We start from the raw sequence: 72,089 nt of genomic DNA, 5'->3' as shown, positions 1-72,089 counted from the left end.
AATTAGTGCATTTTTCGGTATCGGCGCGACCGGGTGCATTCGAAACATATTAACATTCAACATTTATTCAAATCAAATCAAATATACTTTATTGCACAGAACTAAAATTTCAACAATCAGACATAACACATGAAAACAGTACAATTTGGGCGGCCTTATTGCTCTAGAGCAATTTCTTCCAGGCAACCACCAAAAGGAAACAAACATTTGCAAACAACTTGGATGCGGGATGGTGCAATAAAAAAATAAATACCTAAAAGTAAAGTTAATATAATAAATACTCTATACTATACGTACATATATTAATAAATACTCAATATAATATAAACCATAATATACTAAAAATATACCTAACCATAATCAGAGAAAACTATAATAATAAATAAAAGACTATACACACACATACAAAACAAGTATTGAAATAAATAAAATACATCATATATAATAGTAATATCCTAAGAATATCCGCATAAGGATTTAAAATGAACTCGCAACTGGTTTTTGAAGCTCTGAAGAGAGTTAGCGACTTTATTCTACTTTAGTAAACATTAATTATCTCCAGAACTGTCTTTTAATAATCAACACTCACTGACAATCCTCACTACTGAGCTAACCGAACATTGGTCCTTCGAGCCGTTACAAGGACCCCGCGAATCGTACACGTGTCTGTGAGTGTGCCGCGTGTAACTTGTGGGGTGAACTGAACTAGTGAACACTAACATTTAACATTACTGGAGTGAAAGAGTGCTGCGTGTGACTTGCGCACATGAACGTTAACATTTCTGGAGTGAAACATAGAGGATTGCGGTAACTTAAGGAGAGGTTTGGTGAAACATTGGCTGAGAGAAGATATTCAAGTAAGATCTTTCCTTATTAAACTAACATTTCAAGATGGAGCAAGGCGGAAACCTGTACGAGAGGCAACTGGAGATTAAACAGAAGATTGAATCGCTTTCTAACATGATGGACTAATGTTATGGGCGATAGGCTGATCCCTTATCACCATAAGGTTCATCATATCCATCTTAGGACTTCGTATCAACAGTGGCTGCAAGTTGTCTTTGATTACTTGTGGCTCTGCCCACCCCATTTGGGATTACGGGCGTGAGTTTATGTATGTATGTATGTTGAATCGCTTTATACTAACTTTAAAAAAGATGGGGCAGAGCGGAAGTCTAAAGTAGATTATTTTAAAAAGCGTTCTGAAACATTAGTCCAACTATGGACGGAATTTGAGTCGAATCATGAACAATTATGTAAGTCAGAAAGCAGGACACATCCTTATTTCGTGACTATATGTCATGAAAAAGCGCGTGATACATTTTTGGAACTAACAACATTACTGAACGAGGGTTATAAGAAGTTAGCGAAGCAGTGCGACGCGTCTGTTGACTCTGCCGGCACGTCTGGGGGTCGGAACATCCCCCACACGGAGGACGAGCTGCCGCCGCCGTCCATAGAGCAACCGCCGCCGTCCGACGAACACAGCGAGGAAAACACAACCTTTTTCTCGCCCAAGAAACAAGATGCAGGTTCGCGGAGTAAACTTGATGAGATGTACCGCAAACAACAAGCAAATATGAGAGCTTTTACACGCACTGTATCTAACATTAATGTGGATTTACTAACAGAAAAGTGGAAATTAAATGATGCTCTGAAAACACTTGAATCTCGTTGGTCAGTTATAGATTCTTTACATTGGGAGATTGAAAGTGAGGCATATCAATCGGATATTATGTATGAAACAATATTTAACAGAGATGAGAAGATATTTAACAGTTTGAAGAAATAAATTAACAAGAAGATATGGTCTGTCGCTCACAGAGACAAATCAACTCCAACATTAGAAATACCAGTATTTCATGGAAATTACAATTCATGGGTATCTTTCAAGGATTTATTTAATGAAGCTATTCACTACAACACTGCTTTATCTAACGCCCAGAAGATGCAGTTTTTAAAAGGCAAGGTGAAGGGAGAAGCTGAACGCCTCATTCAACATCTGCAGATAAGCTCTGATAACTATTTAGTATGTTGGGAGATATTGAACAATCGTTACAACAACAAAAAGATGATATTTACCTCTCACATGAATATTATATTCGGTTTACCTAACATGCAACAACAATCAGCGGGACTAATCAAAAAGATGTATGACACAACTACGGAGTGCCTACATGCAATTAAGAATCTGGGCGTAGACATAAATACTTGGGACCCTATGCTGATTCATGTTTTGTCCCAAAAACTCGACTCTGAAACTCACAAAGATTATATTGAGTCGCTTAAAAACTCAAAAGAATTACCGATTTTACAAGAATTTTTAGATTTCATGGAAACTAAATTCACCACTCTAGAGTCATCTAGACGCAAACAAGATTCAGCATCCCAGAAACCCCATCCTCAACAACAACAACAGCAACAACATATGCCCGCGTTCAAAAAATCATTTCCTCAATTCAATAACCGAAACAATTTTCATCAACAAAACAATGGAACAAACCGAGGTTATGCACATCCAACAGTAGCGAAGTTACAACATATTTCCGGTATCAAATGTCTTCTTTGCAAGAATCCACATGGAATATATAATTGCAAATTTTTTTTACAAATGCCGATTGAAAAAAGATATCATACAATTAATATCATTATGTATCAATTGCCTTTTTACGCATAACGGAAATGCATGCAATTCCACAAAAACATGCCATAAGTGTGGTGGTCAGCACAACACACTTATCCACGAGGCTTCTGTAAAATCCACATCAGCAAACGTGCCTTCGACTCCTATGTCAATGGCTAACATGGCAACAACTTCTAAGAGCGACGTAAATGGAGTAAACAAGTCAGAGTTATCACGGAATAATGATACGGAAATTTTATTAGCCACGGCCTTGATTAACGTGAAGAAAGCAGATGGAACATTACACACACTGAGAGCTCTAATTGACCAGGGTTCCCAAATTTCTATCATAACAGAGCAAGCGGCCCAAATACTTAACATTAAAAGAGAAAACTGCAAGGGAGTAATATATGGAGTCGGACAGAGAGAGAACAATTGTAAAGGAAAACTTAATATTACTTGCAGCTCCATTTACCACAACTTTACCTTCAAGGCTGAGGTAATCATTATGAACAATTTGATAAAAAGCCTACCAAACAAATCTTTCGCTAAACCAGACTGGTCTATCATACAAAATCTTAATTTAGCTGACCCTCAATTCTACATTAGTCGCCCGGTAGATATACTACTCGGGGCAGACATATACTCTAACATCATTTTGACTGGTATAATTAAGACTGAAGACGCGTCACAGCCGATGGCGCAATAGACTCAACTTGGCTGGCTTTTATGCGGAAATTCGAGAACTTACCATTGTAACGTAGTGATCAACAATTTGGACGATATAAAACATTTTTGGGAAGTGGAAGATATTGAAGAACAAGGAGAATTATCACAGGAAGAACTAAGTTGCATTAAACATTACCAAGAAAACGTGAAACGAAACATAGACGGAAGATACGAGGTGCGACTTCCCATGAAGCCTAATTTTGAGGAAAAATTAGGAGAATCGAAAACAAAGGCTATAGCTCAATTTAGAAACATAGAAAGGAAATTTCAACGGCAAGAAAACTTAGTTAAAGCCTATAAAACATTTATGAGAGAGTACAGTGACCTGCAACATATGACACCAGTAAACAGTAATTCGAAGAACGAGTGTTATTTGCCACACCACGGAGTGGAGCGGGTCGAATCAACCACAATAAAATACAGGGTTGTATTTAATGCGTCCGCCAAAACGTCCACAGGATGCTCATTAAATGACCTGATGTACACTGGACCGAACTTACAACAGGATTTGCAGTCGCTTTTGATAAAGTGGAGACAATACAAGTATGCCTTTACTGCCGACATCGAAAAAATGTACCGACAGATACTGGTAAACGAAGAGGACCAGCCACTGCAACGAATAATATGGAGAGAGAGTCCAGAACAACCCTTACAAACATTTCAACTTAAAACAGTAACATATGGCACAAAAGGCGCACCGTTTTTGGCCATGATGACTTTACGTAAACTAGCGACAGATGAAAGGCACAATTTCCCTAACGCAGCGAAAGTAGTAGAGGAGTCATTTTACATGGATGACTTAGTACATGGGTGTTATACTATTGAACAAGCGACTGAACTAATTGACGAATTAATCAAACTTATGAAGTCGGGAGGATTTAACTTGCGGAAGTGGTCGTCAAATAATGAACAGGTATTAGAAAATATAAACATTGAAGAAAACAGAGAAGAAACAGTTTTTAAATTCAAAACAGAGAGCGTGTCAAAAACACTTGGTTTGTGCTGGAACCCAACCAACGATATATTCTTATTCAAATGTAACATATCCAAATTATCGCCTAAACCAACAAAAAGAAACCTTTTATCTGAAATATCTAAACTTTTCGACCCCTTAGGTTGGTTGTCACCCATCAGCACAAAACTAAAAATTATATTCCAGAAAGTCTGGAAAGAAAACACTCATTGGGACAAGCGGGTGTCAGATGACATCTATGACGCGTGGTCTAAAGTACAAGCAGACATTTACAGAATAAACGACTGCAAAGTGCCTAGATGGATATCATCGAATGAGAATGACGTCATTGAACTACATGGGTTCTGTGACGCTTCTATCGAGGCATATGCTTGTGTGGTATACGCGAGAGTGAAAAACACTAACAACGTAATATTGATCGCCGGAAAATCAAAACTTGTACCACACAAGAAAACACTAACATTACCGAGATTGGAGCTGAGCGGTGCTTATTTATTATCGAAGCTCATGAATAAAGTAAAACAATCACTAAACAAACATTTAATCGAAACATTTGGATGGACGGATTCTAAGATCGTTCTCGGTTGGTTGCAAGGTGAACCTAATCGCTGGAAGCCTTTCGTTGCCAACCGAGTAAAACAAATACAAGAAGTGATGCCTGAGAACGAGTGGAGGTATGTAAAATCATCAGAGAATCCGGCGGATACTGCAAGCCGAGGCCTGACAGCATCTCAATTAGTCGAACATTCACTATGGTGGCAAGGTCCGGAGTGGTTGCCCACATTTACACCTGAAAATGAAAATCAAACATTTAACACTACAGAAGAGGAGAAAAAGTCATACTCGATAAATGCAGTTCAAGAAAAAGCAGATAATAACATAATCGACCGTTTACTAGAAAAACATAACACGTTCAGGAAAGTGCAACGTATCATTTGCTGGATTTTGCGTGCACTGACCCGTAAACAAAACAAATTACCTACGACATATTACAAGAATTGCAGAAAGCTAAGTCAGTGATTATAAAACATGTGCAGTTGAATGAATTTAGAACGGAAATAAACTACTTACGTAAACATGAAAAGGTTGAATCGAAGAGCAGTCTTTTACATTTAAATCCATTTATTGACGGAGAAGACATCTTGCGAGTTGGAGGTCGCTTGAGAGAAGCAAACATTTCGGCGGAAATGAGGCACCCAAAAATCATACCGAAGGAGTCTCGTTTGACCACACTACTAATTGACTGGGCACATAAAGATACTTTTCATGGAGGAGCTACGGTGACGATGGCCAAGCTGAGGCAAGAGTATTGGATTCCAGGAGGGAACAACGTGGTGAAGAAACAATTGAGGCAGTGTGTGACGTGCCGTAGAAATGAAGGAAAGAGGCAGCAACAACTGATGGGAGATTTGCCTGCAGCTAGAGTCAACGAAGCGACGCCATTCTACCACACTGGAGTGGACTATACCAGGTTTGTTGACATCAAGGCCAACAAGGGACGGGGAATGAAAACACTAAAGGGCTACATTGCTATTTTCATATGTATGGTGACCAAAGCCGTGCATTTGGAATTAGTGACGGAGCTTACAAGTTCAGCGTTTCTTGCTGCGCTACGACGTATGTCTGCAAGAAGAGGAGCCCCGCGTCACTTATACAGTGACAACGGAACAAACTTCGTTGGCGCTAACAGGATACTGCAAGAAGAGTGGCAGCAACTTCGTAACATCTTCAAAGACAGTTTTCTTAACGAAGTAACAGAGATGCAAATAGAGTGGCATTTTAACGCCCCATCCTGGCCTAGTGCTGGAGGTCTGTGGGAGCGTGCCGTACGGAGCCTGAAACACCACTTGAAGAGAGTTATAGGAGAACAGAAGCTTACATTCGAGGAGTACGCCACCATGTTATGCCAGCTCGAAGCTTGTCTCAACTCACGACCATTGTGTTCGCTAACCGAGAATATAGACGACATAGAGTTCCTCACACCAGCTAGTTTTCTGACAGGAAGGTCAGGTGTCACCGTCATTGAAACAGAAGAAGACGGAAGATCGCGGTGGGCCCTAACTCAGAAAATATTCAGCGATACCTGGAAGAAATGGAAAATAGAATACTTGAGCCAGTTAACAGCAAGGCGAAAATGGCAAACGCCACAACATAACATTACAATCGGAGATGTAGTCGTGATTCATGAAGAAAACTTACCACCAGGGAAATGGGCGTTGGGCAGAGTTGTGGAAACTCATCCGGGGTGCGACGGATACACTAGAGTGGTGACATTAAAAACAAAAAACGGAGTGATGAAGAGGCCAGTAGTGAAACTGGCTGTATTACCATTAGAAAAATCTAAACAAGAAAAAGAAACGACATGTGAGGAAGATAACAGTGATGATAAGGAAAGTAAGAAAGCTGGAACAAAAGGAGGAAGTTACCTAACAACATTCTGGATGACTTTATTGTTTTTGATGATGATTGTGGCTACTGGAAACTGCATTGACATGATTTCATTAAACAAAACACAAGGATTTTATTTTGATAAATTGGGAAAAATGCAGATAATTAGAGATGAGTGGAGATTAGTTGCATACTATAATATGAATCCGTACTGGGAAGGCACATCCGCATACGTAAAATATAACGAACAACTCGAAAGTATATGCCTACAAATTAAAAACTTAGGGCATTGTAATATTATAATGTTACAATTACGTCATTCGTACAATGAACTTCAACATTATAATAAAATCCTATTAAAACATCAACTGAAACAGGAGACACGTAAACGACGCGGCCTAATAAACGGAATCGGAAACATGGCGAACACATTATTTGGCGTATTGGATGACAGATTCGCAGAGCAATACCAAAGGGACATTGAACTAGTTAAACATAATGAAAAACATCTGGTAAACTTGTGGAAAAACCAAACATCAATTGTTGAGGCCGAGTATAACTTACTGAAAAGAACCGAGGAGGTTATCCAGAAACAGCATAAACTTATTAATCAACAATTAATATCCCTAGAAAAAACTACAAACACTATGGCAAAAGTAATATCAACTGCTGAGAGCATGTCCCAATTCACGGTGGTCGCCATGGCAGCTAATAATCTATTAACACATTTGAGAAACATTCAAGAAGCCTTACTAGATACTATCACCAACGTTTATGACGGCAAAATGAACATTCACATTATCGATCCCCAACAACTGCAACTAGAACTGAAACTATATCCAGACAGCTAGTAGGAGACCTGACACTCCCAATAGAAAACATTCAGAGAGGATTAGAAAGTATATACCACCTACTGAAAATTAAGGCACGAATAACTGACGACTACATGATATTCGAGATTCGGATCCCACTTATAACAAGAGATAATTATGACATATTCAACATCATACCTGTACCGCGCCGCGCAGGTGAAAATATGATATCTATAAAGCCGATAGAAAACCACTTAGCTATCAACTTACAAAAAGATGCGTTTATACCAATACCAGAGAAAGACTTACAACAATGCATTTCGCGTGACGTAACTACCTACATGTGTTACCTAAAGGTACCTATATTTAAAATGACAACCGATAACGATTTGTGTATCAAAGATGAGATAAATCAATGCAAAACAAACATAGAGACTTGTCAGAGCAAATGGATAAGTTTATCAAAAACAAATCAATATTTTTATTTCTGTTGTAATCGGTGTCAGTTACGTACTATGTGCAAGGATCAGATTACAGCACATACTTTGAATGAATCTAACATAATTAGTGCGGAAGAAAACTGTATACTAAAATCAGATAACTTTACGGTACATTCTCATCAAGTCATGGAGAGTAAAACGGATGTAACATTCGATATACAAGTTCCAAAGATTGACCCCATAAACCACGTGATGAATATATCATTCAGAATTCAAGAAGAAAACTTTACATTATACAATGAAGACGAGTTGAAGAACATTGGCGAGAGAGTAAAGATGATGAAAGAAAGTCAGCCTATATCTGAAGAAGTTTCTGTGCACGACGTTCATCAATATGCTTCCATATACTCTCTGTGGGGATTTGGAATACTTGGAGTAATAATATTAGCATATCGGAGAGCGAAATGTTACTACAACGTGAGGAGAATATCAAGAAATTCATCTTCGTTGAGGGAGATTGAGAGAGGTGCCGACGACGCAGCCGCGGGCGGCAGGCGCAGCGCACGCGCCGCGGCGCCGCCGCCGCAACCCGCCGTGCGTGTAGTGAATGAAGTAGTAGAAGTGCGCGAGTGTAAACAAAAACAAGAAGAAAGTGTCGAGTGTAGTGTATCTGATAAGGGGAACTCTCCAATTTTTAGAAAATTGTCTTTTAAATAATGTCTCATATTTTATTGTTCTTTGTATATTTTGTCAAACTTAACTGTTAACTTTTACTTGTAATTCAAGTTATCGTTTGCCCCCGGCAATATGTTCGGTGTAATACACCAAACACGCGTCTAACGCAAACACGTTATGCGTCGTCAGCACATTGCCGACGCATCGCGGTAATTTATATTTTATAATTAGTGCATTTTTCGGTATCGGCGCGACCGGGTGCATTCGAAACATATTAACATTCAACATTTATTCTACTTTAGTAAACATTAATTATCTCCAGAACTGTCTTTTAATAATCAACACTCACTGACAATCCTCACTACTGAGCTAACCGAACAAGTAACTAGTTCTGATATTCAATACATTTTTCAAAGCATCATAAAAACTATTCCATCTAGTTATGCCAGGTCGTGTTAACGTATGTCCGAGAATGTCCTGTATCACTTCCGCTGATTTTGGGCGAGCAGCAGCATTCCATAAATCGTTACATTTTTCCATTGTTGTGGTATGCATTTTTCCAAGACACGTTGATTTGTCAGTCAACAAGCCTTGGACGTCCTTACTAGCAATCAGATTTAGAGTGTGTGCATTACACCTAAAGTGAAATGGTAAACTGTTTTGTGAATGGTCGTATACTATGTTTTCTTCTAACATAAGATCATTATACTCGTGTTCCTGTCTTGTGCTGAACTCTTCTTCACTCACTTCAAGTTCTTCTCCACTTAACTCGTTCTCGCTGCTACTTGGACTTGAACATTCATCATATTCGATTAAAGATGTCGTATTTACTCCGATATCTTGAATGCTTTTACAAAATTTGACCCATTGTCAGTAACAGAACATACTATTTTGGTAGAGTCAATATCAAAATCTGAATATATTTCCAGAAGCAAATCTTTTATGCGGTCAAAGGTGTGCGCCCCTTTAAACCGGCGACAAGCTAAAGCTGCAGAACGCCTCTTATAGTTATTATCAATCCAGTGCACTGTAACACCTAAAAAACTTATTTTTTTCCCTGACCATATATCAGCGGTGGTGCACAAATATTTCACTGCAGCTAGGTTTTCTTTTATTTCGCTAATCTGATTGAATGATTGTTTAGCTATTTTGTTTCTGAGAGAGCGTCGCCCGGGTATCTTGATTCCACTATTTGTCACATTTAAATCTTCCATCATCTTAATGAAGTACGGGTCTTCCACAGCTCGAAAAGCAATCATTGAGTTAACGAAATAATTTGATAAGTTACGATCAAAAGTTTCTTGAGTTGGCCTTGAAGTCCGATTAGTCCGAACTGTATTATTTTTATTTTTCTTATTAGCTTTCATATATGTTCTACATTCCTTTTCTGTGTCAGCGCCATGTTTCCGTTTTAAGTGTCCCAAAAAGTTAGATGTCGTTTTACCATAGCCCTTAACTTCGCTATTTTGCTGGTCCGAACACTTCATACAAACGGCTACTGTGTTCTTGTCTGTGCATTTGTCTAGTAGAAGCTTATAATAGGTACCGTCAAATAAAGCAGACGAAGAAAGATCCGATTCAGATTGCACTGTTGAATTCCCGGAATTGTTTAACGACACCGACGGATTATTTGGAACACCACTACTATTAGAGTCAATAAAGTCATCATCAGAATTCATGTTTGTTTTTAAGTTAATCACTGAGTGAAACAATATCACAAAACGTTGCAAAATCTAAAAAAAATATCTCCAAACGAGCGACGAACGAGCGTGTGTCAGCAGATATTGTTCAAACGTGACTGACTGAATCCACAGACTAGTAAGAGATACCGCCGCCCGATTGCGTGCGAGTAGTTTAGTGTTATAAAAGAGCGAGAGTGGGAGAGATATAGAGGTATATAGAAGCTATGCTAACGCAAAGTGTTTACGCAGAAATGAATGAATGAAATATGTTTAGTAGAAATTGGAATAGGGAATATTTACATTTTGAATTAGTTGATTTATTTATATTATACATTTTATTTGGCCTTATTATGTTTTCTTTACGTCGAATCAATAACAACTTTGATGCATACATATTTTGCGTATCAAGCTGTTAGTGTCATCCAGTAAATTAAATAAATAAATAAGTAGTTAATGGCCCCGATTCCTGCAGACATCTCTTAATTTTACTTTAAGTTATACCTGTCATTTTCTTATCCGCCGAAAAGGAAAGGGACGGATGATTGACAGCTCTTAATTTTAGGAAGAATGAGTAAATAAATGAATAACCCGGGCGAATTTTTAGACGGTTGTTTTAGATTTGTGCTTAAAATTGACGTGTGTTTAACCATAAATTTTATGCTTGTCGATTACCCGTCCCTTTCCTTTTCGGCGGATAAGAAAATGACAGATATAACCTAAAATAAAATTAGATGGTATTTACAGGAATTAGCACCAATAAATAGTTAATCAAAGAATCAAATTAACGATTAATGATTATGATTGATAATCTTAATCGTTTTATATTTGATTATGATAACTTAATCTTAATCAATTTTTTTGATTATGATTTTTAATCATGAATTTTTAATCGTTAATCAGATTAACTTTGGGCCAACATTGCCGTGCTGGCATATAACTTAACAAGTGCACTGATAAAGGCCCATGCACACTAGCGTCTGCAACGCAGCGTTTTTGTGAACGCCCACTTTAGCGTTCCATATTTTTTGTATATGCGATTATAGCCAACTATTTAAAATAATTTTACGTTGCTCGTGTCAATTTTTTTTTTAGGCATTATAGTAGTAGCCATTTATATTAAATCTATTTTAAATAGGAAACCTCATTAGGTTGACCATTTTTTTTCTCTTTCGACGGAGCAGGTAGTGACTCCTTAAATAAGCCTCTAACAACTGTTGTTTTGTTTTTTGTCTTTGTCATTAGAATTGGGATATCGAGTGACACTAAGAGAGTTGTCAGCTCATCAGGGTTATGAATGTGGGTAACATCTAGTGAAATTTATACTGGGTGCTACTATATGAAAGAAGTGAAAGGTGATTAATGAATGGCGAAGAATAACAGGTCGGGGTAATTGTTGTGCTTAGGGTAATTGTTGGTGCTGTTTAGATGTTTGAGTTGTGCTCCGTTACGTTTTTTTTATGAATTGTTTTGTCGTCTCGTCTTTAGAGACAGTTTTTTAAATTTAGACTGATTGTGCGCTCCAGGCTCTATGGCTGAAGGCAGCCGTGTTTCTCACCCAGTTCGAAACCTCTCGTGGGTAGGGGGGTATTGTAACGAAGCATTTCGGACCAACGAGCCTTGTAGCGACATCTTGTGGTCTCTGACGATATAACGTTTTTTTATATAACACCCGAAGGACAACACAGATGGCGCTGCAGGGTTATCGATGGGCCCGATCTTTTCGATAATTTTCTTTTGTTTCTAAACTAACTATTTAAATTATCTGCAACATTTATTTAAGGAATATTTAGATTTTATTTGAATTTAGTTTTGGATCAAACAAGTCGATCGTTTGTTGTCGTTGATTCGGCGAATTTATGGTTGGTAGATTTTTTTTAATTGGCAATATTGTGGGTTCGTGTGTCAGACTGACAGCTGGCTGAGCTGAGAGACAGGTTTTTGGAAAGTGGGGACGTCGCGAGAGCGCCGAAGACTCCACTGCCGTAACTATAATGTGGGCAAATTAAAAGCCACGATTTATCGGCGACATCAAGAGCCGATGTCTCAATTTAAATAAACAACTTAACCGAGATGGTGAGTCCTCGCAATTATTCGTGCATATTTTTGCACCAACTTTGTGATAACCTCGAGGTCCTTATTTTCAGCAACATCACTGAAATCCCATCGCCTAAGGTCCAGTGGGTGGGTTTAGGTTTCATCCGAGCGATGCCCAACTATCCCGTATGAACCTGTAAGTTATTTTCTTTGTTTTACACTCGTGAGTTGCCTTGCCACGCTGTCAGCTGAACCACATGCTAATCATTGCCATTCCTTGTTGCAGATGGGGTCTTTAAGTTTTAACGTTTTAATGATGTTTTAACGTTTCAATTTTTAAACATTTTAATGTTCTTAACGTTTTTGCAAGTGTTTAACGTCTAACGTTTTTGCTAGTTTAATATAAGAAGAAGTTTATGATTGGATCAGATGATTTCAACAATGTTTTGTGAATAAAGATTCCTACTGTTTTCTTCTGCGTTTGCAAGTTATTTCAAGCTTCATTTCGGCGGAGCTTGCCTTGGTTGTTTGCACGTCGAAGCTTTTCTTTGTGCGGCGCGCATGTGGATGTGCCGCGCCTCTCCTTTTGTCAACACTCCGGATAAGGCCCGGTGAAGGACTGCGAGGTTGACCGGTGGACGTGCAGCCCGCCAGCTGCGTAACAGTTGGCCCGCTGCGCCGCCATCGTCCAGCACGCCCTGGCCTGAGCCGGCCTCAACGCATCACCTGTACGGTATTCCGGAACGCCTCAGGTAGGCCTGATAGTCGGAGGTCCTCGAGTAAGTGAGGTGCCTACAGGTATACGGACAGTGTTTTTAAACATAGTGATATCCCATGGTTGTTACGGAGTGACAATTAACCTGACGGACCAAAGCGCGACCTGTCTCCCTCCATAGGGTTTTTTACCTACCTATGGTTAAATTAAATGACAATGGGCACTTTTGTATGAAACTTGGTCCAAGAACCTCCACTGATGAGACTTATATGTAATGAAAGCTTATGCTTTCCCTATGATTCTGGCAAAGTTCTATCAGATTCTGTCCCGGGGTTCTTTTTTTACGGCCATGTTTGTCCTGGCTAAAAATGTGATAAAATACAGTGGGAGCTAAAATCGACTCAAGATTTGTTGCTGGATAACTAAGTCTACATAAATAATTTTGTATCATATTGTATATCATTTTAAAGAGGATCTTTTCCAGAATCCGAAACATAAAAAAAAACAAAAAAAGTCTTTATGTAAGCGAATTATAGTCAATTTGCATCTGCAGCGCCATTGTTTCTCGGTAGCTAAGTTCAAGTTTCATGCCTTTTACCCCTTCCAAAAGTATCTTACCGATTTTTTTTATATTGCTTCCGGAATTTGATCTAAGTGATAATAACAAGAAAAATAAATAGACACCTCTCCGATAGAGACCGCCTAAGCTATTGCCTATTGCAAGAAATCGTCATCATTAGCAAGTCATTACGGTATTGCATATTATAAGCTTATCAGCAACTTGGAACTTGGTCCAAGAACCTCCACTGGTGAGACTTGCATGTAATGATAGCTTATACTTGTCCTATGATTCTGGCAAAGTTCTATCAAACTCTGTCCTAGGGTTTTTTACGGCCATGTTTGTCCTGAGTGTACAGTAGTGGACTGCAAAATCACCTCAGGATTTGTTGTCGAAAAACTATTTTAACTAAGTATATATACATAATTATTATCATAATGTATATCAATTTTAAAGGGGAAGGTTATCAGAATCAGAAACAAGTTCAGGCAATAACTGGTGCAAAAGGCGGCTTTATTGCCAAGGTAGCAACCTTACGTTTACGATACGTTTGTTGTACCATTCGGCATTGTTTATAAGACAAGATATAAGCCTGGATTAATAAAACAAGATTGTGGTGAAAGAAAACATACTACATTTGCGTCCTCCCGCATTCTAATCATGTTACGTCTGTTGGATTATAATGACTAGCCTTTGAGTACGTTATCTTGCAATAGGTCCATAGCTTACGCGGCCTCTATCGGAATGGTATCTATTTTATTTCTTGTTGTTGTCACTTGTCAGGTTAAGAATGCAATATCAGAAGAAGGAAAAAATGATTGGGCTTCTTTGGAAAGGTTGGAAGGCGCGAAACTCGTACGTAGCTGCTGAGAAAAATGGTGCTACGGACGTGAGTTGGCTAAAAGTCGTTTACATACTTAATGCATTTTTTTTTATTTGTGTTTCTGATTCTGATAACCTTCCCCTTTAAAATTGATATACATTATGATATATAATTATGTATATAGACTTAGTTAAATAGTTTTTCGACAACAAATCCTGAGGTGATTTTGCAGTCCACTACTGTACACTCAGGACAAACATGGCCGTAAAAAAACCCTAGGACAGAGTTTGATAGAACTTTGCCATTAGCTTATTATAAAGTAGGAGACTATCTTAAAGATAATAATATTAAATGGATTACTTCAGCTCAACACAAGAAAGACAAGAATGTTTGCAATAAAAACTTGGCCCTAAAATACTGAATTTGAAATAACTTTGTAAGTGGATTAAAAAGGATTGTGAAACACTTGATGATATTTGAACAGTAGAGTACTTTTTTTTTTTATATCCAGGCGGAGGATTTTTGAGCTTCTTTATATAAGTGGTGCATGCTCGCCTCGAAATGTTCGTGTACGCGGTGGCGTCCGGAAGTCGGGTCGCACCTTTCCCTCAAAAATGTGCGAAGGGAGCGATGGCTGGCTTTCGCGTCAACTCGTGATCGGGTGCTGCGTATGTGGCAGGCCTGCTTCTGTCAGGGAGCTCATAAAACACTGTTTCTGTGATAAAGTCACATAAACTCTTTATGTTTCACTTTCCTTCCACCGACTGTAATTGGAATACCATTGTATTTAAGTCTATAAATTATGTACTTAATACAAACTGGATTAAAAGAAAAGAAAGGAAAACATGAAACAGTAGGACTAGGGCCCTGTGCTGGGAGGTTTTCTGGCCACGTCTTTCCCTCAGCGTTACAGATTCCGATGTGGTAGTAGTTTTACAGCTAGTTACATAATATGTAATTTAATTATGTTTGACGTTCAAAAAGCGCTAACTTTGTAAGCCAATTTTGAAAAATAAATATTTTTGAATTTTGAATTTTTTGCCAGAATCATAGGACAAGTATAAGCTATCATTACATGCAAGTCTCACTAGTGGAGGTTCTTGGACCAAGTTCCAAGTTGCTGATAAGCTTATAATATGCAATACCGTAATGACTTGCTAATGATGACGATTTCTTGCAATAGGCAATAGCTTAGGCGGTCTCTATCGGAGAGGTGTCTATTTATTTTTCTTGTTATTATCACTTAGATCAAATTCCGGAAGCAATATAAAAAAAATCGGTAAGATACTTTTGGAAGGGGTAAAAGGCATGAAACTTGAACTTAGCTACCGAGAAACAATGGCGCTGCAGATGCAAATTGACTATAATTCGCTTACATAAAGACTTTTTTTGTTTTTTTTTTATGTTTCGGATTCTGGAAAAGATCCTCTTTAAAATGATATACAATATGATACAAAATTATTTATGTAGACTTAGTTATCCAGCAACAAATCTTGAGCCGATTTTAGCTCCCACTGTATTTTATCACATTTTTAGCCAGGACAAACATGGCCGTAAAAATAGAACCCCGGGACAGAATCTGATAGAACTTTGCCAGAATCATAGAGAAAGTATAAGCTTTCATTACATATAAGTCTTATCAGTGGAGGTTGTTGGACCAGATTCGCCCATTCTCCTTTGTATATTTAAAATTATACATTGTACAAATTCAAAGGGAGTTTTCTTTGTCTCATGCTCACCGGTCTATAACATCTGGCTGTGCCCTTCAGGTAAACACCACTTTATAAATTTCTGAAACATATCTGTATTTTCATAACACCTTTTCTATTTCACCTACCTTTTTCCTATAGGTAGCAAAAATCTTTTGTTTCACCTAGCTCACAGGAGAAGACGAGTTTCACAGTGCCTGGTAAGGGGTTGTTTAAAGGAGAATGGGCGAATCTGGTCCAAGAACCTCCACTGATGAGACTTATATGTAATGAAAGCTTATGCTTTCTCTATGAATCTGGCAAAGTTCTATCAGATTCTGTCCCGGGGTTCTTTTTTTACGGCCATGTTTGTCCTGGCTAAAAATGTGATAAAATACAGTGGGAGCTAAAATCGGCTCAAGATTTGTTGCTGGATAACTAAGTCTACATAAATAATTATGTATCATATTGTATATCATTTTAAAGAGGATCTTTTCCAAAATCCGAAACATAAAAAAAAAAACAAAAAAAGTCTTTATGTAAGCGAATTATAGTCAATTTATATCTGCAGCGCCATTGTTTCTCGGTAGCTAAGTTCAAGTTTCATGCCTTTTACCCCTTCCAAAAGTATCTTACCGATTTTATTTTTATATTGCTTCCGGAATTTGATCTGAGTGATAATAACAAGAAAAATAAATAGACACCTCTCCGATAGAGACCGCCTAAGCTATTGCCTATTGCAAGAAATCGTCATCATTAGCAAGTCATTACGGTATTGCATATTATAAGCTTATCAGCAACTTGGAACTTGGTCCAAGAACCTCCACTGGTGAGACTTGCATGTAATGATAGCTTATACTTGTCCTATGATTCTGGCAAAGTTCTATCAAACTCTGTCCTAGGGTTTTTTTACGGCCATGTTTGTCCTGAGTGTACAGTAGCGGACTGCAAAATCACCTCAGGATTTGTTGTCGAAAAACTTTTTTTACTAAGTCTACATACATAATTATATATCATAATGTTTATCAATTTTAAAGGGGAAGGTTATCAGAATCAGAAACACAAATAAAAAAAATGCATTAAGTATGTAAACGACTTTTAGCCAACTCACGTCCGTAGCACCATTTTTCTCAGCAGCTACGTACGAGTTTCGCGCCTTCCAACCTTTCCAAAGAAGCCCAATAATTTTTTCCTTCTTCTGATATTGCATTCTTAACCTGACAAGTGACAACAACAAGAAATAAAATAGATACCATTCCGATAGAGGCCGCGTAAGCTATGGACCTATTGCAAGATAACGTACTCAAAGGCTAGTCATTATAATCCAACAGACGTAACATGAGTAGAATGCGGGAGGACGCAAATGTAGTATGTTTTCTTTCACCACAATCTTGTTTTATTAATCCAGGTTTATATCTTGTCTTATAAACAATGCCGAATGGTACAACAAACGTATCGTAAACGTAAGGTTGCCTGGTAGTAATTGCTACCTTGGCAATAAAGCCGCCTTTTGCACCAGTTATTGCCTGAACTTGTTTAATAAATGTGTTTCTTTTGTATACAATAGAGTCAATGTATTGCATCTTGATTAGAATGACTTATTTCTTGTTTCTCTCGTACTAAGCTGTATACTGTTAGTGTTAAAGAGACACATATTTCGTCTCTTTCGCATAAGGCGATGTACTACGTATACATTTCCGTGCCGCCGCATTCTAATCATGTTACGTCTGTTGGATTATAATGACTAGCCTTTGAGTACGTTATCTTGCAATAGGTCCATAGCTTACGCGGCCTCTATCGGAATGGTATCTATTTTATTTCTTCTCATTTTTTTTATTTTTTTTTCTCTGTTGTCACTTGTCAGGTTAAGAATGCAATATCAGAAGAAGGAAAAAATGATTGGGCTCCTTTGGAAAGGTTGGAAGGCGCGAAACTCGTACGTAGCTGCTGAGAAAAATGGTGCTACGGACGTGAGTTGGCTAAAAGTCGTTTACATAATGCATTTTTTTTATTTGTGTTTCTGATTCTGATAACCTTCCCCTTTAAAATTGATATACATTAAGATATATAATTATGTATATAGACTTAGTTAAATAGTTTTTCGATAACAAATCCTGAGGTGATTTTGCAGTCCACTACTGTACACTCAGGACAAACATGGCCGTAAAAAAACCCTAGGACAGAGTTTGATAGAACTTTGCCAGAATCATAGGACAAGTATAAGCTATCATTACATGCAAGTCTCACCAGTGGAGGTTCTTGGACCAAGTTCCAAGTTGCTGATAAGCTTATATGCAATACCGTAATGACTTGCTAATGATGACGATTTCTTGCAATAGGCAATAGCTTAGCCGGTCTCTATCGGAGAGGTGTTTATTTATTTTTCTTGTTATTATCACTCAGATCAAATTCCGGAAGCAATATAAAAAAAATCGGTAAGATACTTTTGGAAGGGGTAAAAGGCATGAAACTTGAACTTAGCTACCGAGAAACAATGGCGCTGCAGATATAAATTGACTATAATTCGCTTACAAAAAAATTTTTTTTGTTTTTTTTTATGTTTCGGATTCTGGAAAAGATCCTCTTTAAAATGATATACAATGTGATACATAATTATTTATGTAGACTTAGTTATCCAGCAACAAATCTTGAGTCGATTTTAGCTCCCACTGTATTTTATCACATTTTTAGCCAGGACAAACATGGCCGTAAAAAAAGAACCCCGGGACAGAATCTGATAGAACTTTGCCAGAATCATAGGGAAAGCATAAGCTTTCATTACATATAAGTCTCATCAGTGGAGGTTCTTGGACCAAGTTTCATACAAAAGTGCCCATTGTCATTTAAAGTTATGCTGTCACGTTCTCATCACGCGAACAAAATAGGTTGCACTTACTAGGGTAAATAAAACCGTATATAGAAATAAAACCAAGTTTATTAACATTAGATCCCTAGCAAGTACATAGATCGGATCTCTGGGTCGCAGGTAATTCGATACTGCCTGAGCACCCTTGGTGCAGTAGGAAAACTACCACTTCCCTGTAATTCTTCTCACGACGACACGGGGTACACCGGCGCGCGCAGCAGGGGCAGCAGAAACGGTAGGGGTAATTGCAGGACCGATAGTAGATCCAGCGGGTTGTAGAACCCGAAAGGTGAAACGGTAGAGGTAAGTACAGGACCGGTAGTGGGTCCAGCGGTTGTAGAACTCGAAGGGTGAACCCTGGAACCCGGAATTAGTCATTTTAAGAATTGTCCGAATTTCCAGTCTGACTGCCACATGCGATTCCTTAGCTTGATTAAAGATGGGAAGTGGATAGCAAGCAAGCTTAGCAATCTAAGATGTGGCTGTCAGCAAAAATTACATACAATAAAAGTGAATTTAGCAAAATAAATTTAGAAAAAGAACAAGAAAAATTTATGGTAGGTAGTTGTTTTAAAAAAAAACTATCTAAAAAATATAAAATAATCATATCCATCTTAGGACTTCGTATCAACAGTGGCTGCAAGTTGTCTTTGATTACTTGTGGCTCTGCCCACCCCATTTGGGATTACGGGCGTGAGTTTATGTATGTATGTATGTATGTATCTAAAAAATAGCAAAATTGAATATTTTAAGCTGAATAATTTTAATAGTAACGATACTAAACGTATTTTGTACATTATTATTGTTCAATTTAAGAATTATTTAGACAAGGAAAGTACTTAGGTACAAAGATAACTTTAAGTTGGTTGAGTAGAATTAATTTAGAAAAAAAATGACAATTTAAATGTTTTTTTGAACATGAAAGATCGCTAATTATGATATAAAATAACCACTAAAGCGTGAAAGTACATTTACGCGATGATTATGAAAAATTACAGTCATGCAATGAACAAAGAAAGCATGTACTAGTCTACGTTGATATTTAAACTAATAGAATTTTATTTGATCCGTTGTATCTGATCTCCGACAGCAGAAGCGTACCGCGACCCGAAGACAACAGACTGGGAAGGCTTCAGAGCCTCCCTACGGCAGGAGCTGAGCAGGCCTTATGGACAGATCAGATCCCCGGAGCAGATCGAGTCAGCGGTGGGGACAGTAAGGGAAGGACTCCTAAGGGCCTACCAGGACAACTGCCCTCTAAAAACAACGTCCACGAACAGGAAAGTACCATGGTGGAACAATAAACTAAGTGGCCTAAGATCAGAAGCCAGGGTTCTTTTTAATAGGGCCAAGAGTAACAAGGACTGGGACTCTTACGCAAAGGCCCTAACTGGCTTCAACAAAGAACTGAGGAGGGTAAAGAGGAGATCTTGGAGAAAATTCTGCGAGGAAATAAAAGGTACCCCTCACATAGCAAGACTCCACAAAATAGTATCCAAAGCCCCTCCATCCCATCTAGGTTTCTTGAGAAAACCCGATGGGATCTTTACCGGGTCCGCGGAAGAAACACTCAAACTACTAGCGCAGGTACACTTCCCCGGGTCCTCCCCGACAAACCATCTAGGATGCACTCCAGGGACTAGGCCCCCCAAAACCAGGAGACCACGCACTGAGGACTGGAGGAGAGCATCGTTGGTAATTAGACCTCAGCAGGTAGAGTGGGCGATCGACAGCTTCAAGCCCTACAAATCCAGCGGGGTCGATGATATTTTCCCTGCTCTACTGCAGCAAGGTAAGAACATCATCTTGGGAGCTGTGGTCAAAATCTTCAGAGCGAGTCTTGCCTGGGGATATCTGCCCAGCCTATGGCGACAGGTAAAGGTGATCTACATTCCCAAAGGAGGGGATAAGGACCCATCACAACCAAAGTCATATAGACCAATAAGTCTTACCTCCTTCTTACTGAAGACAATGGAAAAGGTAATTAATATACATATTAGGGACACATTCATAAAACTAAATCCCCTACATGTAAGGCAACATGCATACCAAAAAGGTAAATCAACCGAGTCGGCACTTATGGAGCTGACTGATCGTCTGGAAAAGGCAATCGAGGTCAAGGAAATTGCCCTATGTGCCTTTCTGGATATTGAGGGCGCTTTTGATAACACCTCTACAGAGGTCATGATCCGGAGCATGGAAGCCCGCAACATTGACAGTACAACGGTAAACTGGGTAGAGTCAATGTTGACAACAAGGATAGTAAGAACGAAGCTCATGGACACAACCCTCGACCTGAAGGTTGCTCAGGGCTGCCCCCAGGGCGGAGTCCTGTCACCCTTACTTTGGTCCTTGGTAGTTGATAGTCTACTTAGCGAGCTAAGTTCCGCGAAATATCATACTCAAGGGTACGCGGATGACTTGGTGGTTACTGTAGTAGGTAAGTGCCCCTATACAATCTCAAGTCTCATGCAATCAGCATTCAAAAGAATTGAACGGTGGTGCTTAGAGTTCAAACTATCAGTTAACGCGAGCAAAACCGTAGTCGTTCCTTTCACAAACATGAGAAAGCTCGACAAACTCAGACCTCCTTACCTTTTCGGAAAACAAGTAGGCTTCTCTAGCGAGGTTAAATATTTGGGATTGACCTTCGATCAAAGGCTTACATGGTCACAACACATAGTAACACACACATAGTATCACAAGAAAAGCCAAATCTGCAATAGGCACCTGCAGGCGCCTAGCTGGTTCAAGATGGGGCCTTAAACCTAAGGCCATGCTTTGGCTCTACACTGCTGTGGTGAGGCCTATGCTCGCGTACGGCTGTGCAGCATGGTTCAAAAAGGCATCTATTGGAACCTACATTTCGGATCTAACCAGCGTCCAAAGAATGGCTTGTATGATAATAACGGGAGCTATGTCGTCCACACCAACCTTAGCAATGGAGGCGGCACTAAACCTGCCTCCACTCCATCTCTACATAATCGGGGAAGCTAGAATAGCTATGCTCCGAGCTAAGGAAAGGGGTAAGACGACATGGGGATCAACTGTCATGACAAAGCTCAAAGAGGACCTTATGACTGACCCGGTCATGGCGATGCCCTCAGACGTCATGGTCGGGACTCATAACTTTGTGAGGTACTTCAAGGTGGTAATACCAGAGAGAGAGGAGTGGTCTGGAACTGTACCCTCGCCCTTTCCCAGTGCTGATCGGGTGTGGTTTACCGACGGCTCTAAGCGAGACGGGCTTTCAGGGGCGGGTGTATACGGAGGGTACCCCAAGCGAAGGAGGGTGACCAGCATGGGGGCGCACGCCACAGTTTTTCAGGCCGAGATGTATGCCATCATTGATTGTGTGCACCAAAATTTGGAGAACACAAACAGTAACATTCTCATACTGTCGGACAGCCAGGCTGCCCTTAAGGCGGTGGCGGCGTCTGAAGTAGACTCATTACTCACTCTAGAGTGTATTGATAGTCTGAATAAGTTGGGGGCCTCAAACTCGGTAGTACTTCACTTCATTACGATTACCAATTTAACTAAAGTTTACAAAAGAGAACTTTCTGCACTATATTCGTTTGTATCCTATTACAACTTCCCATTTTTCAAATCAGGTAAAACAGATACGACTCACCAGGACTTATAAGAATTTCCGATAAAAGATCAACCACTGCTCTTGTGACATGGTTTAGGTCTTCAACAGCGCCAGTGCAGCAAGTCCGGCTGGTATACAACGCGCTGCCACGATGTCGTCACTTTACGCAGCTCAGCCCGCGCCACTTGTATAGCCGCTTGCAATACACCAGTTGCCGAACCACGTGTCAAGTTATGACATGAAACAAAAGAATTCACTGTGTTATTGTATTCACATGACTTTCTTTCAATCGGTTTAAAAAGATTCGATGAACGACAGTGATTACAAAACACGTTATTTAACGAGACTTAATTATCATGTCATGACTAACCTCCTCCTGTTTGGAGTGAGAAAATACAACTTGAACCACGCAGGTTAAGCGTATCTACACCAATTCGAAATATTTTTAGACCAAAAAACAAAGATTTAACAATGATGAAAACAGATTGGAAAACGCGGTATGATTGACACCGATTGACACAATATGTCTCGTCAATTTTCTTTTTAAAGAAAGGGAAATAGTAATTTCAAAGTTAATTTTAAATCAATTTCCTCATTATTAGAAACGAAAATTCACATAGCAATGAAGACAATAACAATAAGGTTCCAATATGAAAACGACTCACCGTAATAACAGTTTTCAAGTTGAGGTACTGTTAGGTTTAATTAAATTTGTCGGCGTTAGTTATGAATTAAGAAGAGAAATAGATCAAATCGGAAAATGAAATGAAGTTACATCACTTTCGTCATGAAGTTGCAACGTTCCGACGGCAGGTGGCGTACGGCCAGAGCTGAGTGAAGTCGAGCGAGTCACTACAGAGTCGTCGTGTCGAGCGGACGTGCACTAGTAGTATATTATTGGATATTGTACCCCACCTATCGTTCGCTCTGCTCACGACCGTTCGCTGCGCTCACTTAGGTGGGTGGAATGCCCAATAATATAAGATTAACATCGTAATGTGTATATAAGGTAAACTAGATGTCGCGTGGTTCGCTCGCAGCAAGCTGCTCGCGTGTCCTGTATTAGTTCGAAGCTTTGTATGGCGGCTTCATCTTGTTTAAATAGGTCTGGTAAAATCAAAAAAGTTCTAGGTGCTATAGTTTTGCCAGGCCGTAGGGTGTCTCCCTGATGCGGAGCAGTTTTCCAAGATGACGTTTCGATCACACCCCTATACATCATTTTTATAACCGAGACATTTTCTGGAAAAACAAAATTTCGTATGGCGGCCATCTTGTTTTTCGGCCATTTTGTTTTTTTTTTACCGGCAATAAAATTTGACTAAGATTTTAATAGGTTTGGTGGAAAAAAAAATGTTCCAGGTGCGATAGTTTTGCCAGGCCGTAGGGTGTCTCCCTGATGCGGAGCAGCTATCGAAAACCCAGACGTATTTTCATACTTGACATGACGTTCCGATCACATTCCTATACATCATTTTTACCCCCGAGACATTTTCTGGAAAACCGAAATTTTGTATGGCGGCCATCTTGTTTTTCCGCCATTGTCTGAAATTTTAACAGATCTCTTCTTGAAAGACTCTTTGTCGGAGGTTTTATACGAAACGGGATCCGGTATCCTTTTATAATATTTAATATACTTGAGGGCACCTGAATCCAGCTGTTTGCGTATTTTGCAAGGCGACCCGCTTCGAAACCGTCACTTTCGGTCCTCTCCCCCCTTTTTCTTGAATTGTTGGTTTTGTGTTCTTCCAGTGGACTGTCCGCTTTTTCCCTTACTCGCGGTGTTCCACTTCTGGCCGTAGTTGTTGTTCGGCCTCTTTCCCTTCGCGTTGGAGTTGGAGCTCGGCTATGGGTTCTCCCTTTTACCCGACCAATCATGACCGGATTTGTTAGTAGGTGACGAAAATTTCTTTCTGCCGGGAAAAAAATTGTATATACCGCCTTGTTCCTTTATCACTTCCGTAAGTGTCTTGTCCATAAACAAGTGCATCTCAGAAGGTGGGATGTCGTGCAGGATTTGCTTCAGCACCTTATTGGTAGGCCGGTATGACTCTCGCCGTTGTTCGATTACCTCTGCACGACGTCCGCAGACGTATTGCAAGAGGTTATCGGATACTTTACGGAAGTTTGAGTCAGCAGCTAAAAAGTCTTTTCCGACCTGATGTCTCGTCTCCCTTGGCAACTTGTCCAGTAACTCTTGGAAACATTTCCTCTGCTGTAGAAGCCCATTCGTCACAGCGCCCAATGTGAGGTCAAACTTTTCCAGGATGTTGACTGATTTGAAAATGTTGTTCGTCTTCAAACAGGAAAACGCTGGGCTGGCCTGGAACATTTTTTGGGTGTCCGCGTACCTGATGTTACGCCATCTTTCTTGACAAAAACGCTGACACTCTATACCTTGTTTCAGGAGGTTTGGATCAGCCCTCGCGATCTTCGGCTCCTTCTCGATGGTAAAGGGCACAAAGGTATAGACCTCCCTTGTATCATCATCTGTGTCCTCTCCACTTTGGAGGGCTGCAAGCTGTCTCTGAGCTTCCGCAATCTGATCAGGAGGAACGGATTCCCGACTGTTGGAAGTTATACTTCGTTTAGTTATCGATTCAGCGGAGTACGAGCCTGTTTCCATTTCTTCGTCCGAATTAGTACTGTCTGGAACCGATTTAAAAGACTCGTTTAAGTCAGGCTCTTTATCTGTCTTCGGGCAGTCCTGTGTCTGTGAAAGTAACTTTTTAATGTTTTCATTTTGCTCCGTAGACACGTTCAGTAACCTGTTCTTGAGGAATTACGCCTTCAGGTAGTATTAGAAATAAAATGTAAAATCGGAGTATGAAATCAACGTCTAATTCAGTGAAATGTGAAAGTACAAGTGAAAGGGGTTGCGGGGGGAGGAACAATGTCAACTTAGCGCCTATTAAATAAAAATAGCAATCCGTCTTCTTCCTGTCGGGATTAATAAATATGAAAAGGCGTCGATCCCCAACATGCCCCCCCGCGCTGAAAGGCTTCTCTTTCAACAAACATCATTTGTAGACACGGGCAACGGGCAAATCTTGCTGAAAGCTCGTCGTACTACACCAGTTGTCGTTTTAACATCGGCTACTCTATTGATGCCGTCTGAGCCAGGATGAACGGCCACGACACGACCCAGCTTCCACTTCAATGGAGGGAGATGATCTTCCTTAATAAGGACGAGAGAATCCAGCTGCAGTGAGTGTTGATTAGTTCGCCACTTTGTCCTGTGCTGTAACTCTGCAACATATTCAACGCTCCATCTTGCCCAAAACTGCTGACGAAGTTGTTCAGTCCGCTGGAATCGAGTTAAGTGATTCATGGCACGATCTTGAAGGTCAGGAACAGGTAAAGCCGTAAGAGGTCTCCCGATGATGAAATGGCCAGGTGTCAATGGCGTCAAGTCGTCCGGATCCGATGACAGTGGGGTGAGAGGTCGGGAATTTAAAATTGCCTCGATCTGAATCAAGGTGGAGTTAAGCTCCTCATAAGTTAAATTACAAACTCCCAGCACTCTCCTTAAATGAAACTTAGTCGACTTGACTCCCGCCTCCCAGAGACCTCCAAAGTGCGGTGCGTACGCAGGTATAAAATGAAAGTTTACACCATCATTGGCCACGTCTTCAGCCAGCGAGTTACAGTGGGTTTTTAAAAACTGCGAGAGTTCGTTATAAGCACCGACGAATGAGGTGCCGTTATCAGAATATATATTAATGGGCTTTCCCCTCCGAGAAATGAAACGGCGCAGCGCGAGTAAAAACGTATTGCTGGTCAAATCGCCAACTAATTCAAGGTGGATCGCTTTAGTCGTGAAACACACGAAAATGGCTATAAACACTTTAACCACCTTACAACCCCTACCTTGACGACTCACGGGTGAAATTGGACCGGCATAATCCATACCGACATTCTCGAAAGGGTAACCTCCCGGCACGAGGCGCTGCTGTTTGTCCTTTAACTCGACTACAACGTACACACCGATGAAAAACTGCTTTGGCTAAATTTCGACCTCCAATTGGCCAGTAAGTTTCGCGAATTGTAGCTAATAACAACTGGGGCCCTGCATGAAATAATTTTCTATGCTCAAAATTAAATAAAAGTTTAGTAAATTGATGAGAGGACTGTATAACGATAGGGTGTTTCTTTTCAAAGGAAAAATGGGAATGATGAAGGCGACCACCAACGCGCATTAAATTATTTTCATCGAGAAAGACATTAAACTTTAACAAAGGGCTCTTTTTCGGTAAAGTCTGTTTATTAATAAGCAACTTGTACTCGGGAAATGATTCGCGTTGTGACGTCCTAATAATAACGTGTAAAGCGTTTTCTAACTCGTCATTCGTGAGGTAATCATGAGAAACTGACTGCTTTCTGCATCCATACTAATATTATAAATGCGAAAGTAACTCTGTCTGTCTGTCTGTCTGTCTGTCTGTCTGTCTGTCTGTCTGTCTGTCTGTTACTCTTTCACGCCTAAACGGCTCAACGGATTTTGATGAAATTTGGTATGGTGATAGATGATAACCTAGAAATGGTCATAGGCTATAAATAATCACGCCATCGTTCTTAGGGGGTAGGCAGTTGGCAGATAACTAAATTGATTTAGTGATTTGTAGTCGTTTTTGTTGGGACTTTTGCTCTTTCACGTCTAAACGGCTGAACGGATTTTAATGAAATTTAGTAAGGTAATAGTTGGTTATCTAAAAACGGTTGTACGATCAAATTGATCACGTCATCGTACTTAGGGGGTAGGAAGTAGGCAGAAAACTGAATTGAGTTAGTGATTTTTTTATGGTTTTTGCTGGGAGTTTTGTCTATCATGCCTAAACGGCTCAACGGATTTTGATGAAATTTAGTTAGCTGATAGATAGTAATCTAGAAAAGGATATGGCCTATTAATATTTATGCTATCGTACTTAAGGCGTAGGCAGTAGACAGAAAACTAGGTTAGTGATTTTTAATTGTTTGTTTTAAAAGTTTGCCTCATTCACGCCTTAACGTCTGAACGGAATTTTATAAGACTTGGTTAATTTAAAGATAGGATCTTAGGCACGGACACAGGCTACTTTTTATGGCGGGAAAATACCTCATTCCCGCGGAAATCTAGATTTCGTGATCGTGTCAAGAAGCGCATGACGCCATAGCTACTGGAATGATTTCGATGTTTTTTTTTAAACTGAGTGACCTCAAGTTAGTATTTGATCACTTTTCTAACTTAGAGGGTAGGTAGGCGCCATAATTTAGGGAATTTATGATAAAATTTTGATGCAACTGTCTTTATTAAACAGTTATATCTCATTCCTACAGGAACCTACACATAGCTATAGCTAGCTATCTATTAACATTAAAACTCTTTCTAGAATCACATTACGCCAATTAATTGATCTGATTTGTATAAGTTTTTTTATTCAACTAACTATTACATTACATACAGATAAAATCTAATTACTTACACCACATAATTAATATAGTACTACATGACTAGCTACGCTTTAAACTTGAGGAGGTAATTCGATAGACATTTATACGAACTTTAAGCCCAGTAATCAATAATAGTAATAAGGTAATACTCATTTTAGACAAAGAAACGGATAGGTAATCAGTTCTTCAACGAAATTATAACACCTACACTTAGTTTGTTTACTATTTAACGAGGGAAAATAATCCTTACTAATATTATAAATGCGAAAGTAACTCTGTCTGTCTGTCTGTCTGTTACGCTTTCCCGCTAAAACCTCTCAACCGATTTTGATTAAATTTGGCACAGACAATCTTTAGACCCTGAGAAAGAAAATAGGATACCTTTTATTGCGAAAAGAAGGGACGAAGAGATTGAAATAGGGGTTGAAAGTTTGTATGGGATATTTTAATTTTAAAATATAAATCCATGAAACTTTATATTTAAGCACTTGATAAAAAATAATTAAACATTTGTTCTAGCGTTGCTGAAATTTCGACCAGTGAGGGGGTGAAATGAGGGTTGAAAGTTTGTATGGGAGTTCGTCATTTTTGGGGATAAAACCACGAAACTTTATATTTAGGAACTTGATAAGAAATAAAAAAACAATTTGTTAAAGCGTTTTTGAAAATTCGATCTTTGAGGGGATGAAATAGGTGTTGAAATTTTTTATGAGGTTCGTCATTTTTCAAGATAAAAATATTAAATTTTGTGTTTAGGCACTAAATAACAAACAAAAAATCGTTTGTTCAAGCATTTTGAAATTTTTACCAGTATGGGGGTGAAATACGGGTTGAATGTTTGTATGGGTATTCGTCATTTTTGAAGATAAAACCATGAAACTTGGTACGTAGGTCTCTTAGGATGTGCAGAGTTTTTCAACAAACGGATTTTCCGAAATTCGAACGGAACGGAACGGATTCGGAACGGGAACTACGAAGCCAAACTTTTTGTATACAAAATATTAACCACTGAACCTAGGAACATGATATTTAGTAGTTTTGGGTGTATCAAGTTAAAAAAATTTGGCTTTTGTAGATAAAGTTCCTTTTAACGAATACTCTGCATCGCCGCCACTGCCGTCGGTCGTCGTTCGTCGTCGCGCACATTCGCCGAAGTGTGGCGGCAGTCAACGGCGCTGTCTTGTGGTGGGGGAGCGCACGTGGTGTATACGTGGCCTGCTCGCGAGTGTCGAGTCCAAACAATTTCTACATTTTAACAAATAATAACAAAATAGCAAACGTTGTGTACAAAAAAGTTTTAAATTAGGTCATTTTAAAATATTTTTGTACACAACGTGACGCTGACCCCTGTAAGTGTCTTGGACATAAGGGACCGATAAATATTCCTAGGTAATTTCTGCCACTCAATGGAATACATAGGTACTTTATAACGACTGTAAACAGATATTTTTTATTTTTTTTAAATATACCTACTTACTCTCTTTTAATCACATGCTATACCGTTCCTTTTATATAATCCTTAATATTCAAATTAAAAGTACGCAGACGAAGTCGCGGGTACCAGCTAGTTTCTTTATAAATCGCAACACGTACGCGACGGTGCGTTTCAGTCTCAAAAAGTTAGAAAAGCGATTAAAATCAATAAAGACACTATTATCAGTGTGTTCATTCACGGTTACGTGTAAAGAGACGTCATGTCGCACCTCAGGCAATGAAATACTTGAAACTGGGCTTGACGGCCAGCTAGACTCATGCTGCTTTAAGAAACTCGGACCGAACCAATACAAATCAAGATGCTGAATCTTGTTTATATCTACGCCGCGAGATATAAAGTCGGCGGGATTCTGATCCGTGGGGACATGTCTCCACACACAGTTGCCTGTTTTTTCTAATATGTCCGCAACACGATTACGAACAAAAGGCTGTAACTTACTAGGCAACATTTTCAGCCATCCTAACACGATTGTAGAGTCGGTCCAAAAAGTTGTGCTCTTTATAGGGATACGAAGAGAGCTTATCGCCTTCTCGTAGAGACGCGCGCCGACAAGGGCGCCGCACAACTCTAGCCTAGGAATCTTCGTAGGCTTTATAGGTGCAACTCTACTTTTACCTAACAATAGGCGCACGGAGACATCACCATCTTGATTAACGCTTAGGACATACAGACATGCGCCGTATGCGCGTTCGGACGCATCCGTGAATATGTGCAATTCGACGGACTCGTGTGAATCACATAAAACAAATCTAGGTATGCGTAAGTTGTTTAACTGCGGCAGTTGTCTAATAATTTCAGCCCAGGCGACACTAATCTCCGGGGGCAACTGCTCGTCCCAGTTCAACTTAAGCAACGATAATCGTTGTAAAAGCATTTTCATGCTTATTATGCAAGGAGCTAATAGCCCAAGGAGGTCAAAAATTTGAGAGATGATGGAGAGCATGTTACGCTTTGTATTGACATTAGAAATGGCGTCACCTATTGGAAAATGAAGCTCATCACATTGCGTGTCCCACCCTAGGCCTAACACCTTATTAGGCTCATTGCTACCGATATTTAAATCGACGGATGATTGCGCAGACTCGGGCACTAATTCAGGCTCGTTCGACTTCCATTTTTGTAAATGCATGCGAGCTGAAGCGAGTTCTGCGGTCACCCTCTCACGTAACACCTTAGTTTCGTGTAAATCATCCCTTCCGGTCAACAGGTCATCTACCCAGAAGTCATGTAAAATGACTTCAGAGACTTCTTTGTCCTCACACTCAAGGCCTATCTGCCTCAGACACCGCGTAGCAAGAAAGGGTGCACTGGCTGTCCCGTAGGTAACGGTGTTCAATTGATAAACTTTTAAAGGTTCAGAGGGATCAGCGCGCCAATAGATCTGTTGTAAATGTCTGTCGTCTGGATGTACGAGGACAGTTCGGTACATTTTTTCTACGTCTGCGGAGAGAACGTACTTATAAGTAGGTAGTTATTGGGCATTCTAAATCATCTTTTTTTCTCAATTTCACTCACAGCTCGCTCGCCCGACGAGCGAGCTGTTTCGCTTCATTTCGAAAAAAGATGATTTAGAATGCCCAATAACTGATTCGAAATTGTGGAGACCGATTGCAATTGAAAATCAACTAACCTGGTTCCAAGCTACTTTGACACTAATCTCACTATTGTATTTGAAAATAATTTTTATAACATCCAAATCACATGCTTTTGTCTAGGCCGGAGGCTCGTACCTTCCAGATTCAGATCTACTAAGCTTTGACATTATCTAGGCCGATTGCTCATGCTTGCTACAGCATCCAGATATGTCGTGGCTGTTCTGTTCTGTCTCTGTACTTGGTATCTAGACAAATTGTCCTTAGGTTTAACCTACTAAACAAATTTTCTGTATCTAGGCCGGTTGCTCGTACTTTTCCAGGTTTACAAAGCTTTGATGTGTACTGTGCTGGTTGCTCATGCCTGTAAGAATGCTATGTAGGCATACAGATACATCGAGGCTATCCCTGTACTTAGTACCTAGACACAGATTTTCTGCCTAGACCGGTAAGTAACCTTCCAGCAGGTACTGTTCCACATCGTGTACTTAAGTACCGCAACGGACAACAAGGATATATCTAAAACTCTTGTGCACTGTTTGAACACTATGAACCAAATGATCGCAAATTGCTATCTGAACTTATGAACCTGGTAGATCAAAAAGTCTTATTCTGAACAGGAATCACGAACTAAAACATTGTCATATGATTTGATTGAACGGTATCGTTTTTATGTCGCATTGTCATCTGTAGTCCTTACCGAAACAAAACGACATCATAAACTTGTAGGTAAAGAATAGGTGTCCAAGTTTTTGCTTTAACTAACAAGCGCAACGTGTTTAGAAAGTGAAGGTTCTGAATATGAATAAAGTAAATTTTCAAAATAAGAAGTAAGTATATGGATTAGACATTTTTGTAAGATATGATTTTGATTATGATATTTCCTCCTTGTTCAGCGGAGAAATGAAGTAATGATACCGCCACAATTTGAATTATAATGTAGACAGTATTCTTAAATTATATTTATATTATATATTACTATATTTAATTATTAGTATTTTAAATTTATAAGGAAACTATTATAAAAGGTGGGTTCAGATTATTATGAACATTTGTTTGGAAACAAGGTTATAACAATGCAGCAGACTCTCGAAATTGGTAGTGTGTTGGAAGTGAGAATTATCGCCCGTGGATGGATTTTGTGCGAGTTTTATGATGTTAAAATAATTGGATATGAGGAATACACTTCTATACTCCTCCCTGCTTGGCCTTTAAGGAGAAAGTTGCGTCATCTCGGTCAAATAATAAAGGCAACCGTGCTCAGAATTGACACTGACAAAAAATATGTTGACATGGTTGATAACTGCGATCGATAAGAAAGGCTATTATGATTCTTTTTATATGGTAAAAGAAAATATATGGTACTTCATGGCTTCGAAAGGTACGTTATTCATCGACGATTCATAAATAACTTTTGACTTGCAGATCCCTAATAATTATTCTCATGCAGCGACCGTTCATTTTTGCTGACAAGTTAAATGTGCTTTGTTTGTGTGTATACGTATTATCTATCTGTTTTGCTGATTGTGTTAGATGTTTGTTATGTGTGTATGTGTACAGTTGACAAAATATTTCGAAGCAGTTTACGTAACTACTTACAAAAGTCGCAAATGATAATGACTTAAATGAAGTACATGTCGTAAAATCCGACATAGGGATTGTGTCCTTTCTAACATGATGAATAATTGTTATGGGCTACATGCTGATCCCCTGTCACTGTAAGGTTCACCATATCCATCTTAGGACTTCGTATCAACAGTAGCTGCAAGTTGTCTTTGATTACTTGTGGCTCTGCCCATTCCATTAGGGATTATGGGCGTGAGTTTATGTATGTATGTAGTTATACGTATAATTGGTATAAAATATTATATTCAATATAGTTAGTTAGGTACATACACGACGTTGCTCACCTCACTATAATCTTTTGTTAAGTCCAAAAATAATCTTTAAAAATATTAGAGTAAAAAATCTGCTGTTGTTTGATTTGAAAAATACAAATGAACTATTCTGTGAACTGTACTCGGTTCCCATCAGCGGCGGTTTTATTGAATTAATGCGGTCCTATTGAAGTGTATCGTTTCAAATTACTTAGCAATAATAATTATCAAATGAAAAATGATATTTTTGTTTTCCACACTTTGCAAATTTTGCTGTGTAAGAATCAGAAATAACAAACATTTTAAATAAGTATAAAATTGTCATCACGTATGTATCCCGAAGGGGTATGCAGAGGTGGTTATAGATACCCACTTCTCGCTAGATATGTTTAATTATTGGTTACAAATAAAAAATAAATTATATCCTAAACAACAAACATATTATTATCTCTAGACACACTAAACTTTTAAAAGGATTAAATACAACGTACATACCTGACGAGAATAAAAAATACTAGGCATTTTGTCTGATGTTAAATCTTACTATTCTGCCCTAAGTTATAACCCGAAGGGTAGGTTAATGTAATAGGACGAACCTATTACCATTAACCGGGCACAAATCCTAGAAACCACGCTATATCGACTATTAATGATTAAGTCAAATCAAAATCAACATTAATGCAAACACATAAATTCTAATTTAGTGTTTTTTCTCTTATCTAGAGGTAAGTAATTAAGGTTAGAAAAATGTTGTCAACTCCTGGTGGCTGTTATGCAACTTGCAACATTAAAAACCCTGAACTTACTCAGACCACAATATTTTTTTGACGTGATTGAATCGCTCGCGAGTGCTAAGTACTTATCTGCGTGCTCATCTACGCTCGACATCCTCAAAGTTCAGCCCTTTGCAACTCGTTGCCTACATAGCTGCAAAGACTTCACACACGCTTCACAACGAGGATTCACTGCGTTGAAATAATGTTCGTAAGTTTTACTTTCTTCCTTATTTTAAGTTTATTTTTACTTTAACTTAGACCTAATGAAAATTCAAATTTCAATTGCAGTTTTTCTTTAGTGTTCCAGTGCATTTTTAGTGTTTAAAAAAATATGATATTGAAATTAAAACTAGTTTGTTCTCTTGATAGGTCGGACTCTGAGTATGAGAAGCGGGCTAGAAGGAGCAACCCGGACATCAAACATCTGGATTCGGACGACGACACAACTGCTTCAGTGAGGTGAATATTTTATCTTAGTAATTTCAATATGAGTTAGAGAGTTCTGGGCTATTGCTATAGGAATTATAATTTTGTTAAGGTGGATCATTTTCTATACCAAACTTACACGTATAGGTTTGCACAATTCACGTTTTGTTGATTATTTCAAAAGTACTTAGAAATATATTTTTTTTCTCATTTTGCGAAAGCTGCAAATTTAATTTTTATCTGCTTTTAAGTAAGAAACAAAACATTTTGTAGTTTGAGATAAGCATTTAAACCTTTCTTTTATTTCTTTAGTTCCAAGAAGAAAAAGCAGCCGAAATCAACGGCATCAAAGCGCAAGCCTTCGAGCAGCAGAGCTGCTTCGCCACCAAAAAAAGCCTTAAAGAAGACTTCTGGCTGGTGCTTGGAAAGCGACAGCGACGACGACGTGGCTCGCTACAAGAACGCTACCGAGCAGATCAAGTCGGCCTTCACCAAGCGAGTAGCCGACGGAGTTGTGCGCCGTACAGCCGATCTCACCGGCGACCTATTTGTAGAGCTAAGGCTCTACAATATCAAAGACATACGTAAGGTACAGCCGAAGGACCGGTGGGAGAAAGCGACTTTAAGCTTAAAGTACCAAGCAGATAACGACGCGCCGGAGCTGGTGCCGTTACGAGAATTTGTCCGATGCTGTAAGAAGCAATTTACAGAAGAAGGTGTTTTTTTCGCAGATAAGAAATGAAATTCGCTTTCTCACGGTTATTCACGTACCCGTACATTTAAATGCCATCTTACTTACTACTTTAATTTTAAACTTTCATGTTTTATTTTTCTAAAATTGTCTTAATTTGCTTTAGTGACTTAATGCTAGATATGTGTTTTAGGGTTCTATGAAATATAATATATGTCGGAGTTGGTTATGAATTAAGAAGAGAAATGGATCAAATCGGAAAATAAAATGAAGTTACATCACTTCCGTCATGAAGTTGCAACGCTCCGACGAAAGGTGGCGTACGAGCAGAGCGGAGTGAAGTCGGGGGAGTCACTACAGAGTCGTCGTGTCGAGCGGACGTGTACTGCCGTTCTAGTCGGGCAGTCTACCGCGAACCTTCGTCGTGAACGGACGTGTCGAATAATTACGATCGGAACGTGGAGTGCTATAGTCGCTCACCTATAACTTGTAGGGACGTCAAGAAAGTGTGATCGGAAAAGAGTACCTAGCAAGTACGTTCACATGTCCCGATGATTCGGTCCGAATATAGGAACCATGGGTGGTGGAGGGCAAGTAGAGGGCGAGTAGCCCCTTCGCGCTAACGTCCTTATGCGCGCTAGATAACGAGAGACTGTGTAACCATTACGAATACCGTGACGTTGCCGTGAGTGTGTATCTTATTCTGTGACTTTATCTAATCGTGATACAAGAACTATGTGGAAGTAAATAAAATGATTGTGATACTATTGACGGCCATTATTGTCTTCTAACGCCCACCCTCCATTATGATGATGATGTTACGACCGACCCCCCCCACTGTTACGACATCAGAAGTGGGATTAGTGGACTTGGATGAAGACAACGTGATGCGACGTTCACAGCAAGACAATGCAAGTTTCGATTATCACAATTAGAAGAAGATTATGATGATTATCACATTCGTGTGACCACGTGATGAAGATGTAGTGTCATGCCTGAATTTGGAGATGGACCTGACTTTGAAGTGACCTGGACCTTGTTAATGATCGGCATCACTACATGCCGTGAGATATAATGGCGTGAACAGCACAATATTTCCATACTGTGTGCAGTCGTGTTTGGAAATTATGGTACCTCAACTTGGAAACTGTTATTACGGTGAGTCGTTTTCATACTGGAACCTTATTGTTATTGACTTTATTGCTGGGTGAATTTCCGTTTCAAATAATGAGAAAATTGCTTTTTTTAAAACCAAATTGCCGAGACATATTGTGTCAATCCGTGTCAATCATACCGCGTTTTCCAATCTGTTTTCATCATCGTCAAATCTTTGTATTTTGGTCTAAAAATATTTCGAATCAGTTTAGACACGCTTAACCTGCGTGGTTAAAGTTGTATTTTCTCACTCCAAGCAAAAAGAAATTAATCATGACATGATAATTAAGTCTCGTTAAATAACGTGTTTTGTAATCTACCGTCGTTCATCAAATGTTTCAAAATTCAACATTCTTTATTGAAATCTTTTTAAACCGATTAAAAGAAAGTCTTGTGAATACGATAATACAGTGAATTCTTTTGTTTCATGTTATAACTTGGTTCGGCAATTGGTGGATTGCAAGCGGGGATGAAAATGGCGCGGGCTGAGCTGTAGCCGTGTAAAGTGACGACATTATGGCAGCGCGTTGTATACCGTCCGGACTTGCTGCGCTGTTGCTGTTGAAGACCTAAGTCATGTCACAAGACCAGTGGTTGATCTTTTATTGGAAATTCTTATAAGTCATGGTGAGTCATATCTGTTTTACCTGATTTGAAATATGGGAAGTTGTAATAGGATACAAACGAATATAGTGCAGAAAGTTCTCTTTTGTTCACTTTAGTTAAATTGGGAATCGTAATGAAGTGAAGTGAACATTGCGAAGTAAAATGATTTGGATTATGATTAAATGAAATAGGCTTAGAAAATGCCCGAAACAGAGTAAATCATTCGTGAGAAAATTGGAACAAAACATTCTAAATGATGATCATACCCAATTGGTAATTGTTTAAGTGCGGTAATATTTCCTCGAGGTGTTGGTCGCTACATTGTGACTTTATGACTTGTGTGTGTGAGAGCAGGGTGCTCTGTCGTTTTGTGGTCGTGGACCAAGGTGGCCATCCCGGGAGGGGATGTTGTGACTTATGACTGTTTTGTAGCGTAACCGCAGTTTGAGGAGGAATATTACAGTCTGTTATGCTTTGCAGTAGATGTGTAGTGTTGGTTGATTTAATTGAGCAATGAAAGCTATGATTGACCTGTTTCGGAGCAACTTTGATAGGAAGCTGCGCACTTGTAGTGTTCGGGGCTGCAGCCACTTTTGTGCTGCTCGTCTTAGAAACTACAGGTATGCGGTCGAGACCTGGATGTCATGTTGACTTTGTATTTGGTCATGACATTGTACCTGAATCTAAGTCAAGTTGACCTCCGGTAGAATTAGTCGAACTGCACAAATTAGAAATTAGTGATATAAAGGAAATTGTATAACGCATTGACCACTATTCTACCAACTAAAATGTAAAGTTTGTGTGCTAGCTGTGTTGAGATATCGTCACTTGGTGTAAGTGGCATGAGTTGCTGTCGCTCGATTTAGGTGGCAGTAACGACTGTGTTGGGATATCGTCACTTGGTGTAAGTGGCATGAGTTGCTGTCGCTCGATTTAGGTGGCAGCAACGACTGTGTTGAGATATCGTCACTTGGTGTAAGTGGCATGAGTTGCTGTCGCTCGGTTTAGGTGGCAGCAACGACTGTGTTGAGATATCGTCACTTGGTGTAAGTGGCATGAGTTGCTGTCGCTCGATTTAGGTGGCAGTAACGACTGTGTTGGGATATCGTCACTTGGTGTAAGTGGCATGAGTTGCTGTCGCTCGATTTAGGTGGCAGCAACGACTGTGTTGAGATATCGTCACTTGGTGTAAGTGGCATGAGTTGCTGTCGCTCGGTTTAGGTGGCAGCAACGACTGTGTTGAGATATCGTCACTTGGTGTAAGTGGCATGAGTTGCTACCGCTCGATTTAGGTGGTAGTGACGCCTGGTTGTGAGATATCGTCACTCAGTAGAGTGGCATGAGTTGCTACCGCTCGATTTAGGTGGTAGTGACGCCTGGTTGTGAGATATCGTCACTCAGTAGAGTGGCATGAGTTGCTACCGCTCGATTTAGGTGGTAGTGACGCCTGGTTTTGAGATATCGTCGCTCAGTAGAGTGGCATGAGTTACTATCGCTCGTTTAGGTGATAGTAACGACCGATGTGTAAAGAGTAATTGGATTTTCAAGTTTGGTTGTTTATAGTGTGTGAATACTGGTCAATGGTCCGTGTATTGTTAGTTGATGATTTATCATGATGTAATGTGAGCTCATGTAGAGTCACAAGTAGAGCTCGTGTAGAGTCACAAGTAGAGCTCGTGTAGAGTCACAAGTAGAGCTCGTGTAGAGTCACAAGTAGAGCTCGTGTAGAGTCACAAGTAGAGCTCGTGTAGAGTCACAAGTAGAGCTCGTGTAGAGTCACAAGTAGAGCTCGTGTAGAGTCACAAGTAGAGCTCGTGTAGAGTCACAAGTAGAGCTCATGTAGAGTCCTTTATAGAGTCTCATGTTAGGTCAGGAATGACCGAGCGAACTTGGATACTGTGCTGTGGTATATTGTTTCAGATTAACACACGAGGACGTGTGTCACGCAGGATGGCCGTGTCGGAGTTGGTTATGAATTAAGAAGAGAAATGGATCAAATCGGAAAATAAAATGAAGTTACATCACTTCCGTCATGAAGTTGCAACGCTCCGACGAAAGGTGGCGTACGAGCAGAGCGGAGTGAAGTCGGGGGAGTCACTACAGAGTCGTCGTGTCGAGCGGACGTGTACTGCCGTTCTAGTCGGGCAGTCTACCGCGAACCTTCGTCGTGAACGGACGTGTCGAATAATTACGATCGGAACGTGGAGTGCTATAGTCGCTCACCTATAACTTGTAGGGACGTCAAGAAAGTGTGATCGGAAAAGAGTACCTAGCAAGTACGTTCACATGTCCCGATGATTCGGTCCGAATATAGGAACCATGGGTGGTGGAGGGCAAGTAGAGGGCGAGTAGCCCCTTCGCGCTAACGTCCTTATGCGCCCTAGATAACGAGAGACTGTGTAACCATTACGAATACCGTGACGTTGCCGTGAGTGTGTATCTTATTCTGTGACTTTATCTAATCGTGATACAAGAACTATGTGGAAGTAAATAAAATGATTGTGATACTATTGACGGCCATTATTGTCTTCTAACGCCCACCCTCCATTATGATGATGATGTTACGACCGACCTCCCCCACTGTTACGACATATAAATAGTTTTGAATTCTATTAGCGCATTATAATTTACTTAATAAAAGTTAGATATCCCACGACGGAAAATATATCAATACACACACACTTCTTCTAATATTTACATAACTATCTAACAAACTAACTGAGCTGCGACTCTGCCGTTCGAATGTTCGACAAGCAAATATCTTGAACTTTAAAGGAGAAACATCTCTTTAGTTACATCTCTTTGGTTTAGTTTTAACTTTTAAATTATATTGTAATAGCTCCTTATTGTCCTCAAGATGTCTAAAGTTACCAGGTCCGTTTATTGTTCAGTTTGCGATTTATCTATAAAAAGTAAAGCTTTTTCCGCTCATTTGCGAAGTATTTTGCATAAAAATAACAGCTCTATTATAGAATGTGAAGGTATAGAAAAGATAGCCAGCGCATTTCGCAGTCGTATCGCGTCATACCGGGTTCATTGCGAGAATGAAGAAAAGTATAGAGCCAGGCCACCGATTGCGTATCTGCGCGCATTGCGCCGACGCCTGCGCGCCCTGTTAGATGCGCGTCGCGAAGCCTTTGGTACTATCAAAACTAACTTTGACTTTTTTGCAGAATTCTCTTTGCCTAAAGATAATACAACCGAAACAAAGTCTTTCGCTACAGAAAACATAGTTTTGCATAAAAACTATGATTTCGATGAATTGTTTTCTAAAATTAGTCATATAATTTCTACAAAAATTGATGAATTTCAAGAGCGTGACAGCGGGTGGTCTTTCGTAGGGAATTTATATTTGGAAGTTAACATCAACAAATATAATCCATTAAGAGGTTCTGCATTTATTGATTTACCTAAAAGCATTAAATTTAGACGCGCTTGCCTTAACATACAAAATCGAGATAGCTTTTGTTTCTTGTGGTGCATTATGGCAGCGCTATTTCCTGTTAAAAATAATGCAAACAGAACATCATCTTATCCTCACTTTGATACTGTGCTTAACACCAGCAATATGTCTTTCCCGGTCGGTTTAAACGACATAAAAATATTTCAAAAGAATAATCCAAAGATCAGTGTCAATATTTACGGTCTCCAAACTACTCTAAAAAACAAAACCGAAGTAGTTGGTCCGCTCTACAAGACTGAACGAAAAAGAAAATATCATGTTAATCTTCTATTACTAGAAAACGGAACTCAGTCCCACTATTGTTTGATAAGACATTTAAGTCGATTGCTCAGAACGCAGATAACAAAACATCACGGTAAAATATTTTTTTGTGATGAGTGTATGATCTTCTTTAGCAACCAAGATAAACTTGACAAACACGTATGTAGTGGGGTCAAAACCATTTTACCAGACCAAGGCTCTATCATACAGTTCAAACATTTTGAAAGAATGCAGGATATGCCATTTGTCATTTACGCAGATTTCGAGTCTTTATTACAGCCAAATAATAATATAGAGCAGGACAAGTGCACACGAAATCTACAAAAGCATGTGCCTTCCGCATTTGGTTACTATGTTGTTTGCTCTTACGATAACTCTTTAAATCGGTATGTATCCTATCGCGGTAAGGATTGCGTCGACAAATTTCTCGAATACCTTAGAAGAGATGTATTAAAAATTTATGATATTCTTAACAATCCTGTTAAAATGCTGCCCTTGACCGATGAAGAAAAGCAAAGTTTTTCTAAGTCCCATTATTGCTACTTGTGTAACAAACTGTTATTTGAAGACAAAGTTAGGGACCACTGTCATTTAACAGGTCGCTATCGCGGTGCTGCACATTCTTACTGTAATATTCGTTTTCGTTTGCCGAAATTCATCCCCATTTTTTTTCATAATTTATCAGGCTATGACAGTCATCTGTTTATACGTGAATTAGCAGACATTGCTGGTGACATTAAAGTGATAGCCAAAACCAAAGAGAATTATATTTCTTTTACTAAATTCTTTACAATAAATCACCAAGGTCAGCAAGAGTACGTACCTGTCCGTTTTGTGGATTCTTTCAAATTTTTGGGCACCAGTTTAGAGAAATTAGCAGAAAATATAAATAAAGACGGTTTTACACACTTGGCACACTTTTATCCTGAAAATCGACAATTTAATTTATTAAGACGTAAAGGTGTTTATCCTTATGAATACATGACTAACTGGGAATCTTACGCGGAAGATAAGTTACCACCGAGAGAGTGCTTCTATAGCAGTATAAGCGACGAAGTCGTTTCTAAGTCTGATTATAATCACGCATTAAGTGTTTGGCAAACATTTAATTTGAAAAATCTAGGTGAATATACCGACATATATCTAAAAACTGATGTACTGTTATTAGCCGATATTTTCGAAAACTTTCGCGCAACGTGCAAAAATAACTATAGGTTAGATCCAGCGTTTTATATGACTGCTCCAAGTTTAAGTTTTGATGCTATGTTACTGAAGACTGAAGTTAAATTACAACTTATAGAAGATTTAGAAATAATTCGTATGATTCAAAAAGGTATTCGCGGAGGAGTTTGTTTGTGTTCTACTAGGTACGCGAAAGCTAATAATAGGTACCTGTCAGATTATGATTCTAAAATTGCAGAGAGCTATTTATTATACATAGATTGTAACAATCTATATGGATTCGCAATGTGTGGTTTTTTGCCACACTCAAATTTTGAATTAATTTCCAAAACCGAAATCGATTCTCTTGATATACTTAACATTCCAGATAATTCGAGTTACGGTTATATCTTTGAAGTAGACTTAGAATATCCTGATCATCTGCATGACTTACACAACGACCTTCCATTTTGTCCTCAAAAATTTAAACCCCCCGGATCAAAAACTTCGAAATTAATTCCTAATTTATACGACAAATTTAGGTACGTTATTCACTATTTGCATCTAAAAACATGCTTAAAACATGGTTTAAAATTAAAGACAATTCATAGAGCTATCAAATTTCAACAAAGTCCGTTCTTAAAACAGTATATCGATTTGAATACAGAGTTGCGTAAAAAAGCAAAATCTCAATTTGAACAGGACTTCTTCAAATTACTAAATAATAGCATTTTTGGTAAAACTTTAGAGGACACTGAGAAAAGGTTAAATGTAAAATTAGTAAATCAGTGGTCGGATTCAAGAAATAAGACCAAGAAGCAATTAACAGCGGAGCATTTAATATCAAGGCCCAACTATAATAGTTCAACTATTTTTACAGATAATTTTATTGCAATTCAGATGAAACCAGAAACAATAACTTTAGATAAACCTATTTATATAGGTTTTACGGTTTTAGAGATTTCTAAAAGCCATATGTACGATTTTCACTATTCTGTAATGAAACCAGTTTACGGACCTGATATTAATATTTGTTATACAGATACTGACAGTTTCTTGTATTATATAAAAACCAAAGATATATACAAAGACCTAAAACTGAGCTTTGAATCGTATTTCGATACGAGTAATTATGATGAAAACAATGTATATGAGATTATTTGTCGTAATAAAAAGATACCTGGCTTGTTTAAAGACGAGTTAGGCGGCAAACTTATTGTTGAATTTGTAGGCTTAAGATCTAAACTGTATTCTATCAAGACCGAAGAAATAGAATTAAAAAAGGCTAAGGGAACAAAAAAGTCTGTGATTAAAAAGATGCATTTTAAGGATTATAACAAAGTTTTGATGGAAAATGATGTGATCCGAAAAAAGAATATTATATTTAAATCTCTTAGACACGAAATTTTTACACAATCTGTTAATAAGGTAGCACTATCGTCAAATGACGATAAACGTGTTATATTACGAGATCAGATTTCAACTCTGTCGTGGGGTCATAAAAAAATATTTTGAGTTTTATATATCAACAGATTAAATTTATTTAGCTTTTAATTAGTATTAAGAACCAATATATGTTGCAGTGCTTCGGAAGGCACGTTAAGCCGTTGAGGGCTACTAGCAAAACGCTTGCACAAATTGCAGTGGAGTATATGCTCCATTCCCCTCCGGTTGATTGAGGGGAGGTCTATACCCAGAATTTTATGTTTATGTTTTTACTGTAATAAAGTATTAAAATTAATGTTTGTTTTTATTTTTCTGGAAGCAAAACTTAAACTGAAGACCATCAAATTCTCGAAATATCTTTTGACATTCATACAAGTTTATAACAAAAAAATATAATATTCATACAAGATTTATAGCTGGAATTGCAATTTCACGTGGTATTTCTTGGATTTGATGGGTTATAGATATTATTTTTTAACAAAAGTCATTCCTTGATAAGATAACTGCTTACGCCTGCTTTAAACAAGTAGAGACATGTTCTTAAAAAAATACTGCAGGTAGATCACGTGGCAGTCCAACTAACTCATATTTGTAACATGAGCTATAAGGCAAACCCTATATGACAGAATGAATAAGTTATACTATTTCCTATTCACTAGCTTAGGTTGCAATTTGCAAGCTCAACAGTTCATACAACTGCCTTTATCTTTAGACTCAGCAGTTTTATTTTATTTTGAAGAAATAATTCATTCTGTTGTCTACTTTCATAGCAAACAGTTCTGAGTTACCTAAACACGTATATCCTCCCTGATTATCAATTTTGATCATGTCGAGACAGCAGCTACAACTATCTTCGGCAGAAGCCTCGTTTATCATAAATATGAGTCCCGATATTCCTAAATATATAATCAAACTCGAAATTTTGCATACGGAAGAGACAGATAGTGAAGTAAGCGTGAAACTGAATTCTAGAGCCCAGTACGTGGTACATAACAATCGTGATAACGTTCTATACAAGGCACTTCAACTTATGTACCAAATGGGTTCTGAAGTGGCGGCAAGAAATGAAAGTTTAGACAATATAGTGCAGTCTCATCACCAGTCGTACTCAGGTAAGCATTACTAGTTTTTATTTAGTGAGTAATTAGCGCCTCTTAGTCTACAACGTGTCATCAATTTTGATTGCTTGATTTAAAATAAGTGCCAGTGAGTTTTAACATACATACATACATAAACTCACGCCCGTAATCCCTAATGGGGTGGGCAGAGCCACAAGTAATCAAAGATAACTTGCAGCCACTGTTGAGTGAGTTTTAAGTTTAATATTAATGTGTTTTCTAACTCTCAAATATCTAAGTATTAATATATTATTTATTTTGTTTCAGATAACCTATGATTGCGAAATTTACTAATTGTAATTTATCATGAAATCTTCAAGAACAGGCGAAAACCCTGGTACAAACAGTAGTCTCAAAATTAAAAGAAAGTCAAATAAAACGAAACCTCTTCAATCTTTCGTAATTAGAAAGGAGCCAAGAAAGGGAATTCGTCTTATCAAAATAACCATCCAGGACTTGATCGAAGAAGCATCGTCATCACCCCAGACAGCAGATAGTGACAGTGTTGTGTTAAATGCGCAGTATGTTGTTAAAGACGCTGTTGATGACATTTTCGACCAAACCGAAAACATAGTTAACAAAATATCAAAAAAGTTAAGTAGTGATGATATATTTTACAACTTTTAAAGGAATATTTTGTATTTTTGTAATAAGTATTCACAAAAAATGTTAATTTATTGTTATGAAAGTAGACAACATTATCGTTAATGTGAAATAAATAGTGAATGAAAATTTAATTAATAGGTGTTTAATTTCATGCCTTCCTTAACATCAAAAAATAAAATAAAACAAATCAAATCAGTCACATTTACCTTTATTATTATAAAAATGTTTGAAAAGGTACACATTATTGTCTATATACCATTTTTTTAAACATATAACGTTCTGAAGTGCACACTGTTTCAAATGATGAACACATCTTAAGTTTTTAATAATACAGTATTTTTCATGCAATTTAATCAAACTTGGACAACCTTCCTCTCCTATGTCAACAATATTACAATCTACACACAAGTTTTTAATCCACTCAATTTTTTCACTACCTTTAACAAATACATTTTTATTTTTTAAGTAAACTGGTATTAAACGTAGAAATTCACGATAGTCTACGAAACCTTCACTCCAAAATAGTCCTCGATACCTTTCTAACCACCTCACTTGTTTTCTTTCTTCAGCTGACAAAGTAGAGTATGCAAAGGGTGGTTTCACTAAAAAATTTTGAGTAGACGCCTTTGTTGCTATTGCACACTCCTTCACAATAAAGTTATTATTAATATCTTTAAATCCTTGAAGATCAACGAAGATGATATTTGTGTTCATGATATTTTTTTTACTATGCTGCTTAAAGGTTTGTACTCAAAAATACAATCGTTTAATATTAAACAATAAGCTGCAGTCTGATCAGGTATATCTTGGTCAGCTTCTATTTCAACTCTGACATCTACTGAGCCTTTTAAAGTTTCTTGTTGTCGACAGCAGTCAATGACAAAAAGGGGGGCAATATCTTTAAATTCTTTCAGACTTAACAACGGCTCAGCACGTCGTCCGTAATACGACTGTTGGAATCTTGTATATAACTCGTATAATAAAGATATTTTATTGTCAGAAAAACTTACATTCAAATTTTCATATGGATAATATATTTGATTCAAGAACACTTTAACACCAGTTACATTACAATGGTCAAACTCTGACATAGAACTCTTTACATTTTGTTTTCTATTCGTTTGTAATCCAATTATTATAAAGCGTGGTTTTTCTATTTGAGAAGACGTTTTGATTGACCAAGTATGTTTTTGCGTTTTAGGAAGCAAAGGATACTCATAAACATCCCAATTTCTAAAAGCTAAGGTGATAGAACGGTCTCTCTCTAAATGTTTCAGTAGGTTAACTCTCTCGCGATCAGAAACTTTAATGTGAGGTACACGCCAAACTATTTTGGTGATAATAATATCATCTACTACTTCTCCAGTGCTCAGTCGTAAAGCATTTAAGTTAGTATTACTTCTTAATAAAACCAACTCGTGTTTACAGTTTATTATGATTTTTTTATAATCCTCTGCAAAACCTAATATTTTATTTAAAGGTATAGATACAGAAAATATTCCACTATTGATATTCTTAGAACCATTAATTGACCAACCCCATATTTTTGCTGATTTTGATTCATTTTCATTCATAGACAAATATGATTTCATAGTTGTTGTTATACCTGCATTTTTAATTTTATCAATTTCTATTCCATTTAATTCGTAACGAATATCTTGGAACAAAAATAAGATAGCATTATTGATAAAATGTATGTCTGTAACCGTTGCTTTATCATCATTTTTGTATACGTTTACTTTACCCTCTATGAATAAAGTACTCATGGAAGGCAACACATACAAATCTTGCTGATTAATAGGGATCCGGATTTCATCGTTCTTGTTGAAACTTGTTACATATGGTTTGTAGGAATGAAATTCGAAACTTTCAATGCTGTTATCAGACACTGGGGACTCTAACACGTTTAAAATATTCATTTTAATAAACCAATTAATTTAAGAAATTGTTTATTTTCTTTAGATATTTTTTTAAGCCTTTTCGTAGGTGTTATTTTTCGCGAAGCGCTTTGTAAACTAACAGTATTTTGAATTGTTGTCGTGGTTTTATTGTAAACTAACATTTTTTCCTGAGATGTAAATACAACTGTATTTCCTCACCGCGTAAATTAACTAAATTGTTTTTTGCGTCGAGCAGTCTTATATTTATTTGGCTAACTGAGTTTTGATTAACAGGAAAATAAATTAAGTTTTTAGGTATTTCTATAATGCGATAGCCTGGTGGTACATTAGGCACAAATTCATAAATTATATGACTGGGTACTCCATTAACGAAGGAGCCACTAACAATATCACACTCTATTCGCACAATAGTTGTAGCTATAATATTAACTGGAAAGTGCGACTCATGTAAGGTTTCTGATTTTAATATTTCTTTATTAAAACCAAATAGGTCACCAAACGAATTGTCCTTTTCAAAGTGTATGTCTTTTGAACTATAAAGTTTAGTTTTCAATGTGTTATTATTAGATGATAATCTTAATACACAATCTTTAACGTTTTTTTTTAAATAATCAAATATATCTTGGAGTTCATACAAACCCTCCGGTAGTTGAAGAATTCCATTTTCTCCGTAAAAGAACATATTATTTTCTGAATCGATGTTAGGTATTGAATTAAATGTCGAAAAATATAACAATGCACACTCATATTCTCCCTTCAAATCCAGAGCTGGTGAATAATATGTCGTCAACGTAGATTCGCATCCAGTTATAGACAGAGTGAAAGCCATTGTTGAAATGAATACTAATACGTGTTGTGTATCATTTTATTTTATACTCTTTCCAAAAGTTTTTTAAGAATTTAATACATAAGTGACCACAATTGGTGGTACCGAATGTTTGAAATTGACAGTAATTATAATTAATCAAAGTGTCCTTCAAGTAGTGAATTAGCTCTAGAGGAGGTTTCAGGTTACCGAAACTATCAAAATATTGGCAGTAATTATTTACTTTAGCGTAAGCTACCCAATGAGTACCAGAATTTTTAGAACTATCTAGGTTCAAAACAGCGCATTCAATTTTTCTGGGCTTTCTTGGCAGACTATCTCTCATAAAAACACCACGAAAATAAGGCAAGTTTTGAGTATGTTCTAATATGTCGATATTGGTTAGAGCTCGTGTGGGTAGCCGCTTTTTCAGTTTTTTGGATGGGTTAGATATAATCCACTCCCTTTCTTGTAGGGTTTTACATAAAGCCCTTTTCCAATAGCAATAGATTCCATCATCTTATTGTGTCGTTCAGATTCTTTAAGATTTTGTTGTGCTGATTTGTAATCGTTTACTGCTTTAGCAATACCAGCCGCACCACCAGCTAGAGTGCCAAGTGCTGATAATCCAGCAAATATAGGTATCAATGGTAATATTCCACCAGTCTTTTTTGGAATGGGAATTAAGCGCGGTAAATGTACTCCTTTTTTCTTGTTGAAGATCTTTTTTGCTGCTAGGTAAGCAATCTTTATTGCCGTTTTGTTGTCCTTGCATTTTATTTTTTTCAAATGTGTACGTATTTTACTAACGCCATTCTTAAATGCATTAATACCAGCACCGGCTTTTAATTTGGCCTTCATAGCATTCTTTACTAACCATGAAGCCATTTTCTCACCCTTTCCTGCATCCTTCGATCTCAATCTTTGACGCGCAATTTTCATTAGTTCAAAATCTGCTTTATGTCTAATATCTAAATTCTTGTTAGTGTAAGCTATGTCGTGATGCATGCAAGCTTCATCTAACTTATTTATTCCTCTATCGCCTCTCAATAATCTTTTCTTTAGTTTTGTTCCTGGGCCGCAGAATTGATAACCTGGTAAATGTAACTCGACTGGCAAATTACTTATTATGTTATTTAGAAGACCACTTCCTTTCATTGATAGAAATTTAATGAGACAATATAACGGTTATCTTTCTTTTATACATCCTATTTCAAATCATTTATGCTAATCCAGCTATTCTCATTTTTATTTAATCCCAACCATTTTACAAAAAGTTTATTACCTTTTCTTTTAATAACCTTTTCAATCAAGTACACATCTGGAAATTTTGTTTTTTGTAATTCATATTCGTAAAATGAACCAAGAATATTTTCTTTATTTTTGTCTTGTAAATGATAGGTTATGGGATTAGTGTTGTTAACTTTCACTATATTAAATATTTCTGTAGACCAGTTCGGTGTGTACCCTTTATAAAAGTCACTTTTGTGCTTGCTAATGCGTACTTGGTCACCAATTTGGTATTTTGCTTTTGTTTTTTTTCTTTTAACTTGTGAACTGAGGATGTTTTCTTTTATAATGTGTTCATTTTCCTTATTTACATCTATCGGTTTAAATTTAGTAGTACGATGCACACTATTGTTATACGATGTAACAGCTAAATCTAAAATTTTCGGCACCCATTTATATTTGCCTTCTAAGCTAAAATACTTATACAGTTTACTTTTTAACGTTCTGATCAATCGCTCCACTATTGAGGCCTTTTTTGTAGAAAATGTTGAATAATGTTTAATACCATACTGCTTCATCAAATTTTGGAAAGAAGCGTTAAAAAACTCCTTTCCTTGATCTGTTTGTAAAAAAGAAGGAGTGCGTGCAGAACTATCTAAAATATTTAGCATAGCTTGCACAATCATATTTTTTGCTTTTGATTTTAATGGTATAGCCCAAGAAAACTTAGAAAAAGTATCAATTACAACCAGTATGTACTTAAAACCACTATTATAATGAGAAAATTTTTGCATGTCAATAAGGTCTGCTTGCCATAAATCATCGATTCCTTTAATAACTGTTGGTCGACGAGGAAAATTCCGTCTCGCAGGTTTATGTAGTTCTTCCACGATACTCTGTTTACTCATGCTGCTTTTTTAGAGGTATTTTTGTTTGATATAGTTGCAATTATTTTATCGATTTCAGGCTTATTATAATAGCTAGCTGACAAAGCTACATATAATTGTTCTTTAAACTGTTTTAAATAAGAGTCTATTTCACTTTTAACTTTCTGTTCAAATTCTTTGGTAGAATATATTTGTTTCAGTTTCGTTTCAATGTATTGTTTATTAACTGCTTCATCATTAAATGACGGAGAAGGTAGTCCTCGTAAGCGTGTGAGCTTTAAATCAAAGTCTCCTGTATCTGATTTCACTAAAGTATCATTTAATGCTTCGAAATAATCTGATAGACGTAAACGTTTATGTACGTGATGACCAAATTTATCTATGTTCATTTTTGTGTTAACAAATGCACAAATAGAAGTCAACTGTACAAATTTTGTCATTATATCTTATTTTATTTAATAATATTAGCTTCACGCAATTCTTCTATAATTGAAATAATTTCATTATCCAACCCAGTGTTGCCAGCGTCACGGGATGCAACAAGCAATTTTAACCTTTCTACCAATTCGTTAGGATCATCCCAATAAACGAAATCTGTATTTTGATTTACTTTCTTTAACAGGGGAAGACCTCTTCCTTGTGTAAGATTTTCGGTACTTGAAAAATCTCTTTCTTTTGAATGTCTGAACAGCGGTTTTATAATACGTAAATACTTTAAACCCTTATTGCTCTTTATTGGTTTCTTTTGATCATAGTCTCTACGATGCGCGTTGGTTTCAAGCAACGCAACCTTATACGCTTGTTTATCCTGTTCTGTAACTAATGACAGATTAGGTGTCTTTTTTGTTAATAATTCCATAAAACCTGGAGTTTTTTCGAAATTAAGATTACCAATATGTAGACCATCTTCTTCATCTGACACTCGTGTAATACCCATCATAAGCTTTCCACGATCATATCTTAATCCAAAAGGAACATCTCGTATAACATCAGATGATAAAGACCACGATGATACATTTTTAAGTGGACTTGAATCCGACTCCAATGTTTTGAATGATTCATTACGAAAATTATTACTGCCGTATGAGTCGTTGACTGGAGTACTTAGGAGTGGGGGCTTAGGAGTAGCTTCATTTAAATCATCTTCGCTCGAACAATCGTAACTACTATCGCTTTCGACTGATTCTTCTTTTTCAGTTTTAAAACTATTTTCAAAATCGTTTATATGGTCTTTCGCAGGCTTAGCTGCGATTTCCTTCAATGGTTTGGATATTGGTTCGAAAATAGTTTCTAAAATTTGTTCATTATTATTTTTAATATTCCTCATCATCTTCACTTTTTTCTTCACTGCAGATGCAGATTTTATGATTCGTTGTTTAAGGTCTTTTTCCATTTGGGATTGACTTCGGTGCTGTTCAGTTTACAAATGAAAGCTAAGATCCAATGATGTATTTAATATACCAGTTCAATCGAGAACAATAAATGTATCAAATTTCATCCTATAACACCCATTATTTTTTTCACAATCTTTATTAATCACAACATAACTGTATTGTTTTTTCCATACTTTAGAACACATTTTACGAAATTGTATCCAGGACATATCAGACCCAACATGTTCGTCATATATGTGTCTTAAATTTATATCATCTTGTTTAAATAGCACAATCAGATTTGCATTGTCTCTAATAAGTTGCTTTGGGACTTTGGTATATGTTTGATTTAAGTAAAAGCAATCAATATTTTTGTGTCTTCCCATAGAAAAGTAATCTCGAATATTGTTTTGATTTTCACAGGCTACGTCGTCAAAAATTATTATGGAATTAGGCTTGGCGTGATGAGGACTCAAAATTTCTTCACTTTCAGTATAGTTTTCAAATGTTACGTTTGGTACCAATTTTAATACCTTTTCTAAGAAGATATATTTTGGTTGGTAAAGAGATTTTGAATAAATATATAAGTTATCAAAACGTAAACCGTCTTCATGTAATAAAAGTCCTATTACTAAATTTGTCTTTCCACAGTTTGACGGACCACAAACTATGCATCGAATTGAATTTGGTAATAGTTTACCGTGACGGTGTACTTTAGAACCATTCGTAACAGGACAAACGTTATTTAGGTTCAAGGATTGTTTTTGTTTTATAAATTTCATCACTCGTGTGTATCTCCGGAGCCGTCTGTCATGTACTAAAATCTTAAGTTGTTGACCTAAGTATATATGTTAAAATGATTCACAGTACGAAACAACACAATAAGCAAAGGTTAGTTGATTTTCAATTGCAATCGGTCTCCACAATTTCGAATCAGTTATTGGGCATTCTAAATCATCTTTTTTCGAAATGAAGCGAAACAGCTCGCTCGTCGGGCGAGCGAGCTGTGAGTGAAATTGAGAAAAAAAGATGATTTAGAATGCCCAATAACTACCTACTCTTATAAAGCCGAAAACGTAGAAGTATAGACAACAGGTCGTCTTGCACGGTGGGCCCGACCATTTGAATGCTGTTAAGTGAAACTCCCGATGAAATAGGGCTGCTCGCGTTGAATACCACCCTTAATTTAGTAGTAGTGCTGCTCTCACACAGAACACCATGGTGTGGTATGAAATAAGCACTATTAGGCTCTACTTTATCCACAGGAAGTTGAGACATGTGTTGTAAAGTCTCGTATTCCGACATGAAGTCCCTATACATTTGACCGAAAGACCCCTGAAGCCTGCGCTCCATAGACGAAAAACAATGACGAGCTCGATGACACGAGTCTCCTAATACGTCTGGGTTTTCCTTTAAGGGAATTCTCACACAGAAACTGCCGTCATTTAGACGCGTAGTGTTTTTTATAAAATGTGCTTCACACATTTTTTCCTCAGGAGATAACTCAGGTGACACGGGGCAGACTTCTTCAAGCTGCCAAAACCTCGTGAGACGATTTTCAATGTCATCGACTTTTGTGAAATTACATTTCAATGGAGAACCTACAAGGCCGCTGTTAGTTGGACCCGCGACTATCCAGCCAAGTCTAGTCTCATGTAAGGTAGGTTTTCCCTCGCCTAATTTAATGTGCTGCGACCCCATAATATCCCAAAAGATATCAGCACCGATAATTAAATCAATAGACGCCGGCGCATAAAAATTGGGATCAGCCAGACATAAGTCAGATGGTATTTTAATACCTGATAGGATCACCTGACGATGAGGCACATTATCAGTGATTGAAGGCAACACGAAACATTGTAAGTTCACTGAGAAGTTCTCATTTAGAGACTTCATGGGCACACGACACATTTTCCCAACATGTGACGCGACATTATTAATGCCCAATACATTTTTATTAATTCGCGTAACAGGTAGGTTTAACTGTTGCAACAGTTTCTCTGTCATTAAGCAGGACGTACTTCCACTGTCGAGCAGAGCGCGCGCGATATACTCGCGATTATCTGCGTCATACAATTTAACTAAAGCTGTCGACAGTAGAACTTCGCCCTGGTTGTACTCTGGCGTCATCGATACGCTAGCAGTCAAGCTTACGTTAGCGCTAGGCTCCGCAACAGGCAAGGCAGAGGAGTGCGAGGGCTCGCGCGCGGCGCGAGCTTGCTCGTCATTCAAAACTGGTTTGTTCTGAACCACGTGAATTAAAGTATTATGCCTGCGCTTACATACCTTGCAGCCTGGCCTGCTGCAGCGGTTGGCGTAATGACCCGCGCGAAGACAGTTAAAGCAAACCTTATAATTGGGTAACAATTGAAGCCGTGCTTCGTTACTCATCGCGAGAAACTGCGAAAAATTCGCTAAGTTATGTTCACCCTTGCATTTGGGACACGACATGATTGCAGAAGGGGAACTGTCTTAGCATTTTGTGTGTTTGTTTGAGTGTTAGAGTTAAAGGATTTACTGCGCGACGATTCCAAAGTTTCGATCAAATTAGCGTGTTTTCGTAAAAATTCAATGAAAGAATCAAAAGTGATAGAGTCACTTTTATCGAAAGAGCCTCTATGTTCCTCCCACTCACGGTAGGTTTTCGCATCAAGTTTACGAGTCACAATATATATAAGGAGCGTGTCCCACTGCTTGGTAGGCTCGCCCAGAGACTCTAATGCTCTCAGATTCTTGTTAAGTTGATCGATAACGCGTTTTAATGTCACTGAGCATTCCTTTGTGATTGTTTCGATGTTAAACAGAGCCGACATGTGATTTTGCACTAGTAAACGTCTATTATCGAAACGCTCACAAAGGAGCTTCCACGCAATGGAGTAATTAATCGCGGAAAACTCTATGGATTGAATGACCACAGCAGCAGACCCCTCCAGCGAGGCTCGCAAATAATGAAATTTGCTAATCTCATCAAAACCATCGTTGGAATGTACCAAGCTGGAGAAAGTATCCCGAAACGCGAGCCAATTCTCGTATGAACCACTAAACTTCGGCAATTGGATAGTAGGCAATTTGACCTGCTTGTGAGTACCAGGTTGAGTGGCCTTATCACTGCAAAAAGATGTCAATAATTGCTGCGCCTTAGAAAGTGTTTTATAATATCGAGACTCGAACTCGTTACGCTCAGCGATCTGACCATCCACATCATCTACAATGCACTCTAACTGTGACTGCACCTCATCATACTGTTGATATAAGGATTCAATCTTACCGGTACGCAACTGTAACTCACTGGCCGCCTCCAGAGTCAATGACGAAACGTTCAAAGGAGTTAGGAAGTTCGTAAATGCCGTTAAACGTCCCTTAATACTTGCTCTTTTTCTAATTAAGTCCCTCTCCTCTTTCGTCACCTCCATCGACACACTACTTGCACCTTTATCTACTTCTTTGGTCATTCTGGGAAGCGAGAGACAGCCTGGAATGTATACAAATCAAAGTTATGCACGGTATTGACCTATCTTCTACTTTAAGACGTAAATTAACACTTTAAAGATGAAATGAACTATTAATTTTATACAAGTATAACATACACACTAATATCACGGCAATATACTGCGAACTTATGAGCACAGTGTGTCGCATTCTTCGCGGCGGTATTGATTGCCCTGAACTGGTGGAGCACTCGTGTAGGCTGTTCGTTCCGGACAATTACAAGAGAGCACGCAGCCACCAGCTGTTGGCTGTGCCGCGTGCGCGCACTGTTTCTCACGCGAATTCACCTCTCATGCGTGCTTTGCGTCTCCTCTCCGCAATGTTGAAATCGACACCACATTGTGATGTGTTCGCTGACAGATGGTGGAGTGTATGGAGAGAGTGTTTGGCTTTTTGCGAGAAGATTTGTTAATGATTTACTGTTTTGTTTTTTTTTACATTATTATTTTAATATTTTTTTTTTATTTTTTTTTGTGTGATAGTTTACCTTTTAATTTTGAAATTGTAATTTCTTATTTTTTATTGTTTTTCATGTTCATAGTCTTATTTTTCTTTTTGTTTCTTTTTTCATTCATTGTTTATTTTTTGTGTTATATTAGTTTTTATATTGTCATTTTTCTCGTCATACAGCGCATTGGATTACACTGTAATGTTGTATGTACCTTTTTATAAATAAATAATAATAATAATATAACAGTAATACACTAAGTCTATTTATTATTTACGTTGAATTAAGTACCAGAAACGAAATACCTAAGTAAGTAAACAGTTGAAAACATTGAATAACTTGAAAATGAATGACAAATTAAGAGATTTGAGTCATAAGTTAGCTAATTAAGGTGTGCTACAATAGCTCACAATACTTAGTATAAATTAACTAAAAAATAATGAAAACTCGAATCTTAATTCACTTCAAGGTTATATACCGACTGCCCTTACAAAAATATAGGTAAAATTGGTACTGACCTTATAATTAGTCCGATTAAACATAAATACTACCTGATTAAAAGAGTGTTGGGTTGATTAATAACAATTATAATAATAAAACACTGGATTACTCCAGAGTATTCCTGACCACACCCACTACAGTGACCTCGGTGACCCCGATGGCCGATGAATATTCGGCGTAATTTCTTGATAATTTATCTATTTATCACTGGTTATTATAATCTCTTCTTAATCCGGCTCGAAGGACCATGTTCTTGAGGAATTACGCCTTCAGGTAGTATTAGAAATAAAATGTAAAATCGGAGTATGAAATCAACGTCTAATTCAGTGAAATGTGAAAGTACAAGTGAAAGGGGTTGCGGGGGGAGGAACAATGTCAACTTAGCGCCTATTAAATAAAAATAGCAATCCGTCTTCTTCCTGTCGGGATTAATAAATATGAAAAGGCGTCGATCCCCAACATAACCTATCGAACATTTCCATCTACTTATTTAAAACTGCTGCAAGTAATTGATTACTATTCTCTTGCGCTTTTACCCGTTTTGGCGCGGTCCGATCGTCTAAAGAGTTTGTACTATGCCTCTTCTGACTCGCAGATGAAACACTGTCATCAAATGATCCATCAGGTTCTACTCCCCGAAGCTGGCATGAAGCCTTATGCCTGTTTACTAACGCAGGTTTTAATTCTTTTACTGCGTCCATGAAGGCATGATAGTCCGGTTCGTGGATCTTCTCCAAGATATTATGGGGGGCGTATAGAAGTGCTCGCCCTAAAGGCCATCTCAAAACTCTCGACTTGATAGCCCTGAAGGCTATACGTTGACCCGTTTGATACGACGTCGAGTCCTTTATGCGACGTGTCGAGTTATTAATACAACGTCAGCTTAGTGATACGACGACGAGTCGTTAGTACGACGTCGGCTTAGTGATACGACGACGAGTCATTAATACGACGACGAGTCGTTAATACGACGTCGGCTTAGTGATACGACGACGAGTCATTAATACGACGTCGGCTTAGTGATACGACGACGAGTTATTAATACGACGTCGGCTTAGGGATATGTTGTCCCGATGTTCATAGGTCGAACCATAAACGTGCCGTACGGCAGTTGTAAAGGAGTGAGGACTCCTTGAGTCGTCGCTGAGCACAGAGGCGTCGAGCGGAAATCGTTCGATAATATAATTATTAAATGGACCGTAGGTAAGTTGTGGGTATTTCAACTCACCATAGATTTGTAGTAAACGCAAGTTGACTCTACGAATTCTCAAAGCGTACTGAAGGAACAGAGCAGCCGCGCTGACCCATGTGTCTACACTCAGCGGGATCCCCTGTCTGGGAGACATAAGAGTGATGCAGAGAATTAGATCTGGATTTGTTCTACTGAATTATGCTGAAAACAGAATTTGTTCCGTTAAAAAAATGGAAATACAAAGTTTTCTAACCGACCTCCAGCCAGCGGGATATTTACCAAAGTTACGTCTGATGAACTATAAATTGGTATTAACTTTTAGATCTGTATTTATTCTGTTCAACAAAACAAAAAAAATACTTCTGACGTCCTTACTTCAGCTACAATCAAGCTGCAATGAAACCTCCAGTCAGCGGACTTTTTCTCTCAATGACATTCTTTTGTAACTTTTACACTAAATTAAGAGTCTGCATTATCTTCCTTATTTCTGCGCATATAAATGCGAATATTTGTAAGGATAGATTCAGTAGTTTTTGCATGAACAAGTAATAAAAAAATCTACATACATACATACATATATACAAATATCTATCCTTACAAATATTCGCATTTATAGGCGCAGAAATAAGGAAGATAATGCAGACTCTTTTGTATTCTACCCACATAATACCTTTGAAATTCTATACTTTTTAATTTAAGCACTAGATGTACGAATAGGTAATTTAAGTGAAATTATAGTCGTAAATAGTTAAATTTTTATTAATTTAGTGTAAAAGTTACAAAAGAATGTCATTGATAGAAAAAGTCCGCTGACTGGAGGTTTCATTGCAGCTTGATTGTAGCTGAAGTAAGGACGTCAGAAGTATTTTTTTTGTTTTGTTGAACAGAATAAATACAGATCTAAAAGTTAATACCAATTTATAGTTCATCAGACTTAACTTTGGTAAATATCCCGCTGGCTGGAGGTCGGTTAAAAAACTTTGTATTTCCGTTTTTTTAACGGAACAAATTCTGTTTTCAGCATAATTCAGTAGAACAAATCCAGATCTAATTCTCTGCATCTCTCTTATGTCTCCCAGACAGGGGATCCCGCTGAGTGTAGATACATCGCTGACCCACATACACGAAGAAAGAAACAGTAGCACCGCTAGAGTGAGTGGGAAGACGGTAAAAAGCTGAAGTTAGCTACGAATTATTCAGGCGTTATCTCAACAGTGGTTCAAGCGAAGGCTCGAACACCTAAATAATGTCCTCTCGACTAATATGGTGGAGTCCCGCTCTGCTAGAGATCGGTACTCAGTAACTTGAAGTCACCATACGTCTGATTCCTTCGGTGGTCGTCTTCCGAATGCCCCCCTTCCGCCGATCCAATTTTTGAAACCACCCTTGAACGTTAACGAATGGTGGCACCACTGTCATATAATTGTTACCAACCTCATAATAATCCCGTTTGACGTTGCTATTCCGTTATGACATAAAATCGTGACATTTGATTAAAATTACTAAAACCATAACAGGTTTAATTTAAATTTGTTAAAATCATGACATTCGGCCATCGGACAGCGTGCAGACTCCGGCGCACGAATTAATTACAAAACAAAACAACGAAATGTTATACAAAACATTTATTATTTACACACTAGCTGGTACCCGCGATTCACCAATGATTACATTCACCAATGTTTTAACTATTTATATTTATTATCAAATATGACAGCAAGTTGGTTTTTATTACTTTGTAACTCTAAAATATATTTTCTTTTTATTATAGGAAGAAAGCAAAGACACACGACATCTTCGGGCTAAGTCACGGGCGCACGGTCGGCAATGAAGGAAGCGACAAGAGGATCGTATCGTACTTCGTAAACAAGGTGGCGAACGGGTCAGAGCGGCGTACAACTAGCTTGGATGGCGAATACGTGGTGGACTTGAAGATATACCATGCCAACGACGTGAACAACACTGATTCAAGAGAAGTCTGGCGCAAGGCTCTTCTACGAATCAAGCTGCAGACTCCGGATGACAGCGATGAGTGGAAGTTGTTACAGAAGCTAGTTACACGAATTGACAAAAACTTTGAAGATGAACCACGATTTTACTCTGACAAACATGTAGATTGAACACGATTGAACAAATAAAAGCATTACGCCTTACCTACCTTATTTTCTTTAATTACGCCTAACATCAATACTTACACACTCGTAAACTCGTAAATAAAAATTTTCTGATACTTAAGTACTTCAAATTAACATTGAATCACTTTGATTAGTTACTTTGATCACTTTGATTACAAACGCAGATTCGATTCTTATTCAAAGATTTAGCGAAGTTAAAATTCTGTTTATCACGATTACTTACACTTTTATCATGTTTACATTGTGTTAAACATCATCTTGCAGTGGGCAGTATTCACAACATCTATTGTAAGTACATACAAAATAGAATTATTAAAGCATGAACCTTGTTTAAACTTGTTGAGACTTGAACCTTGTTTCAACTTGTTAAAACATTTTTCAATAACTTACTTCTTTCACATTTTATTTTTGTTGTTATTCTTGATTTTGTTCTTGGTGTTGTCTTGTGATGGGTAATTAATGTGTTATTTTATATTATTGGGCATTCCACCCACCTAAGTGAGCGCAGCGAACGGTCGTGAGCAGAGCGAACGATAGGTGGGGCAGAATGCCCAATAATATACTACTGAGCATTGACAAAAAATATTTAAAGTCATCTTTTTTCGATGAACAAATAGCTCACGGAATATTGCAACATCAATTCAAAAAAGCAATACCAGCATACCTACTTAATACGTAATACTTTTAATTACACGTGTCTAATACTTACTCAGAATTAGGTACCATACATATTTCGTCCGTTGAAGCCCTCGTACGTTTGAACCTCAAGATATATTTCAGAATTACTGTGATTTACCAAAAAGGTGAGTTTGAATTAAAATAAGTTTACCTAAGTACTGTAATTCAGTTATTTTTTTCATAAATCAATAATTATGAACTTATGAGCTAATAACTTTAAATTTCTTACAGCCTACTTATTAAAAATTAAGTAGAAGATCCACGATCTGCACCGATACACAGAGGAAGTTATTTCAACAACTTACAACAAAAAGTGAGTAATTTTTTTTTTTTTTTTTTTTTTTTTTTTTGACGTGACTTATTGTAGATTTGCCGCAGATGGCATTAACTACTTGGCCGGACAAATGGGGAGCGCTGAAGGCTCTCACCCGGTACAACGTTTAAGACAACAGGCCTGAGGGTGCCCAGTTGGGCGCGAACCTCGGCTCAGGGCGTCGTCTGAGAGGAAAAATATTTGAAAGAATTAATCGACCCTAGTGGGTCGATAGCGATAAGCGCTGAATGAGGGAAATCGTCGACCACGCCGGCGGGGTCGGTATCGGGGTCCTGAAGTGTTTGGTGTCGCGAGCTGATTGGCTGCCTCTATGGCTAGAGTAATCGGGTCGTCGGGATCGTATATTACGTCCTTCGGACGCCGATACTTTTCAGTACCGTCCCTAAGCGGGATGTATTCGGAAGCCGCAACTACCAGGGGATTTGGGTGGTGCGGAGCAGAATCGAAAAAACGTTTGGAAGCTAATTTGAGCCATTGGGCAATGGTTGGCAGACCTAGGTCAATGTGCAGATTTTCATTGCGAAGGAACCACGGAGCTCCCGTGGCTTTCCGCATGAAACGATTTTGTATTACCTGTAGACGGTGGATTTGAGAGGGACTCGCATGAGCGAAAACTACCCCTGCATAGGTCATGATCGGACGGATGCAAGTCGTGTAGATTTTGACCTTATTCCTAAGGGACAATTTACTTCGCTTGTTAAGGAGACAGTGAAGACGGCCCATTACAAACGCGGCGCGATCGCGCACACGTTTGATATGGGCCTTGAAAGTAAGACGTCTATCTAAGACTACGCCGAGATATTTGACTTGCTCCTCCCAAGGGATCGGCTTGCCAAACATCTTAATGATTTTAAGTTGACGGCGTGACCGTGGCGTGTTATAATAGCCCTTTGAAAAGTACACCGCTGCACTTTTCTCCGGGTTTACCTCGATTCTCCATTTGCGAAACCACTTGCCCAAGGCATTGGCCGCGCGTTGGAGGATTCCGGTCATCATAACTCGACCACGGCACGAAGAATAGATGGCTGTATCATCCGCAAATAAAGCTAATTCGGTATTAGGGGATTTGGGAATGTCACTAGTATACAATGAAAATAGTAAAGGGGAGAGGACGGAGCCTTGTGGGACTCCGGCATGTATCGGGTGCGGTGACGAGAGCGTCCCTTCCACGCGGTAGCGAAAGGTTCGATTTGAGAGGAAGTCTCGTATGATGTGCACGAGACGGTCTGGCACTCCCAGTGAATAAAGCTTGTAGATCAAGCCGTTGTGCCAGACTTTGTCGAACGCTTTCGCCACATCGAAGAAGAGCGCTCCCGTAGCGACAGGTTTTTTTAAGTTTAATCTACTGGAGATATGTTCAACAATACGGTGCACTTGTTGAACGCAGGAGTGTTTGGTTCTAAAACCAAACTGCTCTGGTGGAATAAGACTATTGGATTCGGCGTAGTCCCGTAATCTAGCAAATATGAGCCGCTCATAAATCTTCCCCATGGTATTGAGGAGACTTATAGGGCGGTAACTGGAAGGTTCGTTTTTAGGTTTCCCAGGCTTTGGTATACCAATTACAATTGCTTCTTTCCACTGCTGTGGAAAGACGCAGTTGCTCATGGCGACGTTGAATATTGCCGTTAGTAAGCAGATGAGGGGAGCACCGAAGTTTTTAAGGACACGATTCGTGATACCGTCTGAGCCAGGGGCTTTTCGGGTATGAAATCTTTTGATGATACCTAGTACCTCTTCCTCAGTAACCTGTGGAAGAGGAGGATCGGTGGGAGGTACAGAAGCCCTACGCTGAACTTCAAAGTTCACCGTCGAGAGGTGCCTACGATCGATAGGGAGAGTACTGGGCGAGCATTGGGCTTCGAGACTGTCGGCAAGGCATTCGGCTTTTTCGTCATCGTCAAAAGCGGGGGGTTGGTTAGGCCTATTGAGAGGAGGAGTAGGAACAACCGTATCCTTTTGAAGAGACCTAGACAGCTGCCAGATGGCCTGGTGGTGGGGCTCAATGCCGCTCAAAAGATTATCCCACCGATTCTGTCGCATGTCATTAATACGTTTTCTTACAGTATGCTGCAAGAGACGCAAATGACGGCGACATTCCTCGGTGCGATTGGAATCATATGCGCGGGTGGCTGCGTTTTTCTCCGTTAGCAGATCACGGATGTCGGTAGGCAGTTTCCAGCGATGGTCTTCCATCTCCGGAACCTGTTTTGAACTTTCATTCAAAACCGACCTCACGTGATCCGTGAGGGAGTTAATAGCTGTCGAGGCCTCCTCTAAGGAGACTATTTCTACTGGGATACTATCTAAGTATACTGAACTAGAAGACTGGAGGCCTTCGGCCACCTTCTCCCAGTCCAGTACTGTCTTAGGGGTTGCTGGATTATCAGGGGCGTCTAAACGGGAGCCTAGTTTTAATATAACAGGTCGGTGGTCGGATTGTAACTCGTGTAGTACTTCTATAGAACATAGACGTAAGTTTATGTTCTTTAGAAGCGCCAAGTCGAGTATTTCTGGTCTGTGGTTCAAGTCAGGGGGATATCTAGTGGGCTGCAATGGTGTTATTATATCATAATAAAGGGGCTCGGCTAGAGTTTCTAATACCCTGCCTCTTGTGTTTGTTGTTAAGCAACTCCAAGAAAGATGTTTAGCGTTAAGATCGCCTGCAATTATGACTGAATTACTGAGATTAAAGAGGGCTTCGAGGTCACTTCTAAGTAACCTCTTAGAGTTATTAGGAGATAGATAAGCCGACACTAGTGTGATTGGCTGATGTCCTGTCATGCCCACTCGACAGATCGAAGCCTCAATGTCAGTGAGGGCAGGCGGGTCTATAGGTATACAGTGAAGTGACTTTCTATAATAAATGAGAGTGCCCCCTTTGGGCGCAAAGATCCTGTCGTTTCGCACTAAATTATAATTCGCCATCTTGGGGTCGCGATTAGAGGGTTTGAGGAAAGATTCCTGCACTAATAAAATATCTACCTGATGATGTTTTACAAACTCGTGAATCTCTGCACGTTGACCTAAGATGCCATCAGCATTGAAAAAACCTATTGTAAGGGAACGCGGTTTGACTCTACTTTTATTCGTACAATCCATTATTAGGCTTTAAATTGGGACAGGGAGTCTAATAAACTGTCAAGTTGACTAAGGGCCGACTTAAAGAGAATACTAAATTCCCTAAACTGGTTGACAGGAAACGCAGAGGCCTGAGGGGCCATCGCAGGAACCGGATGAGGCGCAAGAGTGGCTGCAGGAATACCTAAGTTGCTACTAGGTTGGGCGCGGAGCGGATTTGTGGGTCGGACGATTGCCGGGGGACGAATCCATGCGGATGGACGCTGTGGCGCGAGTTTGGTCTGTGTGAGTGGCAGAGCCGGGAAATCGCGAGTAGAGTGCGAGGAAGGGGCCATATGGGCCTTAGTGGGACCGGGTTGGGAAGCTGCAGCGCGGGCTGCCCTTCGTTGAGCTACCTTATGGTGGGTGCGTGGAGCCTTGGTGCATCCGCGATAGTTCGCAGGATGACCTTGCTGACCACACAGCACACAGCTAGGGGGTTCCACCTCGTTTTTGCCTCTAAGGCAATCCGAGGTAGCGTGATCACCTAGGCACTTTACGCACCTAGGCTTGGCATGACAATGCCTACTAGAATGCCCGTAAAGTTGGCATCTATGACATTGCGTTGGGGGGCCTCCCTTATGGGGAGTTTCAACTTTAAGGCCAGATAGACCGCAACAAGTCTTCAGGTTGAAGATCTTCTTGCCCTCATCCGTCCTTTCTAATATAACGGTGACCATGTCGTACGGGACTTGGCCACGACCGCGGTGCATACGGTGCACCTCGAGAACCGGAAAACCGTTTTTAATAAGGTCCTCCTTAACAAGAGTGGTTTCCCACTCCTTAGGGATTCCCTTTAGAATAATACGGAGGATACGTTCCTCCGGGAGGGCGTAGGTATGGAATTGTATTCCTCTACCTTTTAGAATCGAAGTGAGCTTTCTATGCTCAGAAGATGACGGGACCTGGATTTTGATCCCATCTTGGGTCGTGCGGGCGCTGGTGATTACGATGTTCTCCTCTTTCGCCCGAAGGGAGACTTCATTCCACCTATTTTTGTCCCTCATGTACAAGGGCGGAGGGGTGGGACCTTTTTGTACTTCAGTGACAGCCTTAGAAGGGCTGGAAGGGACCTTACGGACCTCGGGGATGGAAGAGGGGGGGATCGACGTTCCCGAGGACGTTTTCTGAACCTTAGCAGGCTCAGATTCACGGTGACGGCGGGCTCGTTTTCCCTTACGGCCCTCCACGAGCGTGAATATGTCCTCCGAAGAGGACGACTCCACACACTCCGACGACGAATCGGACTCGGCAACGTCCATACGAACATCGCACGATACCTCATCGTCACCGGCGAGGAGGGAAGCAGGGGAAGGAGATGACGCGCGCGATTGGGACAAAGCTAGAGACGCGGCGGGGCGGGCAGGGCCGGGAAACGACGCGAAGGACGCGGTGGGGCAGGGGGTCGCGGGGAGACTGGGTGACGAAGCGCGGTCGGCACGAGGGCTATCAACGCGAGGCGCGGAAGGCAAGGTTAACGCCGCAACTTGAGGTACTAATCGGCATATCTCAGCGTAAAGCGCGCTGCTTTTATCCGCTAGGATATGCGTCAAAATGAGTTTACCGATTTCGGCCCACAGCTCGGAGCTGTCGGCCATTTTTAAGGGACGGCCAATCTGCTATAGAATAATTACTACCGCTTCGCAAAAGCGTTCCTCAGAGAATAAGCGGCGCAAGAAACTCTGAGGCGATCGCTCGCTAACTTTCGCAACTCGAGTGGGATTGCTCGAGGGTGTGTGAAAGTGAGTTTTGCCTCTTTGGTTGGGGTTAACAAAGAGGATGTGTGCTTATGGTGTGCCCTAAGCTGGTATCCCTTTGCCGATCTTATTGTGCAAGAGGGTTCCTATGCTCTAAGTGCGGAGGGTTTTTACACCCCGAAACACGAAGAGAAAAGAATAAGGGGTAGAGATTGGTCACTCTACCCCGGGTGACAGCTAGAGTCGACTAGGGTAGACCCCAAGGCCGGTGGTTCTAGCCCCGTCCGGGTAATATGCCTGCCTCAAAGTGAGGCAAGCGGACGCCCCAGGGCCACGTCCCACTCAGCTTAGTTAACACCGCAAGGTATCCACTGAGGACCACGAAACTGTGGTTTTAAATTAAGATCGATGCAACTGTAAAATAACAGTCGTTATTTTAACCTTGAAACTTAGATAAGCCAGCAAGTTCTGAGAAGAACTATTGTTGGCTCAATGAATGGCGGCAGGGTCACGCCAGCAGGTAGCCGGCAGACAATGGCGGCACGGGGCGCGGGGCGCGCGGCGGGGGGCTGCGGGGCGCAGCGCGGGGAGCTGCGGGGCGCAGCTCGGGACCTCTGAACAAACGACCGTTCGGGACGGCCGCTCGACGCAGAGTGAAAACCACTGGACCACGGAGGCCATAAACAGCAGGAACAGCAGGAGCCTTTAAACTGAGGGATACGGACCGTTCTCGAACGTAAAGTAATGAACCGGATCGTAAATTGACTCGACAGGGAATCGAACCCGTGACTTCTGTTGAAGAAATCAAGGTATCAAGCCAATGCACCACCTGCTGAAAAAAATATTGACATGTCACATGGTTAATTATACTCACTTTGTATTCTCCTGGTCAATCGACGAAATCGACGGAGGGGCTCGCGAACGCTTCATTTGGCGTGCAGCAGGAGTCTTCTTTGTAGATCCCTGCTTCGGAATAACTTCAAATTCTGAATCGGACCTGAAACAAAATAAATCAAATCAAATCAATGTAATGTACTGCACTGTAACTGTAGAAATTCTTTGGGTGATGTGTACTCCCCACACTAATAGGTGAAGCAGAACTTCTAAGTTAAACCTCCAAAATTATGTGATGGAGAACTTACATAGTGCTCAGAAGTGGAACTTGTTTTAGCTTGAAGTGTTCACTTGCACAGCGCCGGGGTCGACTCAGGGCTGGTAAGCGGTGGCTGGTGTCGCTCAGGGCTCAACTCTCTTCACTGAGGAGCGGGGTTACTCAACTCTTTTCGGCGAGGAGGTTCTTGATCTGCTTCTGATAATTTTTACCAAAGACTTCGCTGTTTTATACCCCAAAACTAAAATTAAGCAAAAATGTTACATCGTAATTTAAAAAGCCTTAAAGCCTATTTAATTCGTTGACATACGTCCTTTTCGAAAATATTTCATTTGGGATACCATGTTACAGCTCACGAAAACCTGCAACGTAAATTGAATAAAGCACTGAAAACCATTTAACATGAACTCTACCTATTATAAAAACTGCAAGCAAAAGCAACCTAATTCAATTACTGGTCGACCCACACGAGCGTTCGTGCTATACGTTAGAAAAACGATATGGTTCGCGGTCTGAGCGCCGCGTTTGCGTCAAATGTACGTTCGCGGAGTGCAAACGTTCACGAAACGCCCGTGTGAGGTTGACGTAATGATGAGCATTGACAAAAAATATTTAAAGTCATCTTTTTTCGATGAACAAATAGCTCACGGAATATTGCAACATCAATTCAAAAAAGCAATACCAGCATACCTACTTAATACGTAATACTTTTAATTACACGTGTCTAATACTTACTCAGAATTAGGTACCATACATATTTCGTCCGTTGAAGCCCTCGTACGTTTGAACCTCAAGATATATTTCAGAATTACTGTGATTTACCAAAAAGGTGAGTTTGAATTAAAATAAGTTTACCTAAGTACTGTAATTCAGTTATTTTTTTCATAAATCAATAATTATGAACTTATGAGCTAATAACTTTAAATTTCTTACAGCCTACTTATTAAAAATTAAGTAGAAGATCCACGATCTGCACCGATACACAGAGGAAGTTATTTCAACAACTTACAACAAAAAGTGAGTAAGAACAAAATTATACTTAAGTAAATACTTATTTAAACTATAAAAAAATGGTTAGTGAACTAATAAAATTACGAAATATTTACAGGTCAAAAAGGGAATCGCTCTCTTGCTGCGATTCATGAGTGAAAATTCAAGAAAGTACTATTAAAGTCAACGATCACTCTCGAGGTAAGAGTGCACAATATTTATTTTCATACGCACCTAATCTAGCTCAAAAAACCGGTAAACGATGAAGATATTGATTTAATTCTAACTTTCAGATACGAGGTGACTACCATTCTTTATCGACTTGAAGCTAGCCAGATGACGAGTTGATGTAGACCCTTAAATGGTAAGTCTGAATAGTGTCATAATTAAAGTTAGTTTAGGTTATCGGCATTTGCCTATTTATTAATATATAAATGCATGTTTCACAGATTATACTCGGGTTGAACTTATAATCATCTTTAAGGACTCTCCACATCGACGCTACTCGCGCAGTCAAAGAGCTCCTGATTTCCTGCTTCAAATAATTGTATGTAACTACTTTTAATTTATCTCTCTCTCTGTCTGATTAAGAGAAAGCCTGTGCCCAGCAGTTTATGTTAAGTTATAATATTAATTAGTATTTAGATCGCCTTATAGTCTATAGGTTTTACTCAACTCGTCTCATAATTAAAACAATATCACAAAAGTGTCTTTATAGATTTTGGTAGGAAGGTTCTTTTTTTTTTGAACCATTTTCGATTTTATTTAAAATGGGTTACTGCTCTGTGTGTAATGTTAATGTTAATGGAAGACAGTGGACTGGACATTTCCGTAGCAGTAAGCACAAAAATAATTGTACTGCTCCGCTTTATGATAACGTAGAGATCATAACATCCGCTTTTAAAGGACGTATAGTAAGTTATCGAATTATTGCATCTAATGAAGAAGCAAAAAACTTACCTTCTTTATTTTTAAACAACATTCGTAAACAAATTAGATCTCTTGTAAATCACGCCTTACAAGTTCACACTTCTGTTAAAATTAACTTCGAATTTTTTTTATCTTTTCTTTTGCCTAAAACTGACGTACAAGAAGTAAAGTCGTTTGCTACAAAGAACTTTACAATTCACTTAAATTTTGACTTTGATAATCTTTATAACGAAGTTGTTTCTTTTCTGTTGAATAAAGTAGGGGAATTTGAAGAAAGAGACAGTGGTTGGACATTTTTAAGCAATTCACACCTTGAAATAAATATAAATAAATATCAGCCTTTAAGCGGTTCCAGCTTTATCTCTTTGCCTAAATATATAAGAAACAAAAAAGCATGCCTCAATATACAAAACAAGGATGACTTTTGTTTCTTATGGTGTGTAACCGCTGCTCTGTATCCTTCAAAAAAGCACCCAGAGCGGGTATCATCGTATCCCCATTTTCAACAAGTACTAAACATTAAAGACTTAAATTTTCCGATCACTTTCTCAGATATTTCTATATTTGAAAAAAATAACCCTAGTTTGAGTATTTTTGTTTATGGATTAAAAAATGGTAAAGAAATAACAGGTCCGTTATACAAATCAGAGTCGACCATAAAGAACGATAAACGTAAAGTTGTACATCTTTTGTTCCTAGAAAACGATACATCGTCTCATTTTTGTCTAATCAAAGACTTGACTCGTCTTGTTAGAAACCAAATTACTAAACATCACGAAAAAGTTTATTACTGTGAAAACTGTTTGTTATTTTTCCACTCAGTTGAACGCATCAATAGTCATTTATGCGAAGGAACTGTTACTGTTTTACCAGAAGAGGGTTCATTTATTACATTTAAAAATTACAACAGAAAACAAGACATTCCGTTTGTTATCTATGCCGATTTCGAAACAATTCTGCGACCTATTCAAGACAATGACTGTGATACTGCTAACACAACAAAATTGCAATGTCACGTGCCCGCGGCGTTTGCGTATAATATTGTGTCTTCCATTGATCCTAATTTTAACCAATTTAGAATTTATCGTGGTAGAGATTGTGTTAATAAATTCATAAATATGCTTTTGGATGATGCTAAGGAAATTAATACTTTATTGAATACGAATCGAGGAATGAAATTTACTGAAAGTGATGCTCGTGATTTCGAAAAATCTTTATATTGCCACATTTGTAATAATTTTTTATGGGGGAAAAAAGTTAGAGATCATTGTCATATTACTGGAAAGTATCGCGGAGCAGCCCATCGTCATTGTAATTTACAATTTAAAGTTCCTAAATGTATCCCGATCTTTTTCCATAATTTATCTGGCTACGATTGCCATTTATTTATTAAGCAGTTAGGAGAGGTTCCTGGAAAAATAACAATAATACCTAAAACGAAGGAAAAGTACACCTCGTTTTCTAAATTTGTTCCTATCAACGAAAAAGAGTACATACATTTACGTTTCGTAGATTCTTTTAATTTCTTAGGAACGAGTTTAGACAAACTAACCAAAACAATGAAAACTGAGGATTTTGTTTATCTTCGGCGTCATTTTCCTGAAGAGGAAAAATTCAAATTATTGACTCGTAAGGGAGTGTATCCGTATGATTATATGTCAAGTTGGGATAATTACGAAGAAACCGCACTGCCATCGAAGTCTTGTTTTTTTAATTCATTAAATAATGATCCAATTTCCGATGATGATTACAATCACGCGATGTCTGTATGGTCGCGATTTAGTTTGACTAGTTTAGGAGAGTATACTGACTTGTATCTCAAATCGGATGTTCTTCTGTTAACAGATATATTTCAGAATTTCCGTAAGACCTGTAAGCGACATTACACTCTCGACCCTGCCTTTTACATCTCAGCGCCAAGCCTATCGTTTGACGCTATGTTATTAATAACAGGAATCAAACTTGAACTTATATCTGACATAGAAATTACCCGAATGATTCAAGACGGAATTCGAGGTGGATTATGTATGTGTTCGCATCGCTATGCTAAAGCTAACAATAAATATATTAATGAATACGATGAATCACAACCCGAGTCTTATATCGTTTATGTGGATTGTAATAATCTTTATGGTTTCAGTATGTGTCAATATTTACCATACGCGAATTTCAGGTTTTTGCTTGAAAGCGAATTAAATGATTTTAACGTTTCAAGTATACCCGACAACAATGCCTGGGGTTACATACTTGAAGTAGATCTGTTATATCCTGACCATTTACATCAATACCACAACGATCTTCCATTTTGTGCAGAAAAGTGCATTCCTCCTGGTGGTAAAACTAAAAAACTCGTTCCAAACTTATATAATAAATACAAATATGTGATTCATTACGTACACCTAAAAAAGTGTATAGAGCATGGTTTAATATTACGTAAAATCCATCGAGTTATTACCTTTAGACAGAGCGCATACTTAAAACAATATATCGTCACTGGAAAGGCAAAATTACGTAAGCGCCAAAATAGGTATTTTGGGTTTTTTATATATTCGGAATCAGCGTTTCATTCTGCGTCGATCTGTCTGGGTAGCATTGCGATACGAGCACTTTTTTGGCGCTTACGTAAATTTAAAAATAGTTGACTTTTTTCAATTCCAGTTTCTTAAACGACAAGATTTTGGTGTTTTTTTCGTGACTGGTGTATAAGTAATATTGTGTTCCTATATAATAACTACATATTAACTTTAAGTAAATTTGGCATTCTATAGTTTGAAAAGTATCATTTTATTAGTAACTAGCTTTTGCCCGCGACTTCGTCCGCGTGGCGTGTTATATAAGAGAGAGATCTTTGTGTGTGTGGGAGTGCATATCAAATTTCAAGCATCTAACTTATGCAATTTAGATTTTTTCATACAATTTTTTTCCCAATAACTCCCATTTTTCAAAATACAGCCAAAAATAAACTTTATATTTACTAAGGTATGCATGCATGCTAGATTGAATCAATTGATTGAATTGATTTTTTTTTAATTGATTGTTCATTGAGTTTTAATTTTAATACACACTTCCTCTCTTCCCTTCAACGTTGCTGTGCCCTACAGGGTCCATGTTTTAGTTCCTATGCCTATGTAACACCCCATTGTACTACATGGAATGCAATAAATAATTTAATTGAATTGAATTGAAAACATCTATCTTACGCGGTTTCGATTTTTTCATACAAATGTTTTTTTCCCGTTAACTCCCGTTTCCGTGGGAATTTTGCAATATCCTGTTGCAACTAAGGTTTTAGTTAACTAAGGTACCTGCATGCCAAATTTCAAGCGTCTAACTTAAGCGGTTTAGATTTTTCATACAAAAGGATTTTCCCGCTAATTTCCGTTCCCGTGGGAATTCCGGGAATTCCTTTCTTAGTGCACCTCTACGGTACCTAAGCTATGTCCCTTCCAAATTTCAAATGCCTACATTTAGCCGTTCAGGCTATGCGTTGATATGTCAGTCACTGAGTCAGTCAGTTTCTCCTTTTATTTAGATTTGATTTTTTCATACAAATGTTTTTCCCGCTAACTACCGTTCCCGTGGGAATTTTGTAATATCCTGTTGCAACTAAGCTTTAAGTTTACTAAAGTACCTGCATGCCAAATTTCAAACGTCTAACTTGAGTGGTTTAGATTTTTCATACAAAAGGATTTTCCCGCTAATTCCCGTTCCCGTGGGAATTTCGGGAATTCCTTTCTTAGTACACCTCTACGGTGTCTAAGGTACCTGCGTGCCAAATTTTAAACATCTTACTTGAATGGTTTAGATTTTTCATACAAAAGGATTTTCCCGTTAATTCCCGTTCCCGTGGGAATTTCGGGAATTCCTTTCTTAGTGCACCTCCACGGTACCTAAGGTACCTGCATGACAAATTTCAAACGTCTAACTTGAATGGTTTAGATTTTTCATACAAAAGGATTTTCCCGCTAATTCCCGTTCTCGTGAGAATTTCGGGAATTCCTTTCTTAGTGCACCTCCACGGTACCTAAGGTATCTGCATGCTAAATTTCAAATGTCTAACTTGAGTGGTTTAGATTTTTCATACAAAAGGTATTTCCCGCTAATTCCCGTTCCCGTGAGAATTTTGGGAATTCCTTTCTTAGTGCACCTCTACGGTACCTATGGTACCTGCATGCCAAATTTCAAACGTCTAACTTGAGTGGTTTAGATTTTTCATACAAAAGGATTTTCCCGCTAATTCCCGTTCCCGTGGGAATTTCGGGAATTCCTTTCTTAGTACACCTCTACGGTATCTAAGGTACCTGCATGACAAATTTCAAATATCTAACTTGAATGGTTTAGATTTTTCATACAAAAATATTTTTCCGCTAATTCCCGTTCCCGTGGGAATTTCGGGAATTCCTTTCTTAGTGCACCTCTACGTTATCTAAGGTACCTGCATGCCAAATTTCAAAAGTCTAACTTGAGTGGTTTAGATTTTTCATACAAAAGGATTTTCCCGCTAATTCCCGTTCCCGTAGGAATTTCGGGAATTCCTTTCTTAGTGCACCTCTACGGTATCTAAGG

At 38.7% G+C, this 72,089-nt stretch overlaps 2 protein-coding genes and 2 long non-coding RNA genes across 5 annotated transcripts; all 4 read left to right on the top strand.

Moving 5' to 3' along the window:
• Window positions 1-2,804: 2,804 nt before the first annotated feature.
• On the top strand, window positions 2,805-7,564 carry LOC126381015 (uncharacterized). The gene is made up of 4 exons (XM_050030574.1): window positions 2,805-3,060; window positions 3,388-5,253; window positions 5,322-6,719; window positions 7,344-7,564. Exons 1-4 carry the CDS (start codon window positions 2,805-2,807, stop codon window positions 7,562-7,564), a joined length of 3,741 nt encoding a protein of 1,246 aa, XP_049886531.1.
• Window positions 7,565-33,800: 26,236 nt separating this feature from the next.
• On the top strand, window positions 33,801-34,937 carry LOC126381014 (uncharacterized). The gene is made up of 3 exons (XM_050030573.1): window positions 33,801-33,973; window positions 34,139-34,228; window positions 34,508-34,937. Coding segments are annotated over exons 1-3 (522 nt in total). The 5' UTR covers window positions 33,801-33,971.
• Window positions 34,938-37,227: 2,290 nt separating this feature from the next.
• Window positions 37,228-39,157, top strand: LOC126380992 (uncharacterized). Of its 2 annotated transcripts, none has more exons than XR_007568618.1 (2): window positions 37,228-37,513; window positions 37,656-39,157. It is a non-coding gene; the product is annotated as an uncharacterized LOC126380992 (long non-coding RNA). The 2 variants fall into 2 exon arrangements; XR_007568617.1 differs by having other exon boundaries at window positions 37,228-37,584.
• Window positions 39,158-66,368: 27,211 nt separating this feature from the next.
• LOC126381001 (uncharacterized) lies at window positions 66,369-67,198 on the top strand. Its single transcript, XR_007568628.1, has 5 exons — window positions 66,369-66,432; window positions 66,539-66,620; window positions 66,712-66,794; window positions 66,887-66,957; window positions 67,043-67,198. It is a non-coding gene; the product is annotated as an uncharacterized LOC126381001 (long non-coding RNA).
• The last annotated feature ends 4,891 nt before the right edge of the window (window positions 67,199-72,089 follow it).

This window comes from Pectinophora gossypiella, unplaced genomic scaffold, assembly GCF_024362695.1.
Source record: "Pectinophora gossypiella unplaced genomic scaffold, ilPecGoss1.1 Pgos_33, whole genome shotgun sequence".
Classification (NCBI taxonomy): domain Eukaryota; kingdom Metazoa; phylum Arthropoda; class Insecta; order Lepidoptera; family Gelechiidae; genus Pectinophora; species Pectinophora gossypiella.
The sequence above is the reverse complement of the archived record's forward strand: the minus strand, read 5'-3'. Positions and strand labels throughout refer to the sequence as shown.

Bases quoted from the DNA above. Each gene is read 5' to 3' on its own strand.
- LOC126381014 (XM_050030573.1), top strand. The intron at 34,229-34,507 runs GTGAATATTTTA...TTATTTCTTTAG, and splicing joins GACACAACTGCTTCAGTGAG to TTCCAAGAAGAAAAAGCAGC.
- LOC126381015 (XM_050030574.1), top strand. From the start codon at position 2,805: ATGGCAACAACTTCTAAGAGCGACGTAAATGGAGTAAACAAGTCAGAG. The intron at 3,061-3,387 runs GTAAAGGAAAAC...ATTGTAACGTAG, and splicing joins CGGACAGAGAGAGAACAATT to TGATCAACAATTTGGACGAT. The intron at 6,720-7,343 runs GTAAGAAAGCTG...TAATATCCCTAG, and splicing joins TAACAGTGATGATAAGGAAA to AAAAAACTACAAACACTATG.